The sequence below is a fragment of the Neopsephotus bourkii genome, unplaced genomic scaffold, assembly GCF_033783945.1.
Source record: "Neopsephotus bourkii isolate Nb327-2 ecotype Australia unplaced genomic scaffold, CSIRO-AGI_Nbou_v1 NB_1589, whole genome shotgun sequence".
In the NCBI taxonomy this organism is placed as follows: Eukaryota; Metazoa; Chordata; class Aves; order Psittaciformes; family Psittacidae; genus Neopsephotus; species Neopsephotus bourkii.
In genome coordinates, this window is record NW_026902065.1 from 2,959,800 (window position 1) to 3,031,888 (window position 72,089).

Here is a 72,089-nt window from a genome sequence, read left to right on the forward strand (position 1 = left end):
TGTGCATATCTACCTAGCAAGTGCACCCAGGGAGGACTGAACCCCATTTATGCATGATTCTGCAGCTGCTGAAGGAAATGCAGTGCTTGGCCATTGCAAGCCAAGAACTCCTGGGACCTCAGCTGGGATAGGAATATGGAAATACACACGCTGCAGTTGCAACAGGAGGGGAACGAGCAACAGCAGCACAGCAGCTGATCTCTGCAGCACTACTGAATGTTCAGTGTGGGCACAATTTGGTCAAAAAAGGAAGTGTACACAAATTAAAAAAAAAAAATAAATACCTGTATCAAAATAAAAAAAAAAAACAAACAAAAATTATAACTCAAGTGATGCAGCATTCTTTAGGGCAGTCTCTGCACTGAGAGTGCATTAAAAACAAAACTTGTGAGAGTCCAGCTGATTCATACACTCCATTAAGCTTCTATGTCATGTTTCCAGGACCAAAAGGACTTCAGCATCAGTCTGGTCTTTCCAGTTGCAACAAAACATCTGAACATCAGAGTGAATGGCAGAAAAGGGCAAATCAGAATTATAACAGGAATTGTCTTAGCTAGTGACCCAGGGTGGGTGGAACAATTTGAACCACTAAAACATCACTTTTTTTGTAATGTGAAGAGATGAAAGAAGCTGGCATGAATGGTCTAAAACTACAGTAAGAGTGCCAAAAACAAAACCCCAAAAAAGTTATTCTCCGTTGGACTGACTGGAGTAGTTTATTCTAGTTAGTAAGACCTAGAAGTTTTTTTATGTTCTGGGAGATCGAAAACACAACCCTATCTTTTAATGAGTGGGGTTTACTTTTAAGCTAAGTCTAGCTACTTACTGAAGTTAGGAATCTGAGTAACTCTTGCACAGTCTAAAACCTCTACTGGCAGGCATTAATGGATGTTACATTTATACAGAGTTCTCACAGTGTTCAGCAGCTTCTGAAGCCTGCAGTGCAATTATTGTTAACAATCAGGCATGTAAGACTGTATGAACAACACGGAGGGTACAACAAGCCTACACAGGCCAGGAAATACAGCATTGAGGCTGAAACTTGCGATTAGGCACAACATATTCATGAACTGTAAGATCACTTAATAGTTACAGACACCCATCACACAGTGTCTGGTCATAAAAGGAAGAGCTGATTGTGGTTCTGTCTTGGCTCTGGATTTCCTTACTTCTGTGGATGCAAATCAGACCTTGGGTATGAAATGAGAAGTAATTTATTACATTAACTTTTCTGGTTTTCCCCTTTCTCTGATCTAAGAGTTAAAAACTAGCAGGGATAAATAAATGCCTGACAGGATCCTCAGATCCCACAGTGCAAATACTCTCTGTAGTTGTAATAAGGGTTTGTTGAATAAAACATCAAGGAGGACTTCCATTTTGTGTGATAACTAACATGCAGTCACAACATACACTGTTACATCTACAGTGTAATCTGTGACTGCATTAAATACAACAGGACTGCGTAAAAATACGTCTGAATTATTCTCTTGGACAACCAATATGCACGATAGCTTGGTTTGGTTTTTTCCTGGTTGAAGAGATGCATCAGTTCAAACCTTAGACCAGTGGCCTATGAGGTTTTTTTTAATACTATGTTAGAGACGCAAGAATGCATCTAAAAATTAGTAAGTTTTTAATCTGTACTTTAAAATAACTACCTCCAGGGTCAACATTTTATATCATTATTTTCATCTAAGTGATGTAAATAATGGAAACTCCTGAAAAACAGGAGTTCCTCTAGGAAATACAAACACTGACCTAGCCTTACTGAATGCTAGTATACTACTGTATGTTCTCTCTTGGGTTTAACAGAGCAAGTAAATCAAATTTAGAGCGTTTATCCCCTACAGAGTGTTACTGATGATGAGAACATGAATTATTTGAGTTAAGTAATCATCACCCATACCAGACACATCATTTCACAACGGGATCTGCAGGCATCGAGTTGGGGAGTTCGCCATTGCTGGTTTTAACACATTCTTCTACAAAATAAAAAAAGATACAGAAAATGAAGCCCTGGATCATGTTTTATCATTTTATTCAAGGCAGTAAAAACGAAGTCTTATCTGTATTATACTGATGTCCTAACATACTTGATAACACCATTATCAGCACATGGAGTGAAAGTTTTCTCCCATCAGCAGAGCTTGTGTAAAGACACGTGCTCACACATCTTGCACAGTCCGAGCCCAAATAATATGGTAGAAGGCTAAGGTATTGCCATGTTCAAAACTTTTCACCCTGGTACACATTTCAAGCTTTTCTCACCATAAAACATTTTGGGGGAACTGTATATTTATCACAACAGTGAATATTTAACCTAAAATTAAGTAATTCATACAATGCTCTCATAAAGAAGTCAGGGCAATACGTCTACTCTTACCCACCACAATGCTTAGTTGAGTTTTACTTCTTTTTGAGTTGAACCACTATTTGAGCAGCTTCACTGAATATGATCTAATGTAAATTCATGCTAAAAGGCTTCTTTCTTTACAAACTGTTTTCCCAGTACAGAAGATAACTATCTTTGGCTCCAGTGACTGTAATCTCACAGGTCATTTACACTTTTGACAGAACTACAGTGGAAAATTATTTACCAGTTCCATTTTTAATATACTGCTACCTCAGCTTATAAACCACTTGTGACTGAACTGCATATCTGCATCTTGATCATTCCAATACTCATTTTATCTAGTCAAGAGACCATACCACAAATTAAGATCTTACTCTTTGAATATAATTCAATGGTAAACCAAAATATACCATAAACATCTGAAAGTCACTTATAGTATCTGCATCATCTGCCTACAGAAGTTGAAAAACAGCTGTTAGATAACAGGTGAAAACTACCTTATTTGACACCAGGTTCATTGTGAAATAAACCACCAAGTTTATTTCACACCAGCTAAGGTTGCGCAGAAAAGGCGCTCTCTGTCAAAATTAGTAATTAAGAGGTTAAGTATGATGTTGAAGTTACGGAATTTAATATTAACTCCAAGTATGCAATTCTCCCTGTCCCAGAGTTTTAGGGGTTGGTTGGGTTTTTTGGGGCCTTTGTGGTCGTGTTGTTCTCCCCTCCACACCCCCAAATCCAGCTTGAAATGCACCCATTCCAAAGGCAGCCTCTGTGAGCTGTTCTTTATTCCTCAAATTACCCTTAAACCCTGTAAAATTCCTTCTGGAATACTGAATCGAAGCAAGAAAATCAAGAAAGGACCATCCCCACTAAGGCACCCTCTCTTGAGCCAAGATATTCTATGTAGAGCATTCACTCACCTTCTTTTTCCTTCTTTTCCTGGTTTTCTTCTGCTGCAGTTTTATCTGCTCTGAAAAATATTCTTGCACTACTGAGTGAGAAGTAAAGGAGTTCAAATTCCTAAGGGAAAAGATACAGAAAAGGAGTGTCAGTGTATATCACAAGAATGAATTTGTAGGCAGATATAAACAGGAGTTTTCAGAAGCATCTACAGGCAACTAGACTTCTAAATGACTTAAACACTCTTGGAAAAAAAAAACTTCCTCCATTCATTCCTTGTTCCATGCATTTTACAATGCAGACGTCAGCCAAAAACTTAAAAGGGTAATTTAAGCAAAGCAGAATCAGTGCAATAAAACTGTCACTACTGAGGCTGAAAATGAGGTTTGTAACAGCAGAGAGAATTTGGAGCAATTTGCTCACGGAAAATCATGCCAGACAAACATTTAAACGACCACAAAGTTGATCAGCTCCTGAACAAGGTTCAGCAATGTGTGGGTTTTTAATAGCAGAAGACCAAACAGTGCACACTCATGGGAGTCATGACAACACATAGGACTTTATCTATTTCAACAGATGTGCTTTTACACATCATCATCACAGGTTATTTATAAACAGCCAGCTATATGTTTGTCCCACAGCCATGCCAAATCAAAAGCAGAATGAGATGAAAAGCATTTACACCACTGTTGAAACCTGAACTGCTGTGCTTTAGAATCCAAATGTATCTTTCTCCTATTTAACAGCTAGTGCATCATTCAACTTAGCAGCTCAGAATTAACAGCCAAGCAACATGGTCTAGTGTGAGGCATCCCCTGCAGCAGTGGCAGTTGGAACTAGATGATTGTAAGGTCCTTTCCAACCCAAACCATTCTATAATTCTAAGAAACTCTTACGGGATCACAGTGTTACATAAAATCTTTGTTAAAAGAAATTTAACCAAAAAGTTATTCTCTCCTATTTAAGCATTTAGGTTTTAGTTGCATTATATTTGATTTCAAACTCCATGCGGAAAGACTTCCAGTCAACCAGGTCAAGTTTCTTCCTCACTCAAATATCATAAACACAACATCCTCTCTGGACCATACACATCAAGTCTTTACACTCTTTTTGTATTACTGCTTAAGACCATGCTCTATGGTTTTTGCTCTTAATAACTTCCATCAGAAGCCTGAATTGTAATGGGTAAGTGCAGAACTCAGTACAGAACAGATAATGACAGCCATGCTCTACCTGTAAACAAACTTCCAGTCGCTTGTGGGTAAGGTTCATAGTTTGTAGTAGTTTTTCATCTTGATTTGTGGACTGCACATTCTGTTGCTTAGCTACTGCTCTGATTTCCTTCACATACTTCTCTCTAACAGACTGGAACCAGTGCAGAGAATCAAACTCTTGGTACTGATCCAAAAGCTTCAGAATGTAAGCCACACCTGTAGTCATTAAAAACCATGTACCAAAGTCAACATGCAATTTGTAAAATGTTTTATGAATGTTTTTAATGGATCAGCTTGTGTTGATAATTCTCACAAAAAATTCAAATTGCAATTAATTTACAATTAAATCTAACAGGGAAAAAACAATAAAGGAACAAGCTTCAATAGCTTCAACTTTTGAAAACCTCATAACTTACCCAAAGACTTGCATACCTTCTCCTCAGCTGAGATCTGCAAGCTTTGAAAGAAATGGGGGAGCATCAACATACAACAAATCTGTTTGCTCCCATACACAGCTATTCCATGCTTAGGAGATTCTGAATGCAACAATAGCCCTTAGATCCATTTTGCTGAAGCCAAGGCAACCCAAATTTAAATTATGGAATGTTTAATTATAGGAACACATAAAATACAAACAGAAAAACCTTTTCTTGCAAATATCCATTATGTTGGCTTAGCCAAAGGCTAGTCAGCATGCTGAAACTTACCCATAGCAAACCCATCATCAGTGAAAGCTGCTCCACTTTTGTTCTTCTTATTCAATTTCTCCTTGCAACTGATAGAATGCTCTACAAAATTGAGGGTCTGAAAGAGTGAAAATCATCAAGAGGTGAATCATCAAGAGGTGCTCACAAATCTTAAAAGGTATTTTTATACATGCTCTTACCTATCAGTATAATTCCCTGCCTAAAACTCTGCTAATTGTGTCTCCCATCATCAGACATTTTTGTATGAAAACCTTTTTTCTAGATTTTGGGGGAAGAAAGTTAAGCTTTAGAAAATATTTGCATATGTATAAGTAAAAAAAAAAGCGTACATCTTTGCTGTTCTTGTCAGTCTATTGCTTCGCATACTCTTGGTGATTACTAGAGATAAGCATGTAAGCAAGTAAAGGACAATTAAAGGAACCCAGGTTCCTTTCTCATCTTGACTTCCCCAAATTTGATTCAAACAGAAGTTCAAGTTACCTTTTGAATGCTATCGCATGTAGTTATGTAAATAAAGAGAAACGTGGCTTTGAACAACTATCAACAAAGCCACGCTCAAAACAATCCCACTCATAATCAGGGAAGAAAGCAGAATATGCTAGTCAGAAGCCTAAAACAACGTATTTAAACCCAAACCTGATGTGATACATTCTTTCAAAGTTAGTAGTGAAAATGAAAACACTAACCAGTGGAGGAACAATTATATAGAAGTTCCGCAAATGCATGTTCTTTGGACTGCGGAATTCAGGAGCAAACACATCCACAAGCATTTTGAAGTACTCTGTTCCCTCTGCAAAGTTACGTGTGAGGTCACCAAGGACAGAGTCCAACTGCCTGCAAAGGATAAGTCATGCTATTACCTGCTTTCTGCTAGGAGTTTCTTTGCTTACTTACACCTTGTGGTAACAACCCTCTCTTCCTCCTTTGGCTACACCCACAATTCGGCATTCAGACTAATGTCTGAGATTACACCTCACCTCTACAGCCACCTTGAATCATGTTTCTTGATTTCATTCTCTCAAACAAGGTCTATAAATAGAATATTCGCAGCTTTTTTTCCTAAGGCCCTGAAGATTCTAAAAGCAGGTATCAGACACAAGGTGAGGAAAGCTCATTAGCCTTTAAACCACAAGGATTTTATCAAGAAACCAGGTTCTAACAGTCTATTGCTACAAATGCCACTTCTCATTTTTAAAATGACTGCTTCTATTTTTTCTGCTTTGAAGAGAAATAAGTATTTTTGCATGAAGTCATTTGAACTTTTAGCACACACACACAGACAACTAATAACTGCATTTATAACTTTAAAATTACAATTCTGTCATCCCATCCCTGCCTTAGATCACAGAAGCATGATGTTAGGGTACCTTGCTGCTTTTTGTGTTTCTTCTGAGAGCCCTTCTTCTTTCACCAGCTCCTCAAAGTTAACAATATCTTCCAGATCAGGAACAAACCTGAAAATTTACTGTTTGTCAGGATTATGCTCAACTGCCTATGATCACTGAAGTATCTACCGTAACTTGTTATTTACTTTGATTTTATCTGCCATACCATTCACACCCAGGCACTATTAAATTCACTTCTAAAACACACACATTATTTGTACTTCTGCATTTATCAGGCTAACATCTCTCCCCTCTCTAACACTTGCTTCCCTTAACTGTAAGCTTACTATTATTTGCAAGAAAAACAACTATTTCTGTAAAAAGTCACTAAGTTTTAATAAACACAATCATCTATACAGAAAGAAGTATCAAAGAAACGTTTTTCCCAAGTTCCTCAAGGCTTGTACTATTTTTCCTTAAGGCACCCTGAAGTGATTAACATCAGGAATTACTGACTTAATTAAGAACTAATGACTTACATGTAAATTCTATTAACTCTTTTGAAGCTTTTTTCCACATAATTCATCTGATTTTCAGTGGTTTATGGCAATGGTAGTACAGTTCTGAATTCCAGCACTGGTTTTGATAATATCACTTTATTAAAGGCATAAAAATGGACCTTTTGAAAATTTATGGGGGACTGTAAGAACCTAGGGAACATCAACATAAATAGGGAGCAAAGGAACAAGAAGGAGCAGACAGAAAAAGGAAGTATTTCTTTAAGTACCTAATTGCACTGCTACAGCAGTGAAGTCCACCAGATCTTATCATTCGTACATAACCCATAGCGTTGCCTTTAAAAACAAGAAAAAAAAAAAGCAAGGAAGTAATTCATAATGACTTAAATACATGCACACTTTTCATAACTTTAATATACATTTCAGATCTTATAGGAGTTGCCGTATACTTCTGGCAAAGAAACTCTTCTGAAAGCCACATTAATGAAGTTACACTGAACCCTGGCATCACAAGTCTATGTAGAGAAACAAAACACAAATGCACCATCTAGCAAGGTGGTGCTCACTTCAGTGATAGCGTAAGAGCAAAATAGTACAAACTCTCTCCACTGGGCACATGAAACACTTGCAAGTTCAGATTAGTCCTGCACATCTACAGCATCAATGGCTGAAAATACCATTGTAATGTCATGCATCACTCAAAGTTCCTTCAACTGAATATATGGCCATTTTTTGAAATACATGAACTTAACAGTACTATTATTTTACTGGGAAATATACTCAATCTGAATAAAAGTCAGAAGGGAACAGGCATTTATGCAAGTGTAGCTGTATTTTAGATTAAGACATGCAAGGACCATTTCTGTGTAACTGAGCAAGAGTATTTCACATGGGGTACAAGTGAAGCACTTCCCATCTGAATGGAGTTAAATCTAGTTTTAGCCTGACCTAAAAGCTAAGTTATAAGACAATGAAGAACTCTTCCATTTAATAACATATGACATTGTCTTACATAGCATTTCATACCAATTTGACTTATCAGTTGTCTGAACTGGTCAAGATAGCTCTGGCCGTCCGGGGTTATTCCAAGTTTCCTGATACCGCGGTTGAATTTATCTGCTCTTTCAAAGGGATACTAGAAAAATATTTGAGAGTAATTTGTAAGAATAATTATCCTTAATTTTTTTCATCATGTCAATAAAGTTATATTTGCAATATATTCCCACCTCACATCTACAGCTTTTTTAGAAATTATACACCTGCTGGCCCATTTTAGTGCACAGAAATCATTTGGCTAAGTCACTTGGGCAAGTTCAGAAGTGAAATAGAAGTGTTACTGTGAACAAGAGAGTATTTCTACAAGAAATAAGCACTTGACATACAAAGAAGCTGTCAGTCTGTTTTACTAAATGCACTGTCTCTCACATTTTTGAGAAATGTGATTTTCCAGCACTGAAAGTCAGACCTTCATCCCAAATCTTGCCATACTGGAGCAAGTGCTACAAGTTCACATAATTTTGGATTCAATCTGAATAATCTTATTATTCAAAACTGCTAATAACTGTTAAGCATGATGAGGACTAGAAGTTTAGAACCTCCAAACAGACTATGACTCCATCAAATCATCATTTTCAGGTGACAATTATTTTACCCAACATATTTACAGATATAATGAAACAATTCCATCTGAATACAGACTTGTATAACACTGCATTTTGCTAGACAAAATCTCTCACTTTGTCTGGAGATACACATTTAAATAATAGGATTGCTATGGTTTGCTGCATGAAAGTAGCATTTTTATCCAAGTTATTATCAATCCTTCAAAAATTACTATACCTTGTGATCATTTTGATCCTTGACTTCCCTGAAGAATCTGATGTCCTTGATAAGCCTGGATTTGATATGCTCATCATACATGAACTGGCTAAAAATATAGAACTTTTTCCTCAAAAATTGGTAAGTAAAATTTACCTGGAATAATAATAATAATCATAATCATAAAATCAAGCTAGTTAGCAAAGTAACAAACATATCCAGCAGCCTGTTTTCAGCAGATTCTCAAGTAACCTGTATTTATATGGAACTGTCTACTGAATTGACTTCACTGAAATTCAGAGTCCCACCAGAACATTATATTTTCTCTGATGTGTTTTTAGATCTCTTCATTAACTTTTATGTAACAGCTGGAAATGGCATAACTCCTAAGAGACTGTAGTACTGATTTGTGTCATGTCCAAGAACTGAATTATTTTGTTAATACATGCAGTACATGATTATTGCATTATTAAAACTGCATAACCAAATAAACCATCAGGGGATGCAAGAGCTGGAGGCTTTTGTGCACTATTAAAAATTATCCAACAACAGTGCAGAAGATACTCACTGTTGTGTTCATGATTCCTGTTCCATGAGTTCGAATTGAATTAGCAATGTGTCGGATATTGATAGTGTTCAAGTGTTTGTTATTACTTGTTCTTTCAATGAAGATCTGGGAAGCAGGAGAAAAAAAATAAAATTAAGTTATTTACCCAAAACTGATTCTGTGATAAATCATCAACGTAGGTAATCCATATCCTATTTCTAAGGATAATAACTGACGATTAGGAAGGAACAAAGAAAACCCAGCATGCATACAATAAACTTCGTTGGTTCTTCCAATTTCTGCAAAGTGGTGATTCAATGATTCCAAGGCAGATGCTGCACCCAAACACATTTATAGAGACTATATCCTGCATTAACTGATCTAAATTCTTTCGGCACCTGTTTGCACTTTTGGCCCCACAATATACAATGGTAATGAATTCCACTACCAAATTATGTGCTATGAAGAAAAAAGTATTTCCTTTACTTTAAGGAAGTCACTATTTCTCATACTGGTCCTCATTCTCACTGTTTCAGAAATCACCAGGGGTTGTTCCCTGTACATATTTCTCCATGTCATTCATTGCTTCATCTCTCTAATAACCCTTCTGCAGATACCGTTTTTTCAAGTTGAAAAATCACATATAGTATGCCCTTAGATAGCAGTCAACTGTCCTTGCTGCCTTCTAACAGCTCCACGGAGTATCTGACATGGAGTGATCCTACTGGCACACTGTACTCAGAACATGCTTAGAGAACATTCTCCAAGATCTATCTATAGCATCCCTAAAACTGTTTTTCTAGACAACAACAGCTGTTTTACAGCTCATTATTAAGTATGTTCAGCTCAGGGTTTTCTTACATGTCATCTACTTCTACATTTCTCAATCCCTTCAAATAAGAGCCAAAGCCAGAAAAAAGCACAGGTTATACCTTACCTGATTATTCAGATTGTAGAGGTAGCGGGATACAAAAACATGAATGTTTCTCATGATTTCCAAAACATCCAGACCCTGAAACAATATTATCTATTGAGAATTATTATGGTAAAAATTCTCAGGAACTACAGACGTGTCTAACCACTAAGGCGAACAAATACTATTTCTGTAGTTACTTGAAAGCATTTTGAAAAAGCAACGTTTTCACTTTGCAAAATAAAGAATCTCTTAATTTTTGTTCAGTGTCTACAAGACAATGCTTAAAAGAGAAAAAAAGTTGAGTCTGTGTTTTAACATTTACTCTTCTGCCTGTTTTCCTCCCAGCTTCCCCTGAAAGTAAGGAATCCTCCAGTCTCTACCACAAGCCCCAATTAAAATTTAGCTTGTAGGAGTCCCTTTAGTATCATTGTGCCTAGAGAGGATACTCTTTAGTCTATTACATCCTATTTCCACTTGTGCCAAGGATTTTATCAGGATTTTGCTGGAACTGGGGAGGAACGGGGTTTGGGGTGTCCTTGTTTTGAAGTAATGCTCATACCAGAATGAATGTTAGGAAATCAATGCTGTGAAATGACTTAATTCTTTATAACACTGTGATGGCCAAATATTGCCAATAGAAAACCAAAGCCAGAAACTTAAACTCATGCAGAGGACTTTTGTATCAAGAAGCTGCTAGAGTTCTTAGTTCTATGCCCTCCTTCAACTTAGGAAGACACAGCCATCCCAAACATTTCTTTTGTGGGGAGAATGTATTTCTAAGAGGTTTCACCAATGTGCTAACCCAAATGAAAGAATGAAACAAACTGCCAGGAATAACCAAGATACTAAAACTCTTAAAGCAAAGTCCTCAAAAATATGCAAGTTTTATTTCTTTTGCACCAACTCTGTAACAATTAATGCCTTCACCATAAACTTTGCAAGACTACTTTATATGTAACAATGCTTAGCAGTTTCTAGGAGGCTCCGAGTCACTCTCTTATTAAGCTAATCATAGATGTCCCAAAGTCCTCAATGTCCAGCCTGTGAAAGAGTTGCTTTTGATGATCACTGAGTAGAACCTGCTGAGAAGCAAGCAATAAACCTGCGAAAAGGCCCACCATTCAAAGGCCATTCCAGACTTGTGGCAGTTTTATTCCAGCTGTACTGCTTGCCAAATTGCTGATACTGAATTGTCAAGAAAATGTTCTGACTTTATATAACCACTTTGATTAAATCTAATGTTTAAAAGAAAAACAAAAATTATACAAGTTCAACATGAAATTAACTAATATTGGTGTTATCTCCAAAGGTAACTAAAGATGTTGCCTCAGAAGTCAACCAGAAATTAAAGATCACTCTTTCCAAACAGTTCTCTACTCTTGGTACTTTCAAGAACTCAGTCCTTTGAATGGCTAGCCAGTATGACAGTGTAATAGAACAAACAACATTCATATCCTGTAGGCACTGTACCTGCTCCAGAGTCTGGCTGGGAAGATGTGCTTCAGTCATACTTAAACCATAGCGTTGCGTTGCTAGGTTTCTCATTTCACTGTAGGTGGCCCAGTCATGAAGAGCTACAGTTGTTAAATTGTAGAAGGTCTTGTCCAAATAGTGAGTTACATAAGCTGTAAACATACACAAGGATGAACTAAAACAATACTACCCATTTAATTAGGGAAGTGTGGAAAGAAGTGAAAAGCTAAAGTGCAACAGAGTTGAAATTAATGGAATCAGGAAAATGTGTAACTCCTCACCTTTAATGTCAATGAATCGATTGAAAAAACGTATTGGGTTCAGAAAGAAGAAGTGAGCTAGATCCTTCATACCAACTCTGAAGGGGTTTCTGTCATCCAGCTTTAGGTGCGTATGAACTGATAAGCGCAGGTCCTTTTCTATCTCTTTACATAACTTGTCCAGCAAATGCTGTTCAGGGAAGGAAAAAGAAAAAAGCCACGTTCAATGTCTGCCTACATTGCTTTGTTCACAGAATTAACATCTCTCTCCAGAGATACATGAAAGTCTGATTCAACCAGTGAAGACAGCTTTGCTTTGGCAGGGCAACACAAGTCAGAGTGAATCAATACACGGGAACTAGAGTTATTCATTTCCTTTGTCCTTGTTCTGGTACACAGTAGCTCAGAAAAGATAAAGATTTAGCTACCTAATGTCATTCTGTACATGATTAAAATTTCCTTATAGGAGTTTAACACAATTTAAACTACAGTATTCTAATTTTTAATCTTAAGGAGAGCTAGGCTTCAGGCTATCTTGATAGTAAGAACACTTAACTCAGTGCGCAAGAGTCTTGCATTAAGCAATCTGGCCCCATTTTCTGCAGAATATATAATGTCTGGGTTTGAACTACTTAATAAGTTAAAACCTAGGTCAAAAAACCTAGGACTTGGGAAATCCAAATTCTCTTTTTCTTTCTGTCAATCACCCTTCATACTTGTAGGTAATAATGTACTAAAGAGACTAACTACATTTACAGAGCCTTCACTACTAAAAGCCATGCATACAAAGAACAGTAGTATTTATTTTAGGCATTCATAGAGCAGATCCTAATCTAACTAAAAGCACTCTTCCGTCTTCATAGCCAAATCTGTAACTGAGGTTTTGCCAACTTAAGTAATTTAGAGCGCAGTATTTTCATGTTCCCAGCCAGATACCATCAGCAACATGTCTTAAACAACCAGAATCATCAGTGAATGCTTCCTTTTACATCAATCTCAAAAGCACAAAAAAAAAAAGCACAATCTTTGTGCTACTTTTGTAGATTATATCAGGTTTGGTACAAAAGATGCTGGCCTGTAAGATATTCTAAGCACAGTGTTGCCTTTAATTTCCATTCACAACAGATTACCTCATTAAGCACTTCCATGATTTCTTTGTCATAGCATTCCAGAAGCACCTCGTAAGACTCCAAGTGTCTTGCATGTGTCATAGCAGGTACACAGTCCCGCAGTGCACTAAACATATACTGAAAAAAGAAGCTATTATGCTTAACCAACAGATTGACAGACATGTCAACAGCATCTCAGTGTTTAAAGCTAACAAATGAATCAAAATTGCTAGTCTTCCCACTATTATTAAACATAGACTTCATAAGCCCTACAGAAGTTTCCACTCAATGTGTTCATCTGACATATTTAGTTGCTACTGATGCATTTACTGGAAGGTCAAAATTATTAGCTATTTTACATGAGATTATTTCTACTATATTCATTTTAGCACTGTAATTGACCATGGCATGCACAATACTAAACAGATGACTGATTTTTATTAGGATTATCATGCCAAAGCATGATTCACTTCTGCAGCAAATACTTGATACTTCAAAGAGGGACAGAGAGACGGAGGATGGAAAAAGCTACAGAACAACCGAACATAGTGATATGTGCTTTAGAAACATGTAACCACAATGTGGAAGACTTTTAATATTCAAGTCTAGCAAAAGGTGTTCTTTTCAAATCAGAATGAATTAACGAAGAGAGGAACAAAGACACAGACACACAGAGAACCAGAGTTAATGGCAACCTGATTTTTTTAGAGCAGACAGATAATGCTTTAAATCAGATTTAGAACAAAGATTGTTTTTGTATTCTCTGAGGAGGAAATTCTGTCTCAGCAGTAACTCTTGCCTGAGTTTCACCTTTTTTTTTTGAGCTTTTTCCTTAAGTATTTCAGACTAATGAAATTTGTTTCCTCTCCTCCTCCAAATCCCTCCCACTGCAGCAGCTTCTTGACATTGCTAACAGTATTACTTACATGCAATCTAGCAGAATCAACTGCATTTTCATACACATCATCTAAATAGATTGGAAAGACTGCTCGATGCCAGTACAAGAAACAACAGTCACATTGCGCTCTAATTCTAGAATACAAAATTACTCATTAGACACAGAATTGGAAGAGGCCATTCTTCTAACACAGTGATATTTAGCTTTTAAACTAAAGACAACTGTTTTTCAAGCCTAAGTTTTACATGGTTACTTTAATGTTCCAGACACATTGTCCTTCAAAAGAAAGGTGTTTAAATAACAAACGTTTTACTTCTTGTTTTCCAGTAGACTACTAATAAATAAAAGCTACGTGCTTTAGAAAAAAAAGTTTACTCAGTCTCTGGAAGAATTAGACCTTACATTACAGCAAAATCTTAAATAACTATTTTCCTATTCATGCAATTAATAACTGAGAGCTCAAACATATATTCCAAGTTTCTCCTGTAAATCAGAAAAGAAACAGGCCTTTATTGATACAACAAGTGTACAACACTTATCCCAGGAATTCATCCCATGAGTCATCCACTGGAGGTGTTTGTCTCTCGCCATAAAGTATGCATGGAACCCAGGTATTTACCTAGCCTTCAGACAGTCAACATGGTGTAACTTGAGCATTCACGGAAACTACAGCAGCAGTAAGACATGGTGTCACACATGAACTGACAGCCTGATCTCTCAGAGTGGTATTAGCTTATAAACTGGGGAGTTGGGTTAAGAGGAAGACTTTCACTTAACATAAAGCCAAGTCAACCAAGAAAATGATAGAATTTCTAAACCGTCAGAGAAGTGGATTACCAAATTAGAAAGTTAAGTACATATGACTTGCTCAAAGACCAGCAAACTTCAGGCTTAGCTCTGGAATTCTGTCTATCCCTGGTCTACAGTACATGCAAAAATCACCACTAGCAGGCAGCTACCAGATTTTGCAATTCACACAGTGAAGATCCAGTTCCCCTAGTGATGCTACACTGCTTTCCTTACATTACATACGATTACTTACCTCTCTGTAAGTTCACTGATCAGGTCTAGTTTTTTCAGAACGAGCTGAAGGGGAAGGAGTTCTTCATCTTTAAAAGTTTTCTGTGCAAACAAATTAAAAAAAAAAAAGAAAGACACAATTATATTTCTTTACAAGATACCACACCAAGCACATATAGGTCTGGAACAATCACGACACTTACCATCTGTGTTCCCACGCTTAGTGCAAGGGAAACAATTAATCGCCTCTGTTTCGTACTTGGCCCATGAAGGGTGTTCTCAGCCAACACCAAAGCAGAGAGGACATCCAGGCGTTGCTCACTGTACTTTTTATCAGAAATTACTCTTTTCTTAACAGAAAGACACAAAAAGGCAGTGAAAAGTTATCTAAGCCCAAAAGTAACAACTTACCTCTTCTTTCCAAGGCTTATGGACTTGTTATAAACTGAGTATTTCTGCAAACAAGTTATTATCTGTGAACAGAGCTAACTGAATCCAGATTCACTTCCCTGTCAATTCAGTGTTATTACCTATCTATACACTTCAAATATGTGCACTTCAGCAGGAACATGACTCAGGTCATACAGTACACAAATACTGTGCAAGCTGCATGTGACTGCATGCCAAATTTAGTTTTAAGGTACATAAAATGTTAAAAAAAAAATTACAATTAGTTTTTCATCACTGACTCCCTGTTATTGGTAATAATCCAGCTTACAGCTGATCAGTCAGAAGATGTATAAACATGGTAATAACAATCACCTGCAATTTTCTACAAGTTTTAATTTATCAGAAAGATTAAGCATGAACAAAGGGAACAAGTCTCCTGGTTAAGAGGTTGAAGTCACAGACATAGTTGTGAGTAGTAGCATAACTCAGAAAAGGTGTGGTTTAATGAAAGAGCAAAAAAACCCCTCTTCTAATTCTAAGAATGTTCAACATGAAGCTCCTAACCTTACATGCTAAAGCTATTCTAGGTGCACGCCTTAGAGGCATATACACCTAAGTGGTGTAAGGTCTAAGAACCTTAGACCCTACATCTTAGAAACCACTTAGAAACAAAGTGGAGCACATAAAAAAAATATTAGTGCTAATGAACCTTCTGTTTACCAGCACTTGCTTTTACATATTTTCAGAGTAGTCAAAACAAAAAAATTGTTCACAGACCTGTTCTCTTTAATATTTCTCAATACACAAGTCTCACCACATTTTTATGCATTTGGAAATAATTTGTAAATTAATTACAGATATCTTTTGAAAAGATTGTGAAAGTTATATTTGAATATATGGGAACTATTTGTTTGAAGATATACAAATGCATCTTACTAGCTTTGAAGCCTGGAACTTCTTCAATTCATGCTACTCTTGATATATACATACATACATATTTATATCTATCTTGTTTTTTAAACGACAACTTTAAGCACAACGTAAAACATGGAGGTGTCAGATACACAAATCGAGATTAAAGGCAAATCAAATTAAAGTTTAATAGCTGCACCAATATCAATAGCATAAGTATTTTACAATTCTGCTACTGAATGTGATGAAAGAATAAACAATCAGTAGTACATCAGAACAGACAAACTAAAATCTCATTTTCTTATTTGGCCTGAATTCAGAAATTCAAGATTTGATAAGCAAAATGTGTAGTAAACTGATCTTGTTCATAGAAAGACATAATGTGCAAGTACTACAACGTCTCATCACTAGTAGCCACTTTGCCCCACAGCAAAACAGTGAATTTATATCAGCATTAGACTCCTGCTAGCCATCATGTATTAACCACTGCTATTTTGCCAAGCAGACAAAGATTTAAACAAAGCAACAGCCTGCTTGCTTAGACTTATAATAGACTGCTTTAAGACTGTACCTCAGAAAAGAGGTAATAAAAGGTCAGTTTGTGAAATTCACTAGAAGTAAAAACTAAAAAAGAACACAAGACCATGACAAGAGATGCAGCTGTTTAGAGGAAGAGAGGAAGCATTCTTGATCAAAACCACATGACCACTGCGCTGTGCAGTTTCTAGGGCAAAGCTCTGACCCACTGGACAGCTTATATCTGTCAATTATGATACAGCACTATACTACAAATTCTGCAAAAGAAAAATACTTTAAGACTTTAAAACATGTACATAGGAAAGATTAACCATTAGAACTTGGATTACCTACCTTGGCTACAGAAATAGTGTGAAGAGCCTGATATTGCAGATGCTGAGCAATGTGTGTCACAGAATCAGCCACAACCATACTTCTTCGGTAAAACATGTGTTCTATTGCCTAAAGTCAATCCCAAAACACAATAGTTCAGATAGTTACTGAACCTGTTGCCTTTAGAATTTGGCTTTATGCTCTGTGACTCATCCACACTGCAACACCAGATTTCTTTACACTTTGTAACATACTCTTAGTAGCAGTTGCAACTAACTGTTATAAACTGAGAAAAGTTAAACCATTCAGGAGCAGAAAAAAGTGTCAGGACTGATCTAAGTGGTGTTGGTTGGTTGGTTGTTTATCTTCCCTTTGGAAAAAGTACCAGAAGTGCAAGCCCTGCACCTGGGGAGGAACAATCCCATAAACCAATATACAGTGGGAATCATCTAGCTGAAAAGCAGCTTGGCAGAAAAGGACCTATGGATCCTGGTGGGCACCAAGTTGAATGTGAGTCAGTAGCGTGCATGCCCTTGCTGCAAAGAAAGCAGCAAGCGTATCTTTGGCTGCATTAGACGAAGTATTACCAGCAGGGGGAGGCAGGTGATCCTTCCCTTCTACTCAGCACTAGTAATGCCACACCTGGAAGCTCTGGGCTTCTCAGTATGGCAGAGACATGGACATATTTGAGAGAGAGTCCAGCCAAGGGCCATTAAGATAATTAAGGGACTGGAGCATCTCACATATGAGGAAAGGCTGAGAGCTGTGACTTTTCAGCCTGGAGAACAGAAGACTAGGGAGGAATCTTATCAATGTATATAAATACCTGAAGGGAGGGTGCAAAAGACAGAGACAGCCTCTTTTCAGAGGCGTCCAATGATGGAATAAGAGGCAATGGGCACAAATTGAAACCCAGGAAGTTCCCTCTGGACACCCAGAAACGCTTTGACTGTTTAGATAACCTGACACTGAGACAGCCTGGTTGCCCAGGGAGGCTGTGGAGTCTCCATTCGTGGAGACACTAAAAAAAAGTCATCTGGACACAGTCCTGGGCAACCAGCTCTAGGTGGCCCTGCTTGAGCAATGGGAGGCTGGACCAGACCTACTGAGGTTGAGTCCAATCTCAGGAAGTCCCTTCCAACCTCGATCATTCTCTGACACCACATAAGGAAGCCAGTGAGAAGTTACACAAAAACTGGTTCTAGCCTCCCAAATCTCCTGTTTTCTAACCAAACCCAGACTTGAACAAGAAGCCACCCATGCAAAAACACTTCCCATCTCAGTGGGGTTTTAATATGTCATGTTTGATCAATGTTCTCTGTAAAAGACCTACAAGTCAACAATTTTCATCCAGTGACATACCTTCAGAAGTTCCACAAGTCTGCATAGAGCTTTCACTGAGGTTTTGGTCATAGGTTTTTGCATTGACATGTAGAGATTCATTGTAGTTTTAATGATGGTGCTAAGACTGTATGCATAAAGAAAACCCTAAAAATAAAATGAGTACAGGGAGAGGGGAGAAAGAATATTTTTCACAACATATCAAGCAAGTAAGTTCTCTCTATTTTCTTTCATACATGATAGACCTCTAACTCTCACCTCTTCACACTAGAGAACCTACCACTTCACTTAGTAAGCAAGCCTGAGATCCCAAAGCTGAATGAGGCCCTTTCACTAAGCACACATGCTATGGAACTGCCTACAAGTCATTAGATCATCTGATCATTAGCCTCTTCTGGAGACATTCAAGTTAAACATAGGTCAGTGAATTAAATGACACATTCCCAAAGGTCTAGTAATTTCAGGCCTATTGTAAACCAACCCATCATACAAGTTCCATCCCCCCCCAAAAAAACAGCCCACTACAAAAACAACCTAAAGCTTCCAGATTGCATGGAATAAATACACTGACAGCATTTACAGCTCTATACTGTCTAGATATAACTATCCACCCCACAAAAAAAAAAAAGCAGTAATTTCTAGATTAATGTATGCTAAGCTTTTAAATGCAATGTCTGTTACATACAGCATGACAAAAATGTTAATCAACTCATTTCAAAGGAAAAGCAGTACCAATAAAAAAAAAAAAAAACAACACAGCAAACTAGGAAATGACAGCAAGTGGTGCAAGAAAATCAGTTCACTACAGAGCAAAACTTTAAGTCCAACTGCAAACACTTCAAATATAAAAACCACAGATCCTAGTATATGCATGCCTTTAGATACAGAAGATTCAGAATCATGCTTCTATCACACCTATTCTTGTCAGATCAATGCACATAAGAACTAGGAAAAAAAAACAAAATAAGACGCATCTTACATTAAGACTACATGCTGTTAGTAGGCCAAAAGAAAATCAACTGCCTTGGAACATAGTAAGATTCTTGCAAAGTACAATCATTAGGCAAAGCACAATGAAACAACAGAAAACCTCTACTGAAGTACGTACTGTGCTAAATAAAACTAGACAGTGATTCAGTCCATCTTACATACCTCATGACTGATTCAAAAGGAAAATAAAACCTAAACCAAAACCTTTACTACAGAGAATATTCCTAAATATTTAGCCAGATTCACTTTCCCCACATGCCTTATGGAAAGGACTTTTACAGGTTTACTTAAAAGACTACCTAGCGAGCATTTAAAGCTTTAGAAGAATTCCCACATTGTAAAACAACACACCGATGATCACAGAACTTCGGTGATTTCTCATGTTCAACAACTTGCACCAAACCATCAGTTTGCTGCATCACCACATTAAAAGACTGCACACCTGGATGAAGACATTGCAGCGGTTTGACAGATCTTCAGCAAACTTATCCACACGTTGCTCTTTTGACAAGATAGATTCCATTTTTGTCATCCATGAGCTCACAAAAACATAATATGACTGCATATCTCTGTAGAAGAAAACGAAGAATGGTGCTCACTTATCAAATGAGAAGAGTATGCTAAATTCTTGTAAGGGAAGTAAGTTAAGTCTTAGGCTCCTGAAATTATAATTTACCGTTTCCAAAAGTATCAGAACCTCATACTCATTTACATTTTCATTCTCTATAGGCAAGGATTAGTTAGGCTGCCAACTTTATCTGTACAAGCATACCCCAAAGAGTCAAAATCTTCTGTCTCTCAAGAGAACAACGGCCCCCTTAATAGTGCATATACTACAGTCCTTTAAATTAAAACAGTAAATAAAAGTGCTAGAAAATGCTTTTAAACACTAGAAAAGTAACCCTACACTGATGTTAATTGTTTCCCCTCCGAGTCTGAATTTTTGTTTTATATATACACACACACATAACTTGTCATTACATCAATGCCAGACTGACACTGCTCTTAAATAACATTTCTCCAGAAGTTCACCTGCTTGGATTACCCTAGTTGTAATTAAATGTTTTATGTAGAGTTCATTTTCAAAACTGCTATTTATTCCATACTCCAGAACTGTGACACTACAATACTATTTATTGTAGTACTTATAGCAGGAATGTACTCAGGTCATTGATTACAATATAAAAAAAAATCCACTTTAAAGAGTACTCCTATTTAAAACAACAGTTATGAAAGGCAGGGCAAGAACTCATAAAAAAAAAAAAAGCAAGAAAAAGTTAGTGGCAGAATGCAAATCACAGATGCAAAATCTGGGGTTTATTACAATATCCTCAAAATTGCATGTCCAAAGAAAGGCACAGAAACTGGTGAAACCAGTGAGTGGTCTGGAGAACAAGTCTTATGAGGAACAGCTGAGGGAATTACTTGTTTAGTTTGGAAAAAGTAAGGCTCAGGGAGAACCTTACTGCTCTCTAGAACTACTTGAAAGGAGGCTAGATAGAGGTGGTCTCTTCTCACAGGTAACAAGCAATAGGATGAGAAAAAATGGTTTCAAGCTGTGCATGGGGAGGTTCAGCCTGTATATTGGGAAAAATTTCTTCACCAAAAGGTTTGTCAAGCACTGGAACAGGCTGCCCAGGGAAGCGGTTGAGTCACCATCCCTGGAGGTATTTATAAGATGGGTAGAAGTGGGGCTTAGGGACATGGCTTAGTGATAGAGTTGGCAATGCCACGTCAACAGGTAGACCTGATGATCTTAAACATCTTTTCCCATCTAAATGAGTCTATGATTCTATGAAATGTCTGCGAATACCTACATCTTTTTTCAACTTTCTCTTAAGAGCTGCAAGAAATTACTTGTACCACCACCCAAGACCAGAAGCAAAGCAGCAATGCAATTATGCTCCATCCAGGAATTAAATCCCAGGAAAGAACTCAGACCCCTTGAACCTTCCTGCAGATGGCAGGACACAAATCAGGAAAAAGAGGATTGAAACAGAAATGTGTGTTTGTGTGTATGTAGTGAAAATAATCTGCCAGAGAATCATGTAGGCATGGAATTGCTTTTCCCTCCTCCCCTCCAACCTAGTTCTGCCAGCTTGCATACATGGTCGGAAGACAACCAGCAAAACTTAAAATTTTACTTCTATCCCTCAGACTACATTTTCCACCTTCTTGGTTTGATCTGCAATGTAAACAGAAGCCCTGGCTCTGTTATCTCCCTATGCAGTGCAGCACACTTGCTCGAAAGACTGAAAAAGTTAATCTTTAAACATACTTCAGAAAGAGCTTAAAAGAAGGCAGTGAACCTGTAAACTACATGTGGAATACAGAACAGAAGAATCCTTCTCAAATACTGATAACTTCAAAGATCATTAAAGAAGCAATTAAAATGGTCATGAAGAAAGAAATGCTTGCAAAGGAAGTCTCATCATCAAGCATAGGAAAAGTCCTCTGTAAAGCCTACTAGTGATTTACCTTCATAAACACACAGAAAAAGCAAAGCAGCTGAGGTTACCAGACACTCATTTAAATACAAGGAAGTTGAAAATATGGAAATAGAAATAACTGAAAATCAAGTATTTAGAACTGCCAAAAACATTGTTTCTCTGGTGACATAATACACTAGTACACTGAATGAAGAAACACTTGTGTTTATCAATTACTTGCTAAATAACATCATGAAGCAGTATTTATGACACATACTTGGTAAGTGACTGTGCCTTCTGCTGTAGAAAGTTTTCCCTTTGCAGTTTAACTGTATGAATACTTTTCTTATCCAGAAGTTTGGCAGCAGCTGGTATCTTCTGAATCAGGAAGTTATCAGCAAACCAGATAATGTTAGCAGTTAACGTGATAGCTGGTACCTGGGAGGGAAAAGGGGGTAATACAAAGTAGCAATAAACATAAGTAACTACAACAATTACTATGGTATCACACATGTTTCTTACTGCCTTTTCTGAAACATAACACACAGTTTATTTCTGCACACCCTGTTTCTACAAAGTATTGCATTAATGTTACAAATGTTTCTCCCCTAGAAGTCCACTAAGGGCACTACAGGTGAAGTTACCACCACTCTCAGTGATTCCAAACAGTATTAGAGAATTTAATAATTCCTTAATGCCACATGATATGAAAAAGATCAAATATCCTTTGGTCTTAGAGGTCTTTCAAAATACATGTTTATAGCCAAGGTCAAACCCCACAACATTTATTCAGTCCACAACAGTCACAACAATTTTTTGTCCTCAGTGTCACATTAATCTCCAGAAGAAGCATTAATTTCAAGTTATTTTACCTTGCTGCTAAGTGCGTGCACAGGTTTTAGACCATCTTTAAAGGAAAATGAAAGGAGGGGGAATTAGAAAAAGTAGAAAAAAAAAATATCTTAATTCTGCTTTCTGACTTTTTTTTGGCAAACTGTGTATTCTTTCTTTTCCAAAGTCTGCGCTATGCAACTAAGAAAATTATCTACCTCATTACTGAAAATTCCTCCTCCCCCTTAATTATTGACAAAAGAATAAGGTGTTCACCTTTTTACAGACATCCAACAATGACTTGTAAAATTTCTTGTCTATGGTCCGAAAAATCTGAAAATGCAGTACAAAGAGGCCACAGATGCCCACGTATTTATCTCTCTGGTCAATTTCTGAAGGTTCACCTGCAAAAATTACACTGTTTTTTCAAGTCTCCCAGACAAACAATACAAATAATTCTAGAAACAGTGAGGGTGGCAGGAGAAGCATGAGCTTGCATTACCAAGTTTGGTTTCAACATTTGCAAAAGCTGTGCGAAGAGTGTGAGCAAATTCTTCAGCAAACGTGCTGTTCTTTGACACCGACACTCCACCATTTAGAGAATCAAATGGTTGCTCTATGCAGGCCTAAGCAAAAAAGGAGGGGGAGGAAAAAAGAAAAGTGTTATGTAATGCCATGAATTTCAGACCTTAAAAGAACATTGATTTTGCAAGAGAAATATATTGCCATAGCAAAGCGATTTAAGATTAAACTGAAGTTAGTCTGAAACTTCACGACATACAGATTTTTAACTATGCTTAAATTTAGTACAGTAACAGAAAACATCAAAAACCTCCCTTGTATTTAACATTCAAAAAGCATCTTTATTTACTTCATACTTCCATTATAGGCCATTTTTAAGGAAATCACTTGATGTGCTTGTGATAAGAAACTGGATGAGTATTTGCGTTATTATAGTGTGTTACTAACTATCCATTAACTAAACAAGATCATCATGCAGGTTGCCTGTAGTATGTGGTGCATGAAGCTGTTGCATAAAACCCCACACCACTGGTAACAGTTTTAAAAAAGTTACCAAACCCACACAGCAGTCAAAGAAGAGACACACACTTCAGATTTTCTAAAGGTATTAGAAAAGTCTTCAATGGAGTTGTATTTAAGAATATTTTTTCCTGTATTTTTGTTAGGAAGGGGCATTTGCAGGACAGGAAGGGAGACTTTCTGAATGCATACTAGATAAATCCTACCCATGTCTCAAACATGTAATGAAGTCTTTGTCCCAGTGCAACAATAGAGAAATATAAGACGAAAAATGGATAGCTGGTAGAAATGTCCTTTGAAAGAATAAACTAAATTGTGTTTATTTATCTACAATTTCCCTTTGGGGGGCTTTTACAGAAAAAAAAAAAAAAAAGCCTTCTTCCCTATGCCATTTAAGATTTAAATAAAGTAAGAACTGAGCAACAGTCCTATTCAACTGACTTCTGTGACCAGATGCAGCAACACTATTCTCTGCCCACTCTACCACAAATTCCAATTTCAGTAACTCAAATACAGACTTCCCTAAAAAAACCATGGCTTCCTGTATGAACACATTTAAGTTGATTGTATTGAAAAAACATAAACCTTCTCATCTACTCATACAGTTGCATGTTTCAGAGGTATAACCCACTGAAGTGGTACCTGATGGCAGCTACCTGTCTTTCATGCTAGGAAATAGAGAAAATATTTAATAAGAGGTCACACTTCACATATTTTGCAGATAGGTGAGGAGATTTTAACTTGCAACTAAAATAAAGTGGACCTATGCTATTTAAGCTTGCCCACTATCAAAATTTCTGGTGAAAAACAAACTCCCTGATAATATACAGTCCTAATACCAAGCTGTCTTCATCTCTTTAATTCTGTAAAAAGAGTAAGCATTAACTGCTACCATTCAAAGCCTGGCACAGTTCTAGCACATAAGAGAAGCAATGAAATGTCTTACAATACAGGCTTTTTATCCCCATGCACAGATGCAAGAGCCAAATTCACACGTCATTATATCCAGAACAAAACAAAATAAAAACAAACAAGCCATTCTAAACAGACTGTCACTTTAAGGTAATAACGTTTCACTAATATGTTGGGGAATATTGATTTCAGTACCTGAAATATCATTCCATCAAGTAACTGGCATTCCAGTTTTAACAGCAGCTTTTCAAAAGGCTTCAGTTTATCTTCTTGAATCCCAAACTTAGAAGGGTTGTGATGGACAGATTTTAGCAGCCTGCAAGGAGTAGGTGTGGAACACGTACATACAATTAGAACATGCTAACAGTTTTATCATATCCTGTACTGTTTTGATAATAGATTTTAATTGCCCACATTTGTGCCTAGAAGCAACTCCAAAATTAAAACAGAAAACAAAACCCACTCAGTCTGTATAAGCCATAAGCATTTGAATAACTCCCATTTATTTAGGCTTTCAATAAAACAGTGGTTATCCCCCTAATTTAGCAACCTTTGTAACTGTTGACTCTTCAGCTGTTACTTAAGATACTGTTCTTACTTGAATCTGTACACTCATCCCCATGATCAGTATGGGCAAGAACAGTCTTAGATCAGATCTGTAGGAAATTAGGTTTCTTACAGAATAATTTTAAATCCCACCAGCTATTACTTTGTCAACATGCCTACCTTGTATTGCAAATATAACATTTAGCACTTTAAAAACTTACTGGTGCTGTAGGACACAGAGGGAGCTTAGGCCCACTCTTCACTAAGATTTCTGGAAAAACTTCAGAGTTATGAATATCCATGTTCTCACACTGACTTTCTTGGAACAAAGACTCACACACATGCTTTTATCTTTTATGCTGTGGGAGTATTTTTCACATCTTCAGAAACATACCTCTTATACATGGTCCAGTGATCTTTCAGAGTGGCATGATTGTCAATTATTTCATCCAGAGTGATTAAGACTGTGAGCAATTCCCCCAGGTGCTCATACATTGCCTGGTTTAAAACAAAAAAAAAAAAAAAGGAAAATACTGTAGTTATTGAGAAGTTTAATGCATTTATGCAAATTCAATAAATTATCAGCCAACAAGACATCAGCTACAGAGGTAAATCTAAGATTTCTTGGTTCAGTAGCTTAAAGATTTAGTATTGCTTGTAGTGACACAAGGAACAAAGTGGTGTCTGCACACAAACTAAAGCTCACTGATCTATTTTGACATTGAAGGTAGGACTTTTAAAACACACACATTTAGGAAGCAGGCAAACACTTTTCCCCTAAGTAAACTAGAATAAGACAAACATGGAGATGCCAGGCCCTTCCACATAAAGGCCAGAAAAAGCTGATTACCAAAATAAAACCTTTAAAGGTGATTTCAGATTGAAAGTTGTACTTGAAACTCACTTTCTTGCTGCTTTTCACAACATTAAGGATCAAGATATACATATACTGACATAAGCAAAAGTGTTCTATCAAATCATTCCCACCTGAAAATGAACTCCAGATGTCTCTATAATTTTTGGTGCATTCCTGCAAATAAAATAAATATTTTAATGCCTTTTTAATCCTCAGAACAGAGCATATTTATCAACTCTGTGTCACAGTGTGTTCTTTGTTTCTTAGGGTACATTTTTCTTCATTAACATAATAACTTCAGAAAACGAAGAACCTAGGATTAAATCTGATTAAAATGACATGCTCTGTGAAATCTGTGTACTATGATCAAATATCACATTTTTAAATGTACAACATGTGACTAGTTCAAACCACTGAGTGCATTCAGTGCACATGTATATCAGCTATTCCCAGTTCAGTTATATTGACAGTAGTTTGCCTTGATACATATAGCTTTGCAACCCAAAAGTATAAAATCCCTTCACATATTTAATCAAGACATGCCCAAGGTACACATCCAGCAGAAAATCTACCTTGTGCTGTAGTATATAACAAGAAGACAACAAAACTAAGAAAAATGCTATCCTATCTGGCAGGCACAGGGAGGAACCAAGAGCCCTGCATTTATATTCTCCAGTTTTCACAGGAGCTAAACCCAACAGCCCTTACTAAGCTCAAATTCAAGTGTTAAAATCATGGTTGCTCTGTCAGGATTATATACCAAGATTTATGCATTTAAAACAGACTGTGGAAGTGATCTGATTTTTTTACCTTCTGAAGCTACTTGTATCCACTGTACTAGTCAGTGGAAGGAATCTCTCAAACACAGCAAAGATGAAAGAGAGATAATACCTCCTAATCAGAAAATATCTTCTATCTCTGTTTTTTTTTTTTTTTCACCAAGAGGCTGATCAGGCATTGGAACAGTCTGCCCAGGGAAGTGCTGGAATCACTGTCCCTTGGAAGTGTTCAAAAACCATGTAGATGAGGCCCTCAGTGACATGGTTTAGTAGCAGACTTTGCAGTCCTGGGGTAACAGTTGGTCTTGATGATTTTAAAGGTCTTCCCCAACCTAGTTAATTCCATGATAATATAAAAGCACTTTTCTGAAAATAAAACAAATTCACTTCTGTAATGGCTTATGAAGCCCAAACTTGCACAGCAAAGCACTCTTCACATCTGTAGATGACAATATTCCAAAAATGACCACACCTTAAACAAAACATTCATATTTTATACATTCTTTTATCTACACAAGAATAATGTAGCATTTTAGGGAATAATTACTTGTTGCTTGTATAGAGAACAGCCAACTGATGCACTACATTCACCACCACTTCATAACATCGGGTAACAAAGCAGGACAGCTCCTGAAATACAAGAAAATAAAATGCATCTGTATGTATACACTCGGTTCATACACACACTGTCATTGCATCCAAAACACTGAAGATGAACCACTGACTTGCAGCCCAAGGTCCAACTACATCCCTAATCCAAGTCAGTGGACAGACCTATAGCAGGATGGAAAACATCCTGCTAACAACTCCAAAAAAGGATCTGGGGCTAAGGTAATAAGCTACCAAACACAAGCTTCCAGTACATCTTGGACTATTTATATTCCTGGTTCAATTTATCAGGGACAGTAAGAAGCAACTTAACAGTGCCCAAGTGTTTTCAGAAATAATAAACCCAATAGCAAAGGCAGTGCTTTTTCCCCACTATATTCAAGAGTCAGGCTTCAGCAGCTGGTGACAGACAAATCCAAATCAGAAATTAATAAAGAAGCCTGTACCTACTCTAAGAGTGATAAGCCACAGAACACTGTTCTCAAAAAAACACCCCAAACAAGTCAATGTTCCCTAAACAACAGGATAAACAAATCTGAGTTTTCCTTTAACTACTATAATATTTTTATAAAGGTATTTATAAATATTTCTAAAGGTCTCATTAAAGCAACCTGTAATATCAGGAAAAAGTCAGTACATGATGAGTCTACCCAGTCAGCACACAGATGGCTTCATAGCAGACAGCCCACACTGGCTAATCAGTCAGGCTGTGTTCCTGCCAGAAGACTGGCTAACAGCTGAATTCTGTCTTCCTCTCCATCAAAAATAGATTTTATTTGGGCTTCTGCCTTCTATTAGTCACCAGTTTTCACAAAACATAAGTGTCATTACTTCTTAAACTTTTATTGCTCTAAAAAAGCAGCTTAAACAAGAGAAGAGATTCCAGAAGAATGGATTAACAGACACTGAGATGATGTTTCCTGGGCAAGGGGCACCAGTTGCCGTTTTAAAACTTCCAGAAAATAGTCCAATTTAACAGCACATGCATATTGGCAGCTACATAATAGATATCTTAAGATCCTTTCCAACCCTAATCATTCTATGATTCTATGATTCTTATAATAGAAGAAGATCATAATTTTGTCATAGTTCTTCAAATACACTGTTTCCTGCAGGATCGAGAGTACTTAACTAGTGTTTCACAGTAATATTTGGATAATTAAAAAGTACTGGGATAACAAATTTGAGGCTATTATATTTAGTTAATCAAGAAACCTTGAACTAAGAAGAGTCAATAAATCAATGAGTGGACATTAGCTCTACAAAAGCAACATTTCACCTCCTCTTATCACCTTAATTAGTATTTTCACACTGCCCTTGGGGGTATGCTTATAACACTGATCAGAACAGCATTTTCAATTCTGTGGATATACACTAGTACTGAGTGGATTCAGTGGAACACAACAGCTGAAAAAGAACAAATTCAGTAAGGGGAAAGTACACACTGTTAGCTGAGTAACTCTCCCTTTGGGGCAACACCCTGCATCTCCCTTCTTTCCAAAGTTGCTCAACAATCAGCGAGCCATCGTAGCATATATACAAAGTAGGCTCACAAGAAAAACTGCTATATTTTTCCATAATGCTTACCCTATACACATCAGCATTTGCCCTATAAATAAGCATAAACTTGTTCTGCAGAGCGGGTTTGCAATGCAGAGAGCTAACCAGAGAGCCAGTCACTCTGTTCTCAACTTCTACCTGAACAAAGCATCCTGGCATGGGAGTGTGGGGGGGAGAAGTCTGGAAAAAAACGCAACTGTACAGTAGCCTCATTTCAGAATCACTAAAAAGTCTCAAACATCTGCTCAGAAAGAAATAAAGGATGAAATATGAAAATGATAAAGTTGATGGGACAAAAAGCTTGGGAAATGGGAAACAAACTTCCAAGATACCCTAACAACTAACTGCACTTGGACATGGAAAAAGAGGTTGAGAACCAACTTCCTATAGCATTCAGCCTGTTATGACTCAGTAAATGACTATTGCCATGCCACTATACAGCAAGAACATGAATTTTAACCTTTGTTAGACTAGAATTTGTTTAAACATTCTGGAAGCTTTCTATATATTCTCTACTTCAATGCAGATATTTCATTATGAGCAATATTGCATAAAAACAAACACTTTTGGGAACAGTCATTTAAGCTATACTAAGGCAAAAAAAATAAAACCATAATAGACTGAAATCCAAGAGCACAGGAAATCCTCATAAGAAACACAGATCCTGTTTTCATGCAAAGAACCCTGATAACAACCAAACTGTGTAACAAACGAATGCTCTTCTCTGACGGTTTGAGTCAGGTATAAGCAACTTTCCAGGTACATATTTTAGTTTTGCTTTCTTCTATCATCTAAACAAAATGACGCATAAACAATTAATCCATTCCCAATGTCCAATGAAAACTAAAACTTCCTAATTAAAACCACAAAAAATAGGCATCTTTATTATCAAAGGAAACAACCTAAATTCAGGCAAAACATAGTAACGTATCAAATGACTGCAATGCCTTTCAGCAAGATGCAAGCAGGATACTGCAGACTGTTAAATCCACTTTGCAAGCAAAAATGAAATTATAATTGCTGTCCAAAAAAAAAAAAAAAATCATTAAATAAATAAATAAATAAGTAAATAAAGGCATACTCTACCTGCAAGAAAGAAACAAATCTTCCCATCTGTATTTGGCAATCTCCCTCCACCATGCTGGAATCTGTGGCTTAAAAGACAAACATTTGTCACCGCTTTCAAAAGCCTATAACATATCTGTTAAATTAACATTGAAGCTTTCTCTCCAAGCCATTTGTCTGTCATACAAGTGGAGCGTACTATTGTAAGCATACTGATGAAACCTTAAAAACTTTTAATTTTGCTCTCCTAGGCTGGGCTTTTTGAAGTTTCTTTCTCATTAAAAATTACAGTTTGTAAATTAGATACAAAGCAGGAAAAAAAAGTCTCCATCACACCTGAAAGAAAATAAAGAATAAGAAACAATTTTTTAAAAGGCATAGCTAACTTCATATGAAAGATTCCATTTTAAAAAGTTTGTATGAAAGCAGTAGGTATTTATATTATGATGAACATCCACTAGTAATTATTTACTATCCGACTAACTTTTCAAAGTTCCTGGATTAGTCCTAGTCACTCCATGGACAAGATGAAAAAAACAAATGTTTCTTTATACAGAAGAAAAAGGCCAGAGTAGTATTTGTTTAAATTCCAGCCATTACTGAGCCACTAGCTTTGCCAGCTGTTTTAAGTAAGCAGGCTTGCTGTTATCAAAGCAGATGCTACAAGTAGGGATATGGAAGTGGAGAATCTAATTTCAGCATCCCTGCCTAACTCACAGAAGGCTGACCTCTCAGTTCCTGCCATTCCCAAGCATTCCCTGCAGAACACCCACCAGGAACAAACTGGTGCTGCATATGTTAATCTGTAACAGTCTGACTTTTTTCATGCTAGGAACATGGAAAAGTTCTCAGTGAATCCCTAGTGATATGCTGCCAAAAATCATACTTTAAGATATTTAAAACTTTGCCTGATAAGTAAGAATGTAATAACAAAAAAAAAATAAATAAAACAACAAACCAACAAAACCCACACTTCTTCACATTCCTTAACTGAACCAGGTCATATAGCACTTAAAACATCGATAAATAGTCCCTAGCTCAACAATTTCACATTCCCCAACACTTCTATCACAGTCAAAGCTCTTGAAAAGCTTTTAAAAAGCCATTTCATAAGACTACTATGAGAAGTTCCTGAAACACAAAACAAAGTTAGGCGATACGTCTTTAAAACAACTCAGTATATTCAGTGCTCAGGACCAAGACCTGCACTTATTCCCAGACTAGCATCCTTTAAGGTGGACGCTTAAGACCAAGCCTTTGGATGAGTTAGCAGTTTAACTCCAAGACAAAAAGCAGCTTTCACCTAAAGTAGGATCTCATGATTTGTCAATTGAATTGACTTATAGTCAGTATTCTATTATGTCTTGGTTTGAACAGTAATATGAGTGCTATTACCTGCACTTGAAAAGCAGATGATATCAACACACTACAACTTCTCGTGGAACAACTGTAATTACATAGTCCAAGTTACTTCTCAATGGTCTCATTGTTTTATTACAATCAGATTAAAGAATTACTGTTTTACTACAACCAATGTAAAACTCTAGTCCCAGTATGAAATAAGTTAGTTTAGGATGCGTTTATATGTGAAAAACTGGTTTTCAATGCCATACTCTGAAAAAATAGGAGCTACGGTATATAAGCTGTATATTATGCATTTAATACAACCTTAACAGCCTACACTCCTTATTTCTCATGTAAATAAGGCTGCCACAAAATCTCTTTTAATTTAAGAACACTCACTGCAAGTAACAGGACTTTACAGATAAATGTTACTGTTATCTAAAGCTAACTCAGGACAGTGAAAAGACGCTAACATACATCCCTATATCCTTAAAGTCTGTTACTCAGCATCCATCAGTCAAAGAAACAGAGAAAGCATGTATCCATATTATAAAATTATATTTATTGTAGAACTGAATATAATCTGAAGCAATAACAAAACTACAAACTTTTACTTTAAAGGGAGCTACTTACCTCCTTCTCCATAAAACAAGAGGCCATTATAAAATTTAGTTTCTGCCTAACAACAAAAGCAGAAATTTGTTTTTAATAAATACAATATATGTAATCATGCTACAAAAATTATTTAGACATCACATCTTGTTTCTTTACTGCTAAAGAATAAATTTATACATCAGCTTGCCAATCTGCAAACGTTTTCATACAAACGGTAATACAAGATAGTTGAATTTACCTCATATTTTAACTTCTTGATTTCACAGCAGAGAGCCGCATACACAGTTATTACTTTGTTTAGAACCTAGACTCAAAGAGGGGGGGAGGGGGAAAACACACAGATTACCTATAAATCCACTTCTAGAAGGCTTGGTTTTAACTAGAAAATTCTTACTTATTTTTTCTTTTAAGCATAAAGCTCTTACCTTGTTTTCTGTCTTTATGAGCTCTAGTAGGGAGGACTGTTCATATGGCAAAAGCTAAAATTAAAAAACAAAACCAAACAACTTCAGAAAATATTGGCCAAAATTACATTTATCCAACTAGGTACGTATTCCCTTCTTCCCCAGTTTCATCTCAGTCAGTAATAAGAGAGAAATAACTGCAGGTTACAGGCAGCCTATGCTGCAGAAAATTTTCTCCACATTTACGTGGAAATACCTTTCCTTTTGCTCTAGGCAGAAAGACAAATAACTAGACATACTATATAACATTAACAACAATTTACTTATAAAACTTGGAATGCAAAAGCATGGTCATTATGGAGTATGTAGGAAAAAAACAGCTCAGGAAACCCAAAACATGAATTAAGAATCCCAAATGCAAGATACAGGATGCAAAGCATATAGCTGTATGCAGGCACTGACTTTTTGTACTGAACTCAGCCATGATATTGACTAGTTCATGTACATCCAGCACTCTGGTGCCCCACAGAGTTTATTGAAACCATTTAGGCAGATGAGTGCTTGTGACTACATCTTCAGAACAGACAAGTTTCATACAGTAACAAGTGTTTTTTAAATGATATCTGCAAATTCAGTGAAAAGAAAAAAAACCCCAATGTTTTGCAGAGAACTTAAGACCAAGGAAATAGCTACCTCTGGAAGACAGAAAACACTGTGCCAAGGCCATTAAGTCACAACACAACTACAAGTACACACACAGTTCATTCTGCAGTTATACAACTATTACTGAGCTCTTCTGGAAGCCTAGTCCCAGAAGGAAGAGGTTTGCTGGACTTGGCCTTCCCAACACATGAAAAACTATAAATTAACTTCAACTAGTAACCAAAACACTGCAAATGAATAATGTGAAACCATCTTCCTTTACGATATGCGCCAATTTATTAACTACTTGATAATTAAAATAGTATTGGATAGGTTTTTCAAACACAAAAGTCAAAATTTTAAGAGCACAAACACATGAACCTTTTAAATCTCAGGTTTTGAAGGGAAGGAGAAAGTAGGAAAATAACAGTTGCAATGCATATTAAATATATGAAGACCTTTAATGCAATGGGATCAAGGCTGAAGTCCCAAACATCTCCAACAGAGTCATCCAAAGCATCTTCAATTCTCTTCAGCTGAGATGTATATTCCTCAAGAAATTTTCCATAATTCTTCAATTGCACTTCAGCATGAATTTCTGAGAATTGATAACATTTGTACAATTTTATAGACTGTTAACTAAACTACAATCTCAATTTTATTTAGAAATATTTAATCTGATGCTATTTAGCTCTAGTACTGTATTCCTCATTTTGCTGCAGCACTCTTCCTTAACACCATCACATCTTTAATACAAAGTTCTTATTTGTTTAAAAACAATCCTACAACTTAGTGTTGGTTTGAAAGAAATCCAAATACTACTTAAAGAATGTCAGTCATCAAAGTGGTTTGCAGAAATTTTTAAATGTACATTCTTTCAAGCTAGAATCTTAACAAACCACAACAGATCTTAACAAACCTTAACAATCACATCAAGATGCTGAGCAAAGAAACATCTGTGGAAACCATAATACATTGGCTGAAACAGTACATATACAATATTAGAACTTTGAGGCAATGGGTCTAAACAGTTCACCTGGAGTAGCAGGAGAATTAGTAGCAATTCTCCTTTCACTCACTCTCTGGTACCTCTCAGTAAGATATCTGGGCAGTACATAGAAGTTTATAGCTTTTAATTATTCCTCCACCTTTCAAATTCACCATCTTCAATCAGAACTTCTCGTCTGCTTAATGCTTGGACATTAAAATGCACAGCTTTCCTGTTAATGTTAGGGGCAAGTAGGTTCAAAAGGTAACATTCAGCTGGTCAAACACCAAGAACAGTGGCATTAATTAGCAAAGGAAGTCTAAATACAATTGGTCCACTAAAGTTTCATTCACTCTATCCTGACCTTTTTTCTTCACACATTAAGATACAACCCCCCCCCCCAAATTATATATGGTTACTGACTTAGTTGCATAATTTGAACTACAGAGTGTATGAGTACCACTCAAGGTTCTACACTCAGTAGGGAAGTACAATCCTTTTTGACGTGAAGACTAAAGTGTCTTCCCCATAATTAGGTAACAAATCTAATAGCTCTCAATCTTCTGCCATTTGCTGAAAATAGGATTATCTGTAAAAGTTAGAGAACATAAATCAGCTGAACAACTGAACTGTTTCCAAACAAGGATTCTACTCTCATATAGCTCCTTTTGATTTCAGCAAGTAGGTTGCTCTAGAAAGTTCAGAAAACATGTTCTTCTATTCTGCATGCTTAACCTCTTACTCATCCACATTGTCAATAACCTAGCAAATGGTACTGGGTGACTACTTCAGTGGGAGAGCACAGCTGAATCAATTATCAGACATTTTCTGAGCAAAGAATATTTGACTGAGACACTGCACTGGGCATTAGGGGAAGAATGAATAAGGACAAATTAATAAGGAAAAGATGAGAAGGACCATGCACAGGAAAACTGAGACCTGGAAGGCGGAATGACTGCAGTGAAGCCAGGAACTAATTCTAAGCTACTACTATGAAGCCAGCAGAAACACCAGCTGTCAGGGCATATGGACGGCAAAGCCTATCCAAGCAGCACAGTAAACTCTCCTACACTAAGTTCTGCATTAGTGCCATTGGGTTCTACCTGTACCTGCAGCCTAGACAGTGCACAGGCACTGTCAAAATAAGGAGACTGAATTCCTTGTAAACAGATAGGAACAAAGCAAATAAAAAGCTCTCCATCAGCAGTATGCAGTCCAGACATGCGGCCCTTGAATTGTATCATCATACTATTCTATTCCATCAAATCCATCTCATCTTTCAGGTTCCTTCCAGTGCATTTTCTGGAAGCTCTGCTGCAGAAAACCAGCAGAACACTGATGGATGCATAACCCTGCAGAACAGAGTTTACCTAGCCACCACATCAACTTCAGTACTTTACTGCTAGAAAATTCGGAGTACAAAGACCTACTACAGAGATATGCTGAGGTATTCATAGAATCATAGAATAATTAGGGTTGGAAAGGACCTTAAGATCATCAAGTTCCAACCCCCTGCCATCAGGAGGGACACCTCACACTAAACCATGTCACCCAAGGCTCTGTCCAACCTGGCCTTGAACACCATCAGGGATGGAGCATTCACCACTTCCCTGGGCAACCCATTCCACTGCCTCACCGCCCTAACAGGAAAGAATTTCTTTCTTACATCCAATCTAAACTTCCCCTGTTTAAGTTTGAACCCGTTACCCCTTGTCCTGTCACTACAGTCCTTAATGAACAGTCCCTCCCCAGCATCCCTACAGGCCCCTTTCAGATACTGGAAGGCTGCTATGAGGTCTCCATGCAGCCTTCTCTTCTCCAGGCTGAACAGCCCCAACTTTCTCCGCCTGTCTTCATATGGGAGGTGCTCCAGTCCCCTGATCATCCTCGTGGCCCTCCTCTGGACTTGTTCCAACAGTTCCATGTCCTTTTTATGTTAAGGACACCAGAACTGCACAGAATCCTCCAGGTGAGGTCTCACGAGAGCAGAGTACAGGGGCAGGATCACGTCCTTTGACCTGCTGGTCACGCTCCTTTTGATGCAGCCCAGGATATGTTTGGCTTTCTGGGATGCAAGCGCACACTGAAGCTGGCTCATGTTCATTTTCTCACTGACCAACACCCCTAAGTCCTCTGCAGGGCTGCTCTGAATCTCTTCTCTGCTCAGCCTGTGGCTGTGCCTGCCCAGCTCCCTTTTCCTCCCTTTGCACAAAAGACAAACTAAGAGCAGAGCAAGTGGCAGATATTGAGGCTTTATAGGAAGAACAAAAAAAGCTTCCAAGTCATACAAGAGTATGAAATTGACACTGCTGTTCAAAGAAATTCCCTATGAAATCGGCAGCATTCCTCAAACAAAAATCTCACAGCAGCACTCTGCTAGAGACTCAGTCACCTTTCCAGCAGCAAAATGGATTTTGAACAATAGTAATAGTTATGTTGAGCTATATTAAGTTATGTTGAGCTGTATTAAATATTTCCAAATACTCATTTACTGATAGCCATCAATTTACCACCTTGTACTGATCATATGTAAAATAAGAGGTGTGAATAGCTTCTCACTATTTCAGAGACAAGAGAGTGAAAGGTATTAGGTAGCCAGAGATAGGCAGGGTTGAACTGATAAAAAATGACTTTGAGATGGAGGGAAGCTTTTTAAGATGCAGCAAGAAAAAACAAATCCTGAACAAACTGCAAACTGGCTCACATGGAGAAAGAAGAAGAAATCACAGAAAGCAGTTGTTTTGTCTTCAGAGCAGCATACATACTACTTCATAAGACACAATCTTATAAAGTTTGATTTAGTTTCTCCTCAGGTGATAAACTGAAAGCATTACAGTTAGAAGAATGCAAGAGATCTACTCAGTAGTACAGATCCGCCAGCTTATCTTGCCATAAAATCAGTAACATTCAAGGGACTGCCATGAAGGATTTGCAAGTACATTATCCATAAATATCTAGGACAGAGATGCAACAAGAGAGACTGACTTAATATCTTGTGCCCTCAGTTGAGAACATTATAACTGCTAAAGCTTAATGATATAAAGTGAAAGTAAGCAACAACAAAACAAGTTTTCAAGTCACAGGATTTTTCTTTGGCTTTTCTCTAGGAGAATGTTGTGTGCTGCTCTCAGTGGAAGATCAGCCTGTTTGTTCACTGTCAAGATGGTGCTAACAGAGCATATTATATCATGTAAAGTTCTCATAACTGCACTTTGTCATGGCCAAACTGGTGGCAATGTGGTATTTTGAGTAAAAGCTACATTTGCCACCCTGCAGCTAGAGAACCGGCAAAAACCTCAGCTCAGGCCAGTTTCAGTTTCCACTGAAATCCAGATCAAATGAATACAGTACAAACAGCATCATCCCTTAGGACTACATTCTACGTGAAACAGTTGGTCTGTGAGTGACATATTCTTACAGCAACACCTGGTGTATTAATTTGGCTCCATTCAATTTACAGTGTGCTTTACAGTGTGACAACCATGCACGTTCCACGTTTAGAAAGTAGGTCACCTCCACAGGCTGAGAAAAACGTGGATTTTTACGGGCACACAAACCCACTGTCAATTTCTTTAGCATCTCAAGGTCTTAATTTTTTTAAAGGTGAAACCGCAAGTGACCACCCAACTCCATACCAGAACGCCTTCACCAACAGAAGCTGCATACAACTAATTCATCCCGACGTGACTTCTCCAGCAAACCGAAGAAACAACTGCACAAATCGGTGCGCCAGGAGATACTATCGGGAAGGAAAGAAACCCCATTCCCACGGCAAGCATCCGTTCCTCCTGCCCGCTTCGTGCAAGGAAAGAAAGTCACGGAAGACTGCCCGCCCGCTCCCTGCCGCGCTGGTGGCACTGGAGGCGATTCCCCTAAGGGAGTGAAGGATGAAGGGTTGGGAAAACCACCCCCCCACCCTCAACTACCCCTGACAACTACAGAGAGAGCGGAGGGAGGAAAAAGGGTCACCGCCACTGCCCACCCCGCAGGCCTAACCGGAGGAGGAGGAAGGGCCGAGGGAAGGGGCGCGATGAGCGCCCGACTCCCCTCTCCGGGCAGGGTCCGTAGGGGAAGCTGGGGCGGGTGACCTCGCTCAGCTCCCACGACCGCTTTCTTCTCCTTCCCTCCGTCCCTTCCTTCCTCCCACTGTTCCCACCGGGAATACAGCGACGTGAGGTGCAGAGGGGACAGAGGCTGCGAGGGGCTCAGCCCGCGCCTCCCCCCGCCCCGTGGCGTTACCGCCGCAGCCCCGGCGCTGGCCCCTCCCGCGCCGCGCTCCGCCCGCGCTCACTCTGCGAGCCGTCATCGAGGCGGTCGAACTCCCAGTCCGGGGACAGGGTCTCCAGCGCCATCGCGCCCGCTCCTCCCCTGACTCAGGCGCACGAGACTTCCTGCCCTGCTTCCCCGCCGCCCTCTGGGAAATGGAGGCGGAGGGGAAAGGGGGAGAGGCGGGGTTGGGCTCCAGGCGGGGCGGGCGGCAGCGCCCCCTGGAGGACAGCCGCTGCCACACCGCCGCCCCTCCCGGGCGGCCCCGAGCCGGTGCCCTGTGCCCCGCCCCTCACGGCTCCCTCACGGCCCGGAGAGCCGGTGCTCAAGGGTCGGTGCCGGCAAGTGCCTGCCCCACGGCGGAGGTCAGGGGTATTAGAGCAAAGGGAGAGCGAGGGGGAGGCAGGTGGCCCCACGCTGAAGGAAGAGAGCGGTGGTGCTGCCGAGGTTCCTGCGGAGCAGGCAGCGGCTCCCCAGAGGTGCGGTGGGGTCGGGGAGTCCCCCACACTTTCCTCTGATTCCCGTGCCCCACTGCGCTTGGGATCGGGGCTTTGTTGGGTTTTCCGCTTTTCCCCTGGTGAGCAGGGCCCCTGCCCGTGTTCCACACCGCTGTCACGTTGTTTTGCCGAGTGAAGTCGGTGGTGTGACACCCTCCCAACGCTTCCCCGTTCTCATGCGGGAGGAAGGAAGCGGTGGCAGGAACTGTGCCAGCTCTGAGGCAGGGTCTGGAGCTCAGAGACAGCTGCACGGGGTGACTGCTGCAGCGGTACCGTCTAATCTCCTCCCTGTCATTTGTAATCATTTATCTCCCTGTCGTTTGTTGTCACTCAGAGCCTTGAGGTACTTGCCTGCGTGCGGACAGTCACTGCTTCTTTATTTTTATTTCAGGGCTCGGGTGGGTATAATATCAGAAAATAAAAATAGAAGTACTTTGGATAGCAAGACAAGCAGCCGTTCAGGGCCATTAAAATGACCGCAGCAATTACATTACCTCAGCAGAATGTGTAGCATCAGCAGAAAAGGAAATGGCTTCAAAAGCAGCGTCACTGGGAGCATTAGCGATGTCAGTGGGGAAGGAGCAACAAAAATAGTAACTCTGATGAGAGATGTATCAGTAAGTGCAGGATCATCCATAAAAGTGAACTCTATAATGCAGCAGGTCTGAAAATAGCACCTACTGTAGTTGTTTTCTGATTAAAATTAATCCATTATTTGGTATCTATTGATTTTTAAAGTTTATAGGGAAGAAAGATCCAGTTGGCAGGTGTATTGATGATGAGTTTTTACATACTTCAAGTGCATTCTAAGAGACCAACCTGAGTCTGGGAAACAAGAGGTAAAATCTAGTTTTGTGTGAAACAACATAAACAATGTTTGCAATAACTCTTTTTTGTTTGATTGCTTGTTTGGAGTTTTTTTGTTGTTGTTTAAGGGAGGAAACTGTCAAGTAACCATAATGTAAATACGTCTCCTCCGCTCATTGGCTTCTGTGCAAACTTAAGACGTCCATAATGGGTTTTCTACGTCCTTAGAAGTTTAATTGTGCAGGACATCGACAGCTGGCAGTGAACACAAGCGTCCCTAAGGAGATAATCTGTATTACACGAAATGAAACTACAGTTTATGTTAGGCTGCTTTCTGTCTGCAGCCTTGCAGAGGCAGCTTTTATTTAGCTGCTATACATTTATTCAAAGCCAAGATGTGTCTTCCAGTTTTGAAAAGCAAAACAAAGCAATAGAAAACTTTTCTCTACAAACCGTACATGCTTTATTTGAAACAAATACTGTTTCTTTAGGCTGTGGAAGACTGCACATAAACAGAGGCTTTCAGACTGCTTAAAAAGTAATCACCAGGCCGTTTGTTGCCTGTCTCAGAAAAACATGTCCTTGAATTCTGCAGGATGGTATAATAGAGAAACCTGTAGAACTGGCACTTGGTAGGGCCCTCCCTTCCACACATCTGAACTGAATTTGTAAAGAATGAAATACTGTAGGTTTGGTTATCACAACGTTGTGAGACTGTCAAAACTGCATGCAAGGTAATCCAAATGGTTGATCTACACTATGGCCACACCAGAGTGTACTGTGAGCCCCACAGCAAAAGCTGATGTAAACTTTATGCTGAATATGGAAAAAGAATATTATTGAAAAGAAAACGTATTGAAATAGTGCTGTTTTTTAAAATGAAGCAGGAGGCTCTGTAACTGAAAAAAAAAACACCCAACAAAACAATAAAAAGCACAATTAGACTCAAGCAAGTACACCAGTTCAACTTTGTGCTGCCATCCACCATGCACTTTAAATGACTTCTTGCTGCGTTTTCCTTTGGCTCAGTAGGTGGCAGTGTTATGCTGCTTACAATGAAGTTATTTAGGTCAGTTCTAGATGCTGCTAGAATTTCTGTCTTTCGAAAATCTGATTTAGACTTCATCTTGAAGCTGACTGTTCTAGTGACAGAAAGACTAGTTCAGTTTTGATTGATAAGTTTTCTGTGCTGTCTTATCAGTGAATGGTTTTATGCTGTTTGTTCATGTGAAATTATTTATACAAGCACCATTTCTGAAAGTTGGGTGACACTCATGGCTTCACTGATACCAGGAAGCTTTTATTTGGCACAGGCCTATAGAAATTGCTAATACTGCTCAATTAGCTGTTAGTATCGTCAGATAATACAGTAGTCAAAAAATTCTTTAGACTTCAGGACAGTGAGTTTGGTAAGATGAATTTTACTAAAGACAGGCATAGTTCAGAAAACAATTTATTTTGACCAGACCAAAATGATCATGAAAGTAAAATTTCATATTGGACTTCCACATGAACTGAGTGAAATGTGAATGTAAATATCTTCCAGCCAAAATCAGTTGTTACACTTGAGTACTAGAAAGGGTAGGTGAGAGAATGTAGTATAATATAGTAGCATTAATACAGTACCATAAACATTTTATTTATGGAGTTGTTAAGTATGTATGGATTCGTAAATCAAGTGGGGTTTGACTCCATGAGTTACTAAAAATCTTTTTTCTTTTGAAATTATCCCAGTTGGAAATATCAGTCAACATTGGACAGTTACCTGGTATTTTTACAAAGTATTTTTATGATGTTTGAAAGCTTATTGAAAACTTATGTAGCATTCAAACGGGAACCCTTTTATAAAAAAAAAACAACAAAAAAACCAACAAATGAAACCCAGCAAAACCCAAACTAATCAAACAGAAACAACAAGAAGAAAACCCAACCAAACCAGTGAAAAGCATCCAGAGCAAAAGTTGCTTCTTGTGTATACAGGCAAAGCTCCACCGAGACTAATAGAATTGTAGTTACTTATAACAGAAAGAATTTGGCTTGCTTGATCTGCAGGAAACTATGCTATGCATTCCTGGTCTGTGGAACATTCAATACTTAGCTCTCTGAATATTTTAAATAAAATAAAGTTCTTACTCAAATTTTTTGTGGCAAGATTCCCCAAAAGGATTTACTCTCTGAGATATGCTTTTAACAACCCTGTTACACGAAAATAATGACAACTTTGGCAGAAGTAGTTTGAATTCTACTGTATGGAATTTGAGATATTTTCATTTATGCATATGAGTGAGGCATCTGCACATGATAATTCTTTATACTGGTTAAATTGGTAAAATAATTCCTTTTCCTTATCAGATATATGCCTCATTTTGGTTACGCTGGAAAAACAAGATGTTATGCATAAGGTTTTTAATAGCTGTCTAAATGGCAGAAAATCCATATGAGTATGTTTTGAAAGCCTTACTATTGTGTGGGTGTCTGGCCTGAAATGAAGTTAAGACCCAGAGGAAAAAAATAATAAGGAATAAATTTTAAATACAAATGTTGCAGAAATAAAACAAGAAATAACTTTCCCATGAACCCTTTCTGCAGCAAATGGAAAAATGTGAGAAGTTTCTGTGTATAAAAATTGAGTTGAAACTTGCCATGCAATTAACAGAGTTAGGGAATAACCAGTACAAAGCCTTACTTTACATTTTTTTAATTACTCAATATTTAAAACTGGGTGTACTCCTCAAGAATTTGAGTCTTAACTATGACCAAATCTTTATTAATCATGAAAAGCCCATCAAGGCTGATTTCCAATGACAAAAAGCCTATGCAGAGCTAATGTAGTTGATCAATGAATCCCAGAGCATGATTTTCAAAAAATAGCAAATCTTGGAAGATTCTGATCAGTTTCCCAGGCTCCTCAGTATGTGCACATACTCAGAGTCCTATGGAATACAGCCTTCCCTAAAGATCTTGCCAAGTTGTGATGGTATCTTCAAAGGCAACTAAGTAACTTCTGCTTCACAGAAATCAACTATGATTTATAATGTTCAGATGGATTAGGTTATCTTATATTTGTTCTGTACATTTCTGCACATACAAACACATTTTGCTTTGTGAGCATGCTGAATAGGTTTTGTATACATAATCCCCTATATGTATTTGCGACTTGCTGAAATCCATCTCTGGAAAATTAGGGAACAGAAAGGGGGAAGCCCATGCTGGAAAGTTTACTACAGATAACTGAGGTTTTTTTCAAAGCTAAACTTTGGCTTTAAGAAACAAGTGCCATAACTGAAATTAGAAAAAAAAAGCAAGAGGGAAAAGTTAATGTATAAAACGTTCTCTAAACCAATTGCGTAAATTTACATTAATTCCACTGAAGCCAGGATTTCTCCCCAGATTAACAAGAAATGTTGATAATCTGGGAGGTACTTTTCTTACAGGCATACAGAAATTGGTGGGAATACTTTGTGTTGCTTTTTCCAAACAATATAAAGCCTGGAGGAGTGTATTGTAACCATTACAGTATTTAACACTGATGTTGGAGTTTACTGTGTCACACAAGACCTATTGCTCACTCTCAGACGGGCAAGCCAACCTAATCCTTTTCTGGATGACAAAAAATATATTATTTGAATTGACTATAATTGTTTACAGACATCCTTGAAATTCTAAGTAGCTAATTTATTAAGTGGTTGCTAAAACCCATGCATTTGAGTTCAGCACTCTAACTGGATGATCTTTAAGGTCCCTTCCAACCCAAACCATTCTGATTCTATGATGATAGTAAGGAAGAAGCTGGTGGTATGCAGATACCATCCTCATATGTGATTTATCACACCCTTACCCCTGATAGTCTCCCGGCCCCTCTCATTACTATGAAATCTAAGGTAAAGCCTACATCTAATTCCCCAGCTCTTTTTTATGCCATGATTCTGCTAGCAAATGACACCTTCTCTTGTGAGTTTTCCCTTTTGTCACTTAACATTCTAATAGTCTGTGAAGTAAAAGGAGATATATTATTGTCTCGATAGGTTTGGAGATTTTTTTGAGAGGAAGGTATGCAAAGTAATTAAGACTTTAGTCCTTTTACCCATGTGTGTTGTTGTATTGTCTGTGTTGGGTGTGTGTAACAAAGAGAGCCAGAAGTCACTACAAATTGCTTACTAGGAAACACAGGTATTTTGCCATAAGCCTGCGTGTCACTGGTTAAATTCCAAGTATGTGGTGTTCTAGTCCAAGAGGATTTTGGATCATGAGCCAGGATTTGGAGTTTCATGATTCAGTGCTTGAATCTGGCTCCAAACTTTGCAATATAGGACCATTTCAATGCCATCTTTTGTAGTAGAAGCTGTTTGCACTCTATCATATGGAATTTGTGCAGCTTCCATCAAGTCATAGGAAGACTATACATACATTGAGTCTTCCTACCACCTGAGGTAGTGAGATAGTTGCTTCAGTAAGGACTGGATGTCTCTACTTTTTATTTGAGCATACTGTACAATTATTTATCTTTGTTTCAAAAAATGCTAATTCAAAAAGAAGATTAACAGACATTTCAGACAACAGTGCATGTAGTAGTTAAATGATGCAATTTAGTCCAATGAAATTATGAGTTTTAACATTTTTATTGTACAATTTAAAGAGGGAGTATTTTTAAATGATAGTTTCAACAATGAAATTTGATAGATTTTATGTGAGATAATTAGAAGATATGAAGTCACATACCCATAGAAGCAGCCAGTAACAACAGAATACATGTTATTTTTAAAATAAGTCACAAAGCAAAATCTTTAAGCTTTCATACTGAAAATCTGGCATTACTGTACACCACTCATTTCAAAACCATAGTACCACAGGTATTAAAGAAGGAACACTTGTATAAATATATCGTCCCCCCTTGCTAATGGGACTTTTTGATGAATTCTGCTAGTTTAGTTTTTGATGTCTCAGAGTAAAGAAACTCACTAATTCCTTTGGTCGACCTTTCCATCATCTAAGAAATCATATACTCCAAATGATGGCATCATGACAAGAATCTTCACTAAAGTGTGCCAAGCACACCGCTAATTTTTTCACCCCATGGAAAGGAAATTACTGACTAGTGATTTTCTGTTGAATTTTCATTGCAAAGCAAAATCCAGAGGTTTATTTTAATTAAAAAGTTCTATTATGCTTCCTGTTGATTGCACTCAATGCCACCGACACTTCTGAGACCGTCAAGAGCCTTGAATAAAAGGCAGGATATAGTTTTGCTACACAGGAATAAATGAGGGAATTAATTACGTTACGAGAGTCCTACTGCAAGCCGTTGTGTAACTTTACTCATGGGGATATTGTGTACTGCCAATCTGACCTCCTTTGGGACTGGCAGTTTGCCTCTTGCAGCACCTCTTCTTCCTGTGTCCCCCAGTTCTGCAGCAGTGCTCTTCCTTCAGGTACAGCTGAGCATTTGAAGTGCCCTGAAGAGAGTGGGGGCCTTGCAGTTAAATCCTGAGAATTATTGTTGCAGTTTTTGTGCAGGAAAGCATAAAAAAAGGGCAGTGAGAAATGGATGTTTGCAAGTGCTAAGGAAGACTTTCCTGTACTTTCTACTACAAGCAACATCTCTGCAGGTCATAAACTTGGCTGATGGGTTGCCTCTGACGTATCTATGTGCTTCACAACTCAGCCGTAAGAAAAAATTCTCTATTTTTACCTTAATTTTTCTTGTCAGCAACAAAGTGCTTGCCACTCTTTTATGCACCCTTGCTCTTTATGATCAAGTGCTGCTAGGGTTTAAACCTGACCCAATTTGCAATGATGTTTACACTACTATCCTGCTCTCAGCTTTCTGTTTTGTTGTTCATATTCGCTTTGGGAGTAATTTTCATCTGCCTTCTGATTGTACTTTTAGCACTTGAATTTGTATTTTCAAGACCTTTCCTATAGCTCTGACAAGAAGGTTTTGTTGTGACTTTAGAAAAATACTGAAGTTTAACCATTTATGTTAACAGATGACCTCAAATGTTGGAAGATTTTGGGTTGCTTTAAAAATACTTAGTGATGTTGGAGATACGGATTTTCACCAAGTCATTAATATGTGTGTTAACCTCATTACTGGCATTTTTGACATGCAATAAACCAAAAAATCAGGTCGATAATCTACACGATTCTTTGCACAGAAGATTCACGTCAATGTCTCCCCGACCGCCTGGGTAGAGGAGACGAAGCCGGGGGCTATCTCTCCTGCGACCCCGTGGCGAGCCCAGCGGAAGGGGAGGGCTGAGTACCACTCAAACCCCAGCCCTCGGCCCACCAAGCACTGTCCAGGTATCCATGACCCGTGTCCTCCAGCCCTGTGGGGCGGGGCAGAGTCGCTCGCCCGGCTCCCCATCACCCCCCCGGGGCTGCACGGCGCCTGCACACCCCCACGCCCTCCGCTTTCCCGGGGCCGGGGCCGGGGCCGGGGCCGGTCCCGCCGTGCAGCCTCCGAGGCGGGGCGGGGGCAGCGGGAGCGGCAGGTGTGGAGCTCCCGCCCTCCAGCCGCCGCGCCGGTCGCCGCGGGCCCGGGCGGGGGCGCGCGCCGCGGATGCAGGCGCTGGCCGGGCGCCAGCAGCATCGGCGCGGGTTGCATCAGACGCGGCGCTCCGCTGCCGCCGCGGGTGCCGGGCAGCCGAGGGAGCTCGGGGCCCTGCGGTGCTCCGCAAGATGCTGCGGACAGCCCCCCGGCTGCTGCGGACCATCTGCACCACGGCCGCGGTGAGTGGCGCGGGGCGGGCAGCGGGGATGTGTCCCCCTTCCACCGTGCCGTGCCGTGCTCGGCAGCGAACGGCGGGGGTTGCTCCTCGGTGTGTCGCCCCGGCCGGCGGGCAACCAAGAGCCGAGGAGAGAGGGAAGAAAGTAGCGGGAGGTGGCATTTCTCAGGGTGTGATGCGTATTGTCTCTGCTGGGGTTTTAATAGAGCTCGTACAGCGCGAGAAGGTCAGAACGGCTCCAGAGGGGGCTTAGTTTGGGAGCAGAAGCAACATCTTGGGCGGCTAGTCTGAGGCGGGATCGCAGCCATCATCTGGGCGCTGCATCTTGCAGGGATGTGCGTGGAAGCTGCGGGGAACAGCGATGCTGTGATAAGTCCTAGTAGTCCTGTGTTGAGAACAATGTGAGTGTGGCTGTTCGCTGCCTCCCTCACGCTGCATTCGTCCAGTGAGAAGCTGAAGGTTGATTTCTCAGTTAGAAAGGGCCATGTCCATTCCCAGTGCCGGAAAGAAGCCTATGCTTTAGACTGGGGAGCATGTTTAGTTTCTGACCTTCTCATCGCCAGTTCCTAGTTCTGGGATGGTGGTGGGTTGCTGGGGTTAAAGTTGATGGTCTTAATTCCTCTGCACCCCGCGGTTTAGTTTTTTACAGCTCTGAGTATTTGTTCCAGGCCATCCTTTATGTCCTGTTAGATATATGGACTGCAGAACTCTTGCAAGAAACTGCTCTCTGAAAGCCTTGCCCAATCCAAATTGTCCAGATGTGTAGGTCTGGCAAGCTGAATGAGGCTGGGGGAAGACTTTTTCCTTTCCTAAAGACAGTTCTTTGTTTCATATTTGAGTGCTTGGTTTAGGATGAGGACAGCACTCCTCCGAAGGTATCTACATGAGCGTATTATAACACAGAGATTTAACACGAGCTTTTTTGGAAATGCAGTCAGCAGTGCCAAAAAATGTGAATGAATGACTGGTGAGAACACATTGCCTCTAGATGTGTAGATGGAAGGGGAGGTTCTACGATAGGTTTCTTTCTATCTGGAAGCACTGGCATTCAGCACATGTTGGGGGAACCTCCGTAGAAATAAAGTTGAAGTACTGCTTTTCAAAGGAGGCAAAATTCTACGTTAATTAAAAAAAAAAAAAAAAAGAAGATGTAACATATGAAAATATTCACTAGCTTCACTAAATTCTTACACAGAATAAATAAAAGAATGTAATCTTCATAGTAAGATAGTAAGCTTCATAACTACAGTAGCAGTGCTAGATCTTTGCTTTCAAGAGATTTGATTAGAAACTGATAGCCAATTGAATGTTAGACACACATAGAGAAAAGCTAGTAACAGATTATTATTTTTATCTATGAAATAAATATTCTTTGATGGATAGGTTTTGTAACAGTAGACTTTTCTGAGAGAAAAAAGTGTAGCTCTTGGACTTCTCTTTCATTGTTAGGAACTAGAACTTGACAAGATAGTTAACAGCCATTGTCAGGCTGCTTCTTGCTGCTCCTCCATGCTGAATTCTGTTTATTTATTTGCATTATTTTTTGTTAGGTATTTTGGAGGAAAAAAAAACAACACAGAGTTAAAATACTGTGTAGTTTTTAATAAGCTGTTGTAAAATAAATTCCAGTACAGTATCAACAGATGGCATGGACAGAATTTTTAATTAGGGAAGTGAAACTTAAATCTGTGCTTGCATATTGAGGTGGTGAAATAGTGGTATTTGAGACAAGTTGAGCATCCAAGATAAGACTGCTTCTACAAGCAGTTGTCAGGTTTTATGCTCCTTATCTTTATCTGGTTTTCTTCATCCAAACTGGGAGCACTATAGTTTGGGAAAGAGAATTAATATTAATCTGTGTTATAATATAAGCAAAAGAGAAGTTTAATGAAGAAATTGAAGTTCAGACAATGAAAACAATGGAATTATAGTACAGTGAGCACGAACCTTCTAAATTCTTATGTTGTGGTAACACTGTCATAATAGCTACATTGCGCTATGATCAGTCACAAAAGAAAGGCCTGATCTCTATAAGCCACCTGGATTACACTGTTTGCCTTAACTAGGAATTGGGTAACCTTACAAAAGTACAGCAAAAAGTCCTGTCTGATACTACATGACCATTAACCTTCCCATGCATCTGTTTATGAATGTTATACATCTGTTGTCATCCAGGCAACTGCAAAAGGCATCTAATATAACCTCTTAACATCACTGATAGACACAACAAAGTTTAATCTTTTTATATGTTAGTGATATTGATTCAGTATCTACCCAGCACATGATTCAATAACAAGTTTGTTGTGGTGTTCTTCAATGAGCTTCCTTCCTACAGCTAGTTAATGAAAGCTCATTATGGTACACTGGCCAAAATGTGCCATCAAACTGTTTTTAATGTCTGTGTAATCTTATAGAATTTCCATCTTAATTGGGTATTACGTCCACATTAAATTCTTTTAAAAGGATTTCCCACTTTCACAGGTCTAATTCAGCTTAGGTGAAAATGCTTTTCCAGAAGAAGATACAGGGTGGCTATAAGATCTCATACAGCTGCTCAACTGTAATTTTTCAAATACAACAAAAAATGAAGGACTGAATCTGTGGCATGGTCATGAAAGCCCCTCAACATACAGGATTTCTTTTCTTTTTTTTTTACTCAGTAGAAATCCTGGCTTGTTTGTGGGTTTGGCTCCTGCTTTCTACCGATGGCAGTGCATGTGTTAATGTACTACAAACAAATTGTCATGTCTAACCCGGATGTTAATAGAAATCATGCAACATACATATATCATTCATTGGAGAAGTACCTGAAGAATCACTGGTCATAGCATAATTACCAGATCCATCTTGAAATTGAAATCAGTCCCCATTTGAGTAACTTGCAGTAAGTGTGAGACAACAGAGCTGATTTGCTGCCAGGCTAATCCTTTTGTGCACTACAATGAAGAAATGGGACTTAGCCAGTCTGCAGTCTTCTCAGTTTTCCCAGGGTTTTTTTTATTTGTTTGTTTGAAGGTTGTGTTCTCTGCTTGCTTCTCACCATTTGTTGACTCATTGCCACAACTAACTCAAATTAAGCATGTGTAGCTTTACTGAAGCAATGTTGATTTACAGCAGCTCATGATTTGGAACTGGAACTGGTATGCAGTTCCATGTAATATGAGAATCAGATTTATTCACAGGGAAACATTAACTGAAAGTTAAGTTTAGGAATAGAGGATGCAGATGCTATTAACATTTTGTAAGTAAGTGGAGAAAAGGTAGCTCTTAAAATGGTGATAAATTTGGACTTAAAATTACAGGAAAATTGGCCAAGTGTAAGAAAAACAGAGGGCAGCAAGTCAGTACTTTAAAAAGGAGGTTGAGTAAAATTATGAAAGCAATCCTGTGACAATTGCTTGTGATGGAGGAGGACTAGATCTGTTGGATAAGAAGATCCCTTCCAGTCTTCTGTTCTCATGGAGAGATGTTAACAAAAGGATGAAAGTCAAATAATTCTTATCAGGACTGTCTTTAATGTTTCTTCAAAGTATTAGTTGGGCTACCACTGTAAATTAACATAGTACAGTAATCAGCGAGTAATCATAGTACAGTAATACAGTAATTGTATGCTTGGAACTGCATACCAGTTCCAAATCATGAGTCTTCATACCATGCCAAACATGTTCAGTGATCTAGTAGCTTAGTCCAACTTGCCTGCTATAGTTAAAATAGCAAAATCTGATGATTAATTACTTTTTATAGTGCAGCAATATTTTTGCTGTACAAGCAAAGATATCAGTCAGAAAGCATTGGTAGTAAGATCTACCGGCATCCCTTGGGCATTGCTACATAAGGATCGCATTGCAAGGATAAGTTGTGCTCATTGTAATTCAGAACAATGTCTTGTCTCATGGTCATATTTTAGGCAATACTGCCAGCAGTGCAGCATTGGTTAGTAGTATTATCATCAGCAGTCCTACAGTTTTTTTACCAGCCAAATATAACAATCTGATTTTTGCCTGAGTTATGTCCACATTTGCATCTTCTTGTTACTACTGCAGTTGCACTAGTGCTGACTAATGCTGTAATACAGTGACAGTTTTACTATGCAGTTTCATTCTGAGGGAAAATACTGCCTCTGGCCAAATAGTTATTTCCTATTGTTTTATACAAAAGGTAAAAAGCACACTTCAGTACTCCTGTAATGGAACTTACCGACTCATAACTCCCTTTTTGCAGGACAGCTGCACAAGTAAAAGGTAACTTGAAGCCAGGAAAATACATCTGTAGTATTTCAGCTGTGAAATGAATTGCAAGAAGATAGATTGCAGGTTTGAGCAGCCTGTTTTTCAAGACATTTCTCTTTGTCATAGAATTTTTCATAGGGTTTGATTGGCAGTCCAGACCATTGGTATCCAATCAATAATCCAAACCATATCCTCCTTTCTCAGCACCATAAGAAAGGGAAAAGAGGAGGGAGGAGGAAAACATACAAGTGCCAACATATAGAACAAATGCCAGTGGTTAAGATATTCAAACAGTGCTTTGATTCTTTTTTAGCATTCCAAGCTCATGGCATCTAAGGGGTCATATAGAAAAAATGGAAGTCGAAGTCCGTTTGTGAAAGCTGAAGTTAAGAATAAAGAGGGGGGAAGTATGTGGATACCTCCTAAGAGGAGGTATCTTCATAGATTGAGTCTAGGAATAGTTTCTACCAGATAGCTTCGAGAAAGGCAAGTCCTGTGTAGACCTTTCCTTCATAACCAGCTTTGCTGGTCCATTTGTTTTTTCAAGGGCTTCAAGTTTCCAGGAGCTGATGAAAAATGCAAAGGCAGTACTTATAGGGATAGTTCCACCATTCTGCCAGTGCTTACGTGCTCATTCCTGCGCCCCCGCTGGACCTCTGTTAGGACCCATGACAGTGCAATGAACTATTTCAGTGAATAGATCCAGCTAAGAACAAACCACATTTTGGTAGGTCAGTGCCTCCCTTCCTCAGTACCCTAATCCAGTTTGTGCAGCTACAGAAATACCAGTTCTGGGATAAAGCAGGTGTTAGAGGCAGGGGACTGGAGGTAGGGTGAGAGAGGAGCACAATTGTCTCCTGAATCTGAAGGGACTCTGAAGGTATTGGTAGTTTCTCAGGGTGCAAGCACTTAAATAACAGCAGTACGTGATGGTCTGGTGTCATAGTAGTGTTGTGATTCTAACTATGCTAAAAATAAAGAGTTCGGGCAGTTATTCCCACATACTCAGTCTGAAGAACTTTAAAAGCACATGTCTAGTGTAGTGGGATGCAAATGCAGAACAGTGGAAGTCCAGCAAGGGAACCCCATGTTTAGAGGTATTTACTTGTAGGAGGATCAAATGGATGCTCATTACCTTTAACTTGGCAGGAAAAATGCAAGCTTATCTTCTTTAGACTATACATATTAACCACAAATAATACAATACCGTTTAATTATAGGGTAAATCCCTGTAATAAAGGGTGTGTTCCAGACACCTAAATTATGCCTAGAAAAAGTGCTTTATGTATCTGTTTCAAAAGATGTATTTTAATTTCTTACCTCATTAGTTCTATCTGAATAAGATTATGAAGCCTGATATGCCTCTTGTAACCAGCAGTGGGTCTTTATTATGACAACCTGGAAAAGCCATATAAACATCAGTGACATTATCAGATGATACTTTCATGTTAAGTGTGGTCTCTCAGAATTGTATATTGCTTGTCATTAATAAAAAATTAACTATTATTCCTTCAAAGGTAATTGGGATAGAAAGTTTCTGCCACTTTAAACTGAAATGAACACTGATCAAGAAAGTGCAAGAGAGAAATGTAAGCTCTAATGTATTTTCTTTTCATCCTATAACATGTCCTGTTTGAATTCTTTTTACCAGGCTTATCAACATAAGCTAAAGCTAGCACTTATAGGTCAAAGTATTTTTGGGCAAGAAGTTTATAACAAGCTGAGAAAAGAGGGACATAAAGTTGTGGGTGTATTCACAGTGCCTGACAAGAATGGACAAGCCGATCCTTTGGGTAAGTGTAATTTTAATCCAAATCTTAAAATTACAGGCATACATAACAAACTTGCCTTTTCATGAGAGGTGATATCTATATGGAAATGACTTGCATATATTGTCCTTATTACACTGATTCAGCACAGGAGCTATGCTTTAACAAACACAAGTCCCAGAACCAGTTTAACCTTGTCAGCATTTAAAAGTCGTTTCTAGCCATACAGGGCCATACATTAAGATATTTGAAAACTAAATTGATCTCTGTACCTTATTTGAATGTACGTCCCAGAGGAAATTCTGAACTAGAAATGTATCTTAAAGCAAACAGTTGCTGAGCCAGTACTCCAGCACAGATACCTGTCACCTGTTTCACTGCTGGCTGTGACATGCAAGGCTTGGAGCCAAAACTGTTTATCCCTGGCTTTCTGCCCTTCCTGACAATCTTGTATGCTGCAGTGTACCTGCAGAGCCTATTTCTCTTCCACCTAGACTATGGAAAACTGACTGAAAACATTAGAGGAGGCTTTGCTCTGGATTTTTCCACTGTCAGGATGCATAAGGATTTTCTAGACTTCTTAAAGAAAGAGTTGTTGCTTGACAACAGAATTGTACTCATAGAACAGAACCCAGTGGGACAAAGAAGCTACTTTGGAATAATCTGAATTGTAACCTTTTAGGTTTTTTTTTTTTTTTATTCACTGGCACAAAAATAGTGAAATAATATGATTAGCAAATAGAAGTGCCAGAATGGAATGTACTTTCATGGATAATCTGAAATTAAAACCAACATTCTATGAGCTGTCTAAAGTTCAAGTCTCTCTCAGTTTGGGGTGTTTTTTTGATCAGGTCCTGACATGTTTTTACAGAACTCTTATGAGAGAAGAATCAAACATAACTTTTACTTGTGTGGACTGTGGTGTTCCCAAGCTAGCATATAGTTCTCAAGTTTATTGCATTCTGTAACTCTACCTCATTAAAAGATTTAATCACATTAAAAGAGCAAATCACGAAGATTTATTTTGGAAGAAGTAGAGGAGGCAACTGTTTAGAAAAAAACTATTCAACTCTTCAGCTCTGGAAGCATTCCATAATACTTTTACATTATATAAACTTTAATTGTACAGTTATTATAATAGCAGATGTAACTGAGTAAATCTTCCATTGATTTTAATTGTATACTTACTTTAACTAAACCGTAGAATTAGTTTATTGCTCTCTCAATATTAAAAGAAATTACTAGACACTTTATTGCTTTTTACTTCTAGATGACTCAAAGAGCTTAAGTCTCAAGTGAAATTTAAAAATGTTTCTGTATCCTCACACACCTACAATTTTTGTTACTAAAAGAAATTGCAGTACGCACTAACTTCCATGGGCTTGTATTTAAGTAAGTATTTACTTAAGACCTACGTTAATAGGCTAAAGATGCTTAGGTCAAAGTCAAGATCCAATTTCAGAACTGGAAAAAAGAAAGTAAATTATAAACATGTGTATAGAAATATAAATTAGGTGAATTTTCCATAACTCTTCTTATTTTCCCTTTTCTTCCTATTACACATACAACTTAACAGATGTAGAGTTTGACTCTTGCTCTCTGTGATGAGTTATTAAGCAGTTGCATAATGGAATTTATCAAACACCTGAAAATTCTCTCTACAGTTAGCACACTTGTGTGGTTTTTTTTCTCATTTTTGAGCTTAAATTTGAGTGTGGCTCAAACAAAGTGTGTGCCTCACAGATAAACAAAAGCATATCCAGAAGGCATCAGTAAACAGAATTCTGAGGAAATTACTGAAGGTCATTCTCATCTGTAATTATTTTCACCATATGCCCAAATGCTGCTGACACTAATCTTAGTTATATGTAGTCATATTTGCATACAAAGTGCTGAAGTAGAAAACTGAATTCTGCTAAACCAAACCAGTTGCAGGCAAACTGAATGACTGGAGAAGTAATTAAGTGTCATTGTTAAGTAGTCAGTAACATTCATCATTCTTTTCTGCTTTCATTGGGCGACCGTAATGTTGAGAATAAAGCAAGCTGTAGGAATGAGAATAAAAGACAGAATTAATAGAATATATCCGAGCCAAAGGTTTTCAGACAACTTACAGGACATTACAAAGGGCACTGTAATCATACACTCGAACTGCTTGACTTGTCTTGCAATACCTCTCTGATTCCAGTTTAGATTTTTAACAAAAAATGTGAACTAAAAAAAATATTTTTTTTCTTGCCCCTCAGCACTGGCAGCAGAGAAGGATGGAACTCCTGTTTTTAAGTTCCCCAGATGGAGAGCTAAAGGCAAGCCTATCCAGGAAGTAGTTGCAGCCTACAAATCAGTTGGAGCAGAGTTAAATGTCCTTCCATTCTGTACACAGTTCATCCCCATGGATGTTATTGACTGCCCAAAACATGGCTCAATTATTTACCATCCATCCATCCTGCCACGCCACAGAGGAGCTTCTGCAATCAACTGGTGAGTTTTGTGCATCGAAACTACGTGTATGTCCCATTAGGATGTTAGTCTGTACCCATTACTCACGTAAATGGGTGTTTACATCAACAGTTCTGTTGACTTGCAAGTGCTCTGAAGGAACTTCACTGAAGCAGCTGAGTATTTGGTTCATGAAATGCATTTCATACCTGAGATGCATTATGATTTCCAGTTCAAGTGCAGCTGTTACTCTGGGAAGGTCAGTGATGTGATCTGTACATTCATATATTTTACTTACATAGGCAAAGCTACAATCTGGAGTTTTCACAGGAAGGACATAGTCCTTGTAGCTCATTCCCCACAAGCACTAGATATGTGTCACAGCGGGGCTTGATTCAGTCTAAGGGAAGGGAAGAGACAGAATAGAATCTACAAGAATAAAATCTTATCTTGCTGTCCTCCTGAGTGATGCACAAAGCTAGATTCAAAATGTTCCTGTCAAAGAACTATGCTGCAATCATACCCCAGTAGACTCAGATCTAAGATTCTTGTGACAACATAAATGCCATTATCAGTGTGTTTAAATTCAGTAAGAAATTGCCTAAATATGAAGGAATAATTTTAAAAGAATCTTACAGGCAGCACAGTGATTATCTAAAGACACAGTATTGTAGATTCAAAGCAAAAACATATTTTGCTTTTTTTGTATTTTTAATCCTTAATGGGAAAAAAATGCTAAGCTGAAGTATTTAAATAGAGGAGTAGAGAAGACTGTTAGAGACGTAAGGAAATTCTTCAAAAATGGCAGTTGTGTCCAAGTAAGTAAAATCAAAAAGACTTTGGCAAATCAGATGAAAAATGAGAGTAAGGGAGTCCAGGAAGAAGGAGAAAAAAAAAACGAAACCCAAACCAAACCAACCTTTTAAAGGTATAAAATTGAATCATAATGATTTTCCCAAATACATTCAAGGTGGGAGGTGTGTAGAGTGATAGAGGTGATTTTAGAAAGGTTCTTATCAAAGAGAATACTACAGTAGGAAACCTGTGCTGGTATTCAGGATGGAGTAACATAAGATTGTATTACCACAGAGCGAGATGCAGAACAAGTCAGAACAATTCTCTTGAGCTGAACTTTCAGGAAACTGATGAATGAATAACAAATCTTTTCTCAGGACCAGGGGACGTTCAAGCAAAGGTTCTGCAGGTTTGGGACAGCCTGCAGCATTTCTGTTCCTTCAGATTGCATTGGTGCAGGAGACTGGAAAACAGCAAAAGAATACTAGTTTTAAAAGGGCTGAAAGGGGAAGGAGGAAACTTTAGATCAGTCATTTTGATTTTGATCTAATAAAGAATACACTTCCTACACAAGTGGGTGAATGTGGTAACATGAAAATGAGGTTAAGAAAGTGAGAGGTCAAATTCAAAGTTGAAAAACACAAGGTAATGCACATGAAGGGAAAAATACTAACTATATGTAAGCGGTAATTAAATTCAAATTGCCACTCAGAAAAGAGACCGTGGAAGGATCTTAAATACTGTCGGCATCTAATTTAGAAGATGAAGGAACCAGAAATGCTTCAGAAATGGCTAAGAAAGATGGTCAAAGGTATAGAACAGTCTCCACATGATAGAAGACTAGGAGTCTTCAGACTGGAATAAAGGTCGTTGGGAAGGAAATATGCTGGCGGTGTATTTAGTCATGAAAGACATGAAAAGGTGAATAAGAAAAGATTGCTCATTCTTAATCAAAGGTCAGAGGGCAGCCAGCAGAGACATCAGGCAGTAGAATTTGATTAAATAAAGGAGGACTCTGCAGTCTGTTGTTAAATGTGAAACTGCATGTCTAGACAGCTCTAGAAGGGGAAAAGTTAATCAAGACCTCCTCCACAGGAAGATGTAGATACAAAGTCTCAGGAATTTCCTGAGATGAAGAAATGGGAGTGTTTCCCAATGGTATACCACCAAGTCGTGCTCTCTTTTCCATAGTCCTTCTGTAAGCATCTGTTTCTGCTTTCTCAGGTAAAGGCTGCTGTCTCAAGACCTTTTAATCTAAAATAGGATTCTCACACCATTCTTGTGTTTCATCCTTGTACATGTTGCCCCCATCACAACTTCTTTCACATGTTGTGGCTACAGCCCTGGTGCTGATCAGACCTTTTTCCCCCACAGCGTGACGGAGGAAGCCTGTGAGAATTAGTCACTGCTAAAGGGGCACCAGGCACGAGCTTGGGCCCTGGTCCTCCGAGAGTTCCTCACTTCAACCTTTAGTCTCTTCTAGCTGTTGCCAGTTTGCTATCAGCAGGCGTCTGCAGGGGGAGCTGTTGGACAGAAGAGGGAACACACAGCAGTTCTCACACGTCACCTCCTCAGCATCAGGGATATTTGCGTGCAATATATTCTGCTCTTCCAGTGCCATCCTGAGGTCATCCACATCTCACAAGGGTGCTCTTTTGGAATTTTTAATATAAAATAGAAAAAGTTCTGCTCAAATAGGTGAAACATCTGATATGGGCTAACAAAACTTCTGTAGGCTTTTACTTCTGTTATACTCAACAACTTCCCCAGTTGTCTTTGGAGTTTGTCCTTTGTTCTGCACAAACGTGTGCTCTACTCCTTTTAATGACGTGGTTTCCAATTCTTACAATTAATATTGTCAGTTAATATTTTTACAATTAAAATTTTATACACTTGAACTTTCAAGCGTATAAACCAGATGTCAGGTGATCCTGTTATACATGGACTGCCAAGAGAATACTTACATGAGATATGTTTTACTGAAAACTGCATTGGTGTTTGAATGGATAAAAAAAGGTTAAAACAATGCAGGAAAGATAGATCTCTCCATTTGTGGCTGATACCTTAAACACACTTCTGTTTGATTCCATCATTCTGAGGCACATGCAGTTCCAAAGGAAAACTGGAAAGTAACTGGCTGAAGTTCTCTTCAGACTCGGAGGCAGATCCTGAGCTAACGTAAATAGGCATAGGTCTATTTTAAGCAGGGCTGTATGTCCGTGTACAGCAGCTGGGAATCTGGCTGGATACAAATTCCCTTAATAACTTTTCTTGAAACAGTTGCATATCCATCATTTTTCACTCCCAGTTTAGATCTTTTTCAGCTGTGCAACAACTGTATTTCCCTCGCTGACCTTCGGGTAAGTCATGAGGCTTAGCTAATTACAGTAAGCAATTATGCATCATTGAGACAATATTCTATCTAGATGCTTCATCTTTCAAATTACATCATAACTATTGCACATCTTTTGCTTTGTGTGTCTTACCACTAGTAATACTTGAAAAATAATTATCACAATGAAATGTGTGATAAGACACACTGGATTCAATTGTAGCATTTATGTCACTTTGTGGAAGCCACACATCAACAGTATCAAACTGTGTGTTCCTAACTAGGAAATGAACAATGAAACTGATATTAAAGACAGTCAGGATTTTCTTTTCTATCTACCTAAAGTAAATGAATGTGTAACAGAAGGGTTGATATCCCTGGCTGCTTTCATACTGTCTGTACTTACCCTAAGCTGTTTTTTATGTCCAGGACTTTAATTCAAGGAGATAAGAAAGCAGGATTTACTATTTTTTGGGCTGATGATGGCTTGGACACTGGACCAATCCTTCTGCAGAGAGAATGTGATGTTGGCCAAAATGATACTGTGGACGACCTGTATAACCGGTTTCTCTTCCCAGAAGGAGTAAAGGCTATGGTATGTTTAGCTGAATTAAATATCAGCATTTTAAGAGGAAGAGAAAAGCATGTGCTTGAGTTTGAGAGTAGAGGAGATATAGACAAGGTGCATGCATTTGGAAGGCAGACGTGGTGCTCAGTCAAATCCTAGAATTCAGTGGAGCTGCACTGCTTCACAACAGCTGAGGAGGTAGCCTCAGAGTATTTGTTGCTGGCAGCAGGCAGAGCATGCCCCATTTCCACAGAAGACAAGAAGGTAAATTTGTTTGGAATACGGCTCTTTCCACAGATTTCTTGAAAAAGAGGAGGGGGGTGGTGTTTTATATTCAAAGCTGTGGTGGATTTCTTTGGATTTTTCATGGTTGTCCTTTTTTTGTATTGCTTTTAAATGAAGAAAATAAAATGCATAAAAAATACTTGGCCTGACTTCTTAGAGATTTTCCTTCTCTCTCCATTTAAATGAAGAGAAATAACATTTTGCAGAAAGAAAAAGAAAAGAGTTGAATGCAATCATACAGAGCCACATTCTTGTCCTGCAGAATTTAGGCAGCTGGTATAATGTTTGGTGACTAGGCACTTTCACCAGATTTCTGAGGCTGTTTCTTTTGTCAAAGAGGTTTAAGCATGTATATGTTAGTCAGTGCAGTGTTGGTCGCCTAGATTTTGGTAATCTTAGTTTTTAAAAATAAACCAGTTCCCCTTGTGGCAGAAAGTCTCTTGGTGTCATTCCCAAGTATGACTGAGGAAAAAAGGCAAACCAAGCTAACATTACATCTGTTCCTTTTACTTAGGTGGAAGCTGTACATCTAATTGCTGATGGTAAGGCCCCTCGTATACCTCAGCCTAAAGAAGGGGCAACATACGAAGGCATCCAGAAAAAGGAAAATGCAGAGGTATGTTAAATAACACTGCATTCATGCATGTCACTAAAAAAGTTATTAACTCAGATTACAATAGTTGTAATATGTAGTTAACATGAATTTTAACACAGTTGTTTCTTCACCTCTTATTCCTGGGTTGACTCCAATGATGCAAGTAGTGGAGCCCCAGGTAAGTTCCTGTTCTCTTTCAGCAGTTGGACATATTTAGAAACTTGATGTTTGCTTACCAAGTTTGATCACCTATGCGCAGCTAGATGGTAGCTACACAGCACTGAATAGATAGCTCTGTTTATCAGCAGTCCATACTAAATTCTTTACCAGGACTAGATCTGAAAAATCAAGTGGCACCTTTCCCTTTGGCACCAGAAAAAAAACCAAAACAGGTCATATAAACAACAGATTAAAAAAAAAAAAGATTTAAACACCCATGTAAGAATTATGTTGTACAAGCATCCCCCCCGCGTTAGCTGGATCTTCTTTGTGTGTGGGAAGCCCACCATAAAATGATAGTGAATGCTGGCTGGTTTATCTTCTTTTCTTTCCTAGTTCAGTACAAAATCTAAAAAGGAAAAAAAGGTAAAAAAAAGAGGAAAAATTATTCCAACAATTTCAGTCTCTTGTCCATGGTGAATATAGTCCTTTTCACCTGAAGTATTGTAGGAGATGCTTTTTATCATAGTTCAATTCCTGACTTGCTTCAGAAATAAATAGCTTTGAATAAGGATATTTTTATTCATCCTTTTAATATAACACATGGGGAGCTTCCTTGGAATGAACTAGCTTAATCTCCCTGCTGTGTAACTATTTTCATTGGCTTATAACTTACTTTAATATTCCTTGTGCTTAAACTAAGAAGGATGCTGGATACTGGAGTGTTGTTATTTAATAGCTATTCAGTTACTTTCTTTAGTCATTTTGTACATATACTCACAATACTGCAAAGATAAAAGGATACATTTTCACTGGTGTTAGATATTAAATACACATGACATTCTTAAAACATTATTTATTTGTTTCTCAAAGTCTTGCAGGAATTGCAAATTGTAGTAGGGATCCTATTTCTGAAACAATTTATAAAGGGTTAGTAAATTATTTGAAAATATTTCAATAGAAGCTTGTAGATTTAGTAAAGAACTCAGAATCCAAGCTATAAACAGATCATTTTCAGGAGAAAGTGATACCCCAGACGTACACTTATTTATATTTATATTATGGTTATTAACTTTGTTAGTCATAATATTAATTATTTATGAATTAATACCCAGCAGCAAGAGTTATACTTTCATTATATTAGTGTGAGAAGAAGAATCTATGAAAAGGTATAGACTGCACAGAACACAGAAGAGCTAAGAGCATCCCATTTGTTACGTCTTTGGTGATTAGCCATCTGGAGATTACTAATCATTTTTTATTAGACCAGACCTTTACTGTATTCTAGATGTATGAATGGCTGAAAAAGAAGGAGGGAGAATTTGTAATTATTATATAGGAAAATATTACTAACTTCATTTGCACCTAAACAGAGAAAAATTAGGTGGCATGTCTTGATTTCCTAGATCTCCTGGGATCAACCTGCAGCATCTTTGCACAATTGGATTCGAGGGCATGATAAAGTGCCTGGAGCATGGGCAACAATAGATGGCCAGGTATGGTCTGAAAACCAGAAGTATATTGTTCTTTTCTATATCTTCCTTTTGACCTTTTATTTTATTACAAAACTAAAGGTGTCTGTATACAGGTGAATGCAAATGAGAGTTACATTGGCATAGCTCTCATTTGGTGACTGCATGTTTTGTATATACCTAGAACAGGCACCTAAACAAATGTACAGAATACAATAGTTAGGATATTTTACTTTAAATGATAGCTCCATTTAATTCAATGAAAGATTAAAGTAATACATGAAAAAAAATGGGCATGGTACAAAGCAGTAAGTAAGAAGGGTAGAACCAGACTGTGCCAGTCATTTTGGGAGGTAGGCATGCATTGCAGCATAACGCAACCCGTGCTGTACAGTGGGCAACATCATAGTATTACCAGCAAAATGAAACGCTGTGAGCTACTGAAATAACAAAGATTTTCTTTTAAAGAGATTTCTGCCTAGGTCATATGCAGAAATAAATCTATCTCATTTTATCCAAACCCAGCCACTTCATTTCAGCGTATTAAAAGCACTATACATTTGGTCCACATTGTACCTACATAAAATATTTTCAGATCACATTGTTTCTTGGCTATGATGTCCATATTTTGTTACTTGACTATTATTCATCTGCTGGTAGGCTGCTCCAGAGCCTGGTTCTACCCTAATGTGTACGAACTGCCGCTGATTTGGGAGCCCAGAAAAAGCCGAAGAGCCCAAGAGAGGCAGTGTTCAGCACTGCCAGCCTGGGAGCAGAGCTGGACTCCATCAGACAAGGCCAGGCTTCTGCTGGTCTCTCACTCTGAACATGCACTGACAAACGGTGCTTCCCTTTCTGAGCTGGTTCCAGCATGCACATGGTTACAACTAAGCAGCTTTGCAGGTTTAGGCAGCTTCTGAAGTTTTACATGTCCTGGGTTGTGAAGATACAGAAATAATGTTGTAACATGTTTCCCATGTCTAGGTAGTTTTATTTATATTATGTTAAAGCTTCAAAATAGTATCATTATTAGAATTTTAGAGCATATTCAGAATCTGTGCACTTTTAATTCCATTTACTTTTAGGTGGTTACATTTTATGGGTCATCATTACTCGATGCTTCAGTGCCCACTGGACAAGAGCTGGCAATAAAAGGTGCTTCAAGACCTGGGCTTGTAACCAAGAATGGTCTAGTCATTTTTGGTAATGATGGGAAGATGGTAAGTACCCACCCTGGCAAACATGAGCATGGACAGAGTAACTAGCAAGAAATGCAAGCAGGGCAGAATTGTCAAGCTGTACAAATCCAGCTGCTAATGACAGACAGTGAATTCACTTGGAGTTTATCAATCCTCTACCATCCTAGGAGAAGTTATTAATGTTTTGCTTCTCACTCAATCCATATTCATTTCCAATGTGGATTAAAATGTACTAACATTAGGAAAGAATCTGAAGGACAGGTAGGAACTTTACTGCAAGCAATTTACTATTTCAAAACCCATATTAATGCCTAAAACCTCTTCTCACAAGAATGTCTTACCTCCCAGATAATTTAAAATCATATCCTCTCAATTTTCAGGTACTAGTGAGAAATCTGCAGTTTGAGGATGGAAAAATGATCCCTGCATCTAAGTACTTCTTTGCTGATGAAACAATTGCTCTGGAACTTACAGAAGATGAGAAAAAGATGGCAGAAGATATTAAGGTAAATCAGTAAACTGCTCTAGTAGGATATTACTTCAGAAAAGACTGTTACATAGTTCTCATTATAGGTAAGACATATCTTTCATTTAGGCATGCAAATTGTTTTTTGATAAGGTGTACTCCTCAAAGAGTATGTGGTTGAATCTTTAGTTACTGACATTAATTAAGGTGAAACTGGGAATTCATTAGAGTACTTACACATCACTTTAGAAAGTTTTGTTTCAGATACAAGTGATACAAAGACGGTGATTGCAGGGTCAGTTATGGTAAATATCTATTAACGATGAAGGTGGGAGTGAGGAAAAACAAATGGAGCTTTGCCTCACAACAGTGAGGTTTTCAATACTGACAGACTTAGGCAGTTATTAAAACTTTTCTTCACTGTGCTGTTACTAGGATGTGCCCAGAGTGGTCCTGTTGGACAAGCTCCAGATAGTCTTAGAACAAGAGCCTGAAAGAAAAAAGCAGCAGTTTTCTCACTGTACCTGCATGCACTATGTCTCTTCTGCTACAGCTACACACAAGGTGCTAGCTGGCATAGGGGTGCAGCAGTGGTGCAGCTGCAGCAGGAAACTCATAGCCAGAGAGGTACTTTTCAGTCTTCTGTAATCCATTCCTCTGTAGTGAGTGTCAGGGGCATAGCTGAAATCCACATTTGTCATTAAAGTTTTGTGGCAGAGCAAATGAATCACAGATGTCTTCCCTTCTGCTAACTCTCCTGCAAGGCAAATACTTTTTGGCACAGGTCTGGCAGCTTGATGCATTAATATTTTAAACTGCTGCTTCAAGAATACCTTGAGCCTGCTTGCCAGCAACCTGAATGCTGCCTGGAGCTATTGACTGACTGAGACAACAGCAAAAGGAAATATAAACTATTCTGTTCATAACATGACCTGCTAACTCTGAAACTTAATTGTAATTAATTAAAATAATACTTTACCAGTTTTTTCACTATTCATGTTAGCAGAAATCTCCGTCTCATGTGTGCAGCTTAAACTACTTCTCAGCTCTGTCCAGGTGCCAGAAATGCCATTAATCCAGACGCAAAGTGCTCCAGGCTGTCCTTGCCTCTGCTGTTGATGTATCACAGAATGCAATGGGAAGTTACTATTTGGAGGATAAAGATCTTAAAAAAATGAGCGTGAAAATTATTAGCATTATACCATTTAGATTTCTTGCCTGATTAGGTGAAATGACCATGGACAAAATCACAGATTTAGATAAGCTAATTATGCTGATAAATTTATTGGCTCACATCAGCTCTTTAGACAGTTACAGACTACCCTAAATTCATTTTCTGCTTTAGAATCCTTTGAGATAATACATGTTGTAGGCATAGATACCACAGGAAATACAGTTTGAGAAATACTTCTTGCAATTAGAGGATTATTCATTATTGCCTCCATTATTTTTTATGTATTATTAGGCTATTTGGAAGGGAATTCTGAGTAATGTTGCTGTAATTGAGGATTCCACAGACTTCTTCAAATCCGGAGCATCCTCTATGCATGTTGTCAGGTAAAAAATATTCAAAATAATGACATTTTGAAGCCAACGTTAATGGAAACAAAGTTGTCCTGGTGCTTTTAAATTAGGGTTGATCAAGTAGTATTAAAAAAAAAAAAAATCAGTTTATATTTTCCAATACTCTTAACTATTCCCTTTCCTACCCTTGAAAATGAGCGTTTTTGCTCCACAAATTAGGAGATCCTGATGTAATCCTGATCTTTCTACTGAAGGAAAATTTCCCATAGCTTCAGAAACATCATCCCCATGGGGGAGCACAGTGATGCCCAAACTTTTCTGCATGCAGTGACAAGTATCTCAAGACCAAGGAGCTGGCTGGGAGGCTGAGCAAAGAACTCCACAGAGGGAAAGAGTACACTTTCACAGAAAGAACTGAGCCCATGCTTACAAGTGCATTGAGCTCATCTGGTGTTGGGGCCACACCAGCTACCTTCTTCTTGTAATTCAGCTATTCCAGGCCATAACATAAAACCAGCATTTCAGTGTTTTGTTCTGTTTGTTTGTTTTTTTTAACAAATTGATCATTGTCCATATTACTTACCAGTCACAGAGAGCTCTGAATGTCCTCCATGTATGGGATAGAGTAGTCCCATATACTATTTTATCTACCAATATACTCTGTTTGTCATTTATTTCCAAAAGTTTACCTAACACTATTCCAGAACTGACATTTTCTTTTCCATAACACCCCCAGTTAAGCCAACAGATTTCAGTAAAATGCACATCCTCCATGCCAGTGTTGTCAGAGAAATACATACACATATTCAGATGCATGCAAACCGGTGCCCAGTTTTGATCCTTTTCAACCTTCTAATGATTTATTTATCTGAAGAATTATTTTATTTATAACTAAACTTATTCTTTCTTCAACATCTTTAGAATGCTAGAAGAGATTAAACAGAAACATAGTGGGCTTCAACTACAGAATGAAGATGTGTATATGGCCACTAAGTTTGCAGACTTCATTCAAATGGCTGTCAGAAAATTCAGAGGAGAAGACAAGGAAGAAGAGTTAGTAATTGATTATGTAAGACCTTTTATTCTGCTTTTATTGCTTAGTCTGTCTTGGTTTTGGGGGGAGGGTAGACAATGTTATTGGACTGCTTGATGCAGTAGGAAAAGCAAACAAATATTTGATAATAGAAACTCTTCTTTGTGACTTTTTTTTCCTGTTTTTATATATTTGCATTTTGAAACGGAGGTATATATGTAATATCACTTAACAATATTCCAGAAACCAGGAGATCAAGAACACACAGTGGAGTAGCTTACACATGGGCAGATGTTTGCACTCTTCTGCTAATATGCTTGTCAGGATGGCTCTAGGCCTTCCACCTTTGCAGAGGCAAACAGATTTTTCTTCTAAGAATCTCTTCAAAAAACATGTGTGAGAGGACGATTTTGTGGGGTTTTAAATCATTAAGGAAGTCGGGATTTCTTGAATATGGGAATCATGCTTTAGACAGACGTCCACTAAGACCAACCTTAATCAGGGTTAGTATTGGTTTGAATATAGAGATCCTGTGATAAGAAATGAAGAAATCTGCTTAACTATCTCAGAGTATAGTCATTAGCATTTGGGGAAAATAAGATTTCTGTTTCCTTTTACTCTTTCGTCCACCCCTAACAGCTACTTGGGATACTAAAATGCATCTGGATGTTGGCTGCTGATACCAAAACTTTTTAAGCTATATTAAAATATTACTTATTAAAAAGGTAAATAAATTTGTTGTTTATTTCACCCTTAGGTTTCAAAAAATATGAACAACATGACTGTGAATATGCCATACCAGTGTTTCATAAATGGGCAATTTATAAATGCTGATGATGGAAAAACATATGACACCATAAATCCAGCTGATGGATCAGTAAGTAATTTCTAAAGATAATCAATACCAGTTTATTTCAGTTTCTTTGCCTATTAAAAAAATCTAAACCACTAACTCTGAATAGTGCTAATTTCAAAAAAGTACAGCACACATTAAGCAGCTCCTATAAATAATCTGAAGTTTCAATTTACTTTTCAGCTTGTATATTCTACACTTTTTCCATTTCAGTCAAGCTGCACAGCAAAAAACTTCCCTATTTCCACTTCAACTATTACATAAATTTCCATACCCAGCTGTATGTTTTACTTTGATTTCATTCTTGTTTAGCTTTGCAAACTAAAAATGCTGAAGTTTAGTTGCTAAAGAGGTTTTTCTTCTAGGTTATTATATATATTTTCTGACAGTCATCAACTTCAGGTTTTAGTTCGCTTTTTTTCACAAGTCTCAAGTCTTAGGGCAAGTGTGACTTCAAAACATCCCTTTAAATTCCCAGTAAGAAAAATAACTTTGCAATAGAAAAATCCATACAGTTGCACATCAGGCCTCCATGTCTGTGTAATTGATATTTAATTATGGAGTAAATAAATTTTGTTGAAATCAGTGCCACAAAAATCATTGTTATCAAAAGTCATACTCTGATATTTTTCCTGAAAGTCATTGCAGAATGAAATAAAAGCAGTAACAATTCTGTATTAGGATTTACAAGATGTGCATTTATAGTACTCAGTCATCATAAAATATGAGGGGGGGTGTATGGTGGTTTATGGTAACAGAAGCTCCATTTCTAAGAAATGGAATATACTAAACATTTTAGCATGTTTAGGTGTCAGATCATTATACCACGTATGAAGACTTCCATCTTTTGTAATACCACAGTGATTTCACACATGGAAACTGAGAGTGAAATCCAGTGGAATATCACAGCATCTTGTTGTGACAAAGAAGAAAGACCTGGGAATCTGAGTCCCTGCAGATCCTGCCACATCAGTTGTGGTTTAAGTTTTTGCAGCCTGACTCTGCTTGTGAAAACTACTGGGATTGAGGATATTGAGTATTTGCTTATACCCAGTCAAGAAGTTAAGGAGGAAGGAGTATCAGTCTGCATCCCAGCCTTTCAGTTTGGGCTAACACAATGATACCTTTGGACAGGTAATAGCCAGTGTATCTTCTGCTTCACTGGCTGATGTTGACAAGGCAGTGGCAGCAGCAAAGGAGGCATTTGAAAATGGTGAATGGGGAAGAATGAATGCAAGGGAAAGAGGGCAACTCATGTACAGGTATGTGAAGGGTAGCTTGTGTTTGTTTCATCTTCTTATATCTGTTTTGTTCCTCTGAAGAATTGTTCCATACCTTTTCTAAGTATGATGGATATTCATAATTCCACTGTCAGAGGAATCAGACCGCCAACCTAGACTGGTAGCTAAGGAAGAGGAGCAGGGGAGAACATGATCCTGCACTTGGGATACATGGGTCTGTGCCCTGCTGTAGTCAATGCAGCAGAACATTTGTGCATTAATATTTGAACATTTATAGAGCTGTAAGACTTTTTACTTTGTTTAATACTTTAGATGTAAATCCCCCTCCCCTCTTTTACCATATCCTTATGAACCAAGTAGATGTAATTAAATATTAAAAAAAAGAAGTATTCAAAAATTCCATGTTTCACAAAACACTTCAGGCACTTTAGCAAAAAAGATTGAAAGCTATACTGAAAACTCTACTTGTCTCATAAGATATGTGATGAGGCCTCAGAAAAAGGCCTGCAGGACTTGTAAAGAAGTTGAGTAGTCATTACAACAGAAAATGGGCAAGTCAGAACTCATATTAAAATTTAATACAGTTGAACACATAAATCTTTCATGAGCATGCACAGATTCAAAGCATATACGAACTTGGGTTTAATTTGTGCTAGGAATGTATAGTGCCTGAAAGCCTAAGTTAACTCTGCCCTGAACAGGAACTTTTAAGGTCTTTGAACTATTGCTCTGTGTTTTACGCTTGCAAGATTTGCAAGAATAACTGTTGGGCATATGGAAAATGTAAACTCCCCTACACTGAATAGGTTATTCCTAGATTAAATCTCTTCTCTGCTTAGGTGGCTGGCTCTCCAGGGTAGCTAATACCAGAGTGTTTATGTTGCAAACCATTCCCAGTATGAGTAATGTCTCTTTCTGGTCAACCTTAGTTCAAACAAGGCCCCTTTTTCTCTGGCCTCTGCTCAAACTAGAGATTTTGTGTGCTGAATCGAAGAGAAGGTTTGTACCATTAAAACCCTTAGTTCTACTCCTTTGTCTCAAGGAGTCATTAATGGAAGATACTAAGCATGCATTAAATGGAACCTTCTCCTTTGTATCTGACATGCTATATCCATTCTTTTACACACTACTGCTGATGTCCTGACCTGTATCTGGGTCTCCAAGTTAAAAGAGGTATTAAAGAGTATTTTTCCACATCTCTGAAAATGCTTTAGATGGATAGAATTTATAGAAAAATAGGTTTCACAGCCAGTTTGAATACTCTTTGCAGGATCTAAAATGCACTTGGTTAAGCTCTTAAAATCACATGGGAGCATTAATTATATGCCTGAGTACCAAAACACAGACAGAAGCTTCAGAAAAATATTGATACATCTGTTTCACTTCCATGTGAGAGAGCTAAGACTGAATGTAAAAAAACATTCACGCAAATAGGCCTCTTTGCCCGGGCAGGGGACAGCTAAATTTGCAAGAGCTCCTCATAAGTATATTTATCTTCCATGCAGATATGTTTTTCAGACGCTCAGCTACTATTAACTCAATCATATTTACCACAGTCTTTCTTACACCTCATTGTGTTGCTTCATAAATCTAACAGATGGAGAACTTGAAGCCCAAGTCAACTGTGGGACAGATTTTCAAATGCATATAAAATTCAAGTTGATTACAGCTTTGGAGCTATGTCTTTGGACACCCAGGTGCCTTTGAAGCACCTAGTATTCAAATATTTCAGTCCCAAGTTCAGACAATAGAAAACAGCATCAGGAAGCTGGTTTCTCAAATCTTAAGCTAGGATCCCAAATACTCCTTCCTGGTACTTTTATTTAGCTGACATTTCTTATGTTACTGTGTATTTGCTTTCTAACCTACTGGTCTGGTTTTCTATAATTGTCTCCTTGTAGTACACCAGCAAAGAAGTACAGTTGTTCTAATTACTATTTTATTTACAAAACCATAATTGAACAATCAGCTAAGTTTTCACAGTTCATGTTATCATCCAGTGTCTACTATAGCCAATGTGAAGACATCCGCAGGCTTAGCAGGCAATTGTTCAAGCTCTTACTGATACAAATGAGCAGTGGCTCCAGTGCTCCACCTCAAAATTCAGTGAAAATGCTATTTTAATTACCAAATTGACATACCAAACATAATTTTAGGGTATCAGTGGTTAGATGTAATTTCTTTTTGATGTGGATTTTTAACATCTTTATTAAAGACTTGCAGACCTGATGGAAGAACATCAAGAAGAATTAGCAACAATAGAGTCTATCGACTCAGGAGCTGTCTACACTTTAGCTTTGAAGACCCATGTTGGAATGTCTGTTCAAACATTCAGATACTTTGCTGGATGGTGTGACAAAATTCAGGCAAGTGAATTTGTAAAGGAAACAAACAATGTCACTGCTTCTCTACCTTTTTTTCCTGATACAGTGCCAAAAAGCATTGTTAGCAAAAATAATCAAGGAACCAAAAAACAAAGCAAAGTTAGAGTTTTACCTAAAAAGTGTTTCCCTAGCAATAAAAAAGGACAGTTTGCTTTCAACTGGAGAATATGGTTTTAGAATGTGACTCTAAATACCTAAGCTGGCTGAGGTGTCACAGTGGATCTGCATGCTTAGTCAGGTCTTAATTATTCATGGAGCAGAATGTCATTGTGGTCATCATGCAGCTATATTACATTCTGACCAAGGCTGGTAAGTTTGCCTGGTGGCACAGCACGTGGCAGAGGTTCAGCAGCTTTTCCTCAAGTATCTTTAAGATCCACAATCAAGAACATAATTCAGCTTCTTTTTGTTCCTCAGACCCTCACTTTCTGTTCTTCCATACTTTTGTTATCTATGCGTTTATTTCATCCCACTGAAAATCAGGAATTGACTACAGTATGCATAGTAGGAAATCACAGTAGAAGCACCCCTGCCCCTTTCTCTGGTGCAAAAATGCTTCTGGTTTTGAAGCCTACTCTGTGGCTTTCCAAAACATACTTATATGGCAAATATATTTGCAATAAAAATGATTAAACACTACAAAGATTTGTCACCCCTCTGTATTTTAGGGTGCTACAATTCCAATTAACCAAGCCCGTCCAAACCATAACCTAACATTCACCAAGAAAGAGCCCATTGGGTAAGTATCATTTTTTTATTTCTTAGTGACAGCCATTAAAAAGCTGCCATCAAAAATGTAATCTTTCCCTGTTTTTCCCTACCTTAAGTGTCTGTGCAATTGTTATCCCTTGGAATTACCCACTGATGATGCTTGCATGGAAGAGTGCAGCATGCTTGGCTGCAGGCAATACACTCGTGCTCAAGCCAGCTCAGGTAAAATCAAAAAGGAATGTATACATGGCTCAGGTACTCCACTATTTGTTCAGGCAATCTAGCATTCTAGCCAATTTCACCCATATGACCTGTCATATGTACCCATAGGTTGCCCGTGTCATATGTTTTAAAGTGCATGTAAAATAATACAAATCGCCATGATGATACAAGGTACTGATTGTCTTCAGTTCTGCACTGATGCTACTCTCATTTTCAAGAATGAATTCTTTTCTGCAAGAAGCCATCACTTTTAATTTGTCAATACTGTGAGTAAGATGAGTATTGTATCAAAATTGAGATACATTGAGTGAAAAAGATATCATCACATGTTTAATTAAAATAGGAGACTTAACAACCTAAATGTTTCTATTTAGGTCACACCTCTGACTTCCCTGAAGTTTGCAGAACTCTCGGCTAAAGCTGGATTTCCTAAGGGTGTTATAAATATTCTGCCTGGTTCAGGTAAAACTTGAACTAATCATTTTTATGGGAAGAGTAGGCCATGCTAAAACTGGTGAAATAACATTTTACCTTTTTGAAGACCTATTACCTAAGCACTTGTGTCTTCACAGATAGTAGGCTTGCATCTGTGTTACAGAGCAATGCCACATATTTCCAGAACAGAATGGGAAATACCTCTTTGTCACGGGCCTCTAGCTAGTGGCAAGAGCTGTCAGCCTCCTACACCCTGTACAAGGTCACATGAATAGCATGAACAGTATGAAAAATAATGTATTACAGAGAAACATGTTTTATTTGATTCTAAAACTTCATTATTTTCTCCTTATCATCACTTGAAAGTATTTAAATGTGGCTGTGAGACCTAGAGCAAGCTGGTAAGATGCAATATAGGTTAGTAATGGTCCAAACCATGTTACCTGATGCCACCATTTTCCTCTTAAGAAAGATGCCACCATTTTCCTTAAGAAAGAAAAGTGACAAAGTAACTATGTGGTAGGCTCTGTTATTAAATTATAAATTAGATTATTCCAACTACAGTGGAATATTAAGAAGGAAGTCCTTCAGTCCAGGCAGATGGGGGAATTTGGAGACACTAATGTGAGCCAAGTTAACAAAAGTGAGATTTTTCATAGTCATATGAATAAAGTTATAAATATAAATAAGGATGTGATATTGTACTTGACTGACATATTGATAGCTCTTTCCGTGTTCCAGTGCTGCTGTTGCAGTAGTAAAGATATCTAGTACTGTCCATTTAAACCTCTTTCCTCACCCCAATAGGTGGTTTAGTGGGACAGCACCTATCTGAACATCCTGATGTTCGCAAAGTTGGATTCACTGGTTCAACACCAACTGGTAAACAGATTATGAAGAGGTACTCTCAGCAGAA

At 38.2% G+C, this 72,089-nt stretch overlaps 2 protein-coding genes across 5 annotated transcripts in view; one reads left to right on the top strand and one right to left on the bottom strand.

The window, feature by feature from the left end:
* Positions 1 to 333: 333 nt before the first annotated feature.
* On the bottom strand, positions 334 to 38,606 carry WASHC4 (WASH complex subunit 4). Of its 3 annotated transcripts, XM_061371853.1 has the most exons (34): positions 38,456 to 38,606; positions 33,635 to 33,774; positions 32,556 to 32,609; positions 32,369 to 32,434; positions 32,149 to 32,194; positions 30,193 to 30,260; positions 27,485 to 27,567; positions 26,290 to 26,332; positions 25,697 to 25,800; positions 24,952 to 25,072; positions 23,306 to 23,429; positions 23,080 to 23,207; positions 22,250 to 22,410; positions 19,986 to 20,112; positions 18,575 to 18,700; positions 17,234 to 17,341; positions 15,265 to 15,411; positions 15,084 to 15,163; positions 14,070 to 14,175; positions 13,165 to 13,281; positions 12,056 to 12,224; positions 11,772 to 11,926; positions 10,323 to 10,397; positions 9,407 to 9,511; positions 8,860 to 8,994; positions 8,047 to 8,155; positions 7,290 to 7,356; positions 6,545 to 6,631; positions 5,864 to 6,011; positions 5,178 to 5,274; positions 4,490 to 4,686; positions 3,277 to 3,376; positions 1,907 to 1,982; positions 334 to 1,190 (listed from the first exon to the last, which is right to left on the bottom strand). In XM_061371853.1, exons 1-33 carry the CDS (start codon positions 38,514 to 38,516, stop codon positions 1,915 to 1,917), a joined length of 3,522 nt encoding a protein of 1,173 aa, XP_061227837.1. In that variant the 5' UTR covers positions 38,517 to 38,606; the 3' UTR covers positions 334 to 1,190; positions 1,907 to 1,914. The 3 variants fall into 3 exon arrangements, with proteins under 3 accessions (XP_061227837.1, XP_061227836.1, XP_061227838.1); XM_061371852.1 differs by having other exon boundaries at positions 334 to 1,982; XM_061371854.1 differs by lacking the exons at positions 32,149 to 32,194; positions 33,635 to 33,774; positions 38,456 to 38,606 and having other exon boundaries at positions 334 to 1,982; positions 32,556 to 32,611.
* A 7,615-nt stretch (positions 38,607 to 46,221) lies between these two features.
* ALDH1L2 (aldehyde dehydrogenase 1 family member L2) overlaps positions 46,222 to 72,089 on the top strand; it is a 32,024-nt gene continuing 6,156 nt past the window's right edge. The window contains exons 1-17 of one of the 2 annotated variants that reach the window (XM_061371855.1): positions 46,246 to 46,466; positions 52,343 to 52,484; positions 54,707 to 54,941; positions 58,456 to 58,621; positions 59,394 to 59,495; positions 61,040 to 61,129; positions 62,191 to 62,325; positions 62,685 to 62,810; positions 64,236 to 64,327; positions 65,216 to 65,363; positions 66,085 to 66,204; positions 67,315 to 67,442; positions 69,637 to 69,787; positions 70,474 to 70,544; positions 70,633 to 70,738; positions 71,113 to 71,200; positions 71,981 to 72,074. In XM_061371855.1, coding sequence (XP_061227839.1) covers positions 46,416 to 46,466; positions 52,343 to 52,484; positions 54,707 to 54,941; positions 58,456 to 58,621; positions 59,394 to 59,495; positions 61,040 to 61,129; positions 62,191 to 62,325; positions 62,685 to 62,810; positions 64,236 to 64,327; positions 65,216 to 65,363; positions 66,085 to 66,204; positions 67,315 to 67,442; positions 69,637 to 69,787; positions 70,474 to 70,544; positions 70,633 to 70,738; positions 71,113 to 71,200; positions 71,981 to 72,074 — 2,045 coding nt within the window. In that variant the 5' untranslated portion in view covers positions 46,246 to 46,415. Of the gene's footprint in view, positions 46,467 to 52,342; positions 52,485 to 54,706; positions 54,942 to 58,455; positions 58,622 to 59,393; positions 59,496 to 61,039; positions 61,130 to 62,190; positions 62,326 to 62,684; positions 62,811 to 64,235; positions 64,328 to 65,215; positions 65,364 to 66,084; positions 66,205 to 67,314; positions 67,443 to 69,636; positions 69,788 to 70,473; positions 70,545 to 70,632; positions 70,739 to 71,112; positions 71,201 to 71,980; positions 72,075 to 72,089 lie in introns of both variants that reach the window. The other variant, XM_061371856.1, reaches the window with a different exon arrangement.

Bases quoted from the DNA above. Each gene is read 5' to 3' on its own strand.
- WASHC4 (XM_061371853.1), bottom strand. From the start codon at position 38,516: ATGGCGCTGGAGACCCTGTCCCCGGACTGGGAGTTCGACCGCCTCGAT. The intron at 32,195-32,368 runs GTAAATTCAACT...TTTTGTTGTTAG, and splicing joins TCAAGAAGTTAAAATATGAG to GCAGAAACTAAATTTTATAA. The intron at 23,430-24,951 runs GTACTGAAATCA...TTTTTTGCTTAG, and splicing joins TTGATGGAATGATATTTCAG to GCCTGCATAGAGCAACCATT.